The 72089-nt window shown below is 33.7% G+C and overlaps 1 protein-coding gene across 1 annotated transcript; it reads left to right on the forward strand.

The window, feature by feature from the left end:
- The first annotated feature begins 28940 nt into the window (after nucleotides 1-28940).
- Nucleotides 28941-58910, forward strand: LOC129228170 (toll-like receptor Tollo). Its single transcript, XM_054862822.1, has 2 exons — nucleotides 28941-32876; nucleotides 58785-58910. Exon 1 carries the CDS (start codon nucleotides 29188-29190, stop codon nucleotides 32782-32784), a length of 3597 nt encoding a protein of 1198 aa, XP_054718797.1. The 5' UTR covers nucleotides 28941-29187; the 3' UTR covers nucleotides 32785-32876; nucleotides 58785-58910.
- Nucleotides 58911-72089: the final 13179 nt, after the last annotated feature.

The following is a 72089-nucleotide window of genomic DNA, read 5'->3' on the forward strand; positions in this document are numbered from 1 at the left end:
TTAATAATATTAATAATAGTAATAGTAGAGTAATAATAATAATAGAGTAATAATAATAATATTAATAACTGTAATTATAATAAAAATAAGATTAATATTAATAGTAGTTATAATAATATTAATAATAATAATAGAGTAGTAATAATAATATCAACAATTAATAATGATAATAATAACAATAATAGTATTATTAATAATAATAATATCAATAATATTAATAGCAATAATAATAATATTAATAAATATAATAATGATAAAAATAAGATTAATATTAATAGTAGTTAGAATAATGTCAATACTAATAATAGTAATAATAATAATAACAATAATAGTATTATTAATAGTAGTAATAATAATATTTATAATATTAATAGCAATAATAATAATAGTAATAGTAACAATAGTAATAATAATAAAAAATAGAATAATAAGAATAATATAACAATATTAATAACAATAATATTAACAATAATAATATTAATAACGATCAATATTATAGTTACTATTATTAATCAAATAATAATAATATTAATAATGATCAATATTATAGTTATTATTATTAATACAATAATAATAATATTAATAACAATATTAATAGAATAATAATAATGAAAGAAAGGAATGCTTGGAAGTTTAGCAAGGTTGCGGAGACAGAGAAAGTGACATATTTTGGTTCTGACTCCGAGAATTTTTCGCCTTCAACTTTGACTCCTTTATCCGAAAATCAGTAATACATTGGGCAAAGTTTGTATAAGATATTTAACCATCTTGGCTGGCTGGCTAAGTATAATCGGCCTGGTTTTTCAGAGTTTATCATTGTGTTTAGGCTTTGCTGCCGCTGAGCCTTTTAATAGAGCTCAAGCCAGGATTTGAATTATTGAATCCTTCGAGATCGTACGAAAACATAAATTTAAGAATACATGCTGCGTAGAAAAATATTCTAATATTGAAGGAAACTTACCCCGTTCACACAACAACTATTTTCCACCGCAAAAAAAAAAAAAAAAAAAAAAAAAAAAAAAAAAAAGCAAGTTACCCCAGAAGTTGGCGCTTAGTTGTTGGTTACACAGGATGAATCATAATTGTTATAGAATTTTTTGCCGTAAGCAACAAAATGTTCGTTTCGCTCACTAAACGAGCTGATGTGTGCATCACATGACTTCTTTTTACTCCAATTTAATATCATTTTCCCATTGCTGGCAATTTTAATGTGTTTCAATAGTTTACTCTCCAAATATCACCAACAGTGGCCAAATTGAAATCAGATCAAAAAAAATCGCCAAGTTGGCGACAACACTTGGCGACCGAAAGACTGGTGATATATCGCCAAGTGTCCGCCAAATTGTAATACCACTTGAGCTTACATCAAAGTTAACAATAATTTCCCCCCAAAAAGGGGCAAAAGACCCCTTTAGAAACACCCGAATGCAACCAAACGAGAAGGTGCGCAACTAGACTTTACTAGGAGTCTACGTACCAAATTTCAACTTTCTAGGACATACCGTTCTTGAGTTATGCGACATACATACGCTCATACGTATATACAGACGTCATGAGAAAACTCGTCGTAATTAACTAGGGAATCGTGAAAATGGAAATCTCGCGTGTCTATATGTTTTTAGGCACTTATCCATGGGGGGTAGAGTCGAAAAAAAAAAAAAACTCAAAATTTATTCGGGGGTGAGCAAAATGGAAATTAAGTTCGATTTTTGAGTGAAAATTTTTTTGCGAATACAATACTTCCTTTTTTTGTAGAATGAAGTAAAAAAAAAGGAAAATTATGCATCTTCCTTTGCAACTAGCAAATCCACAACTTCTCTTCCCCATTTTTGCTGTAAAAATTTTGTACAACTCGATGTTTTTTACACACTTTTTATAGCAACGCTAGTTTTAAGCGTCAATTACTTCATTGACCTTTTCCCATTTCTTTTCTCCCCCCCCCCCCAACTACTTTTAACCTTTTTAGCAAAAGCAATGAATAAAATATTTATTTCCTGATCTGTGAAATTGCGTGTGGCACATCTGCGCGTATTCATTTTAATAGAAATCCACTACACTATCTAATTCACATAACGCTTAGTTGAAAAAAAAGTACCTTCACTTATATATATATATATATATATATATATATATATATATATATATATATATATATATATATATATATATATAACAATAATTTCATGTATTGGGCAATCGAAATCTATTTTCCACTTTCCGAAAGACCTAATCTTTCACCTTGATCCTTTATTTATGTAGACATAAGGACATGAAAATTACATTTTTGCGCACATGAAGAGCTTTTTTACAACACAAAATGAATATCTGGCAGAATAGCAGGAAAAAAAAAAGATTACGAAATATTTATGTATGTATAAGAACTCCTAAAACAATATAATGAAAAAGCGAGTAAAATCATAAAAAAATGCAAGGCTACCCCTGGTTATATCATAACAATTATCCAATCAGCTGCCATTGTATTCTAAGTAGCAGAACGCACGCGTCTTCTGTAATGATAACATATATACATTTTGTCGGTTTAACATCTATACGTAATATCAGATCTTATGTTCACCGGTAAAAGGCTAACAATGGAAAAATTAAGAACAGTTTCCCTTTTGTTTCATCCCCACCCCAGATCTCCCTTCCTGCAACAGGAACTGCTCGTCACGTTTTTCGGAATGGACAAGGGGATATCGTTTGCAATGGCGAAACAAATGTGGGTCATTCCTTGACAATGAGGGGGGGGAGGGGGGATGAAGTCTGTGGGAGAGATATCGAAGGAATAGTTTTAATGTGAGAGAATATGCTTGTGGTTGTAAGCTTATTTTTATTTCTTGAGTCGATACTGTCTTCTCTATTGTTCCAAAATTTCTGCAGACTAAACTGCGTCACGCTTTCTCAAAACAAATCTTGATCGTCTTAATGACAGATTTTCCGAGGGCAAAATCTATTTTGAGTTAACTAGAATTGAATAAGAGGTGGCTAAACAAACAATATTTTAGTTTTAAACAAAAATGTAAACATCGTGTCGGATTTTGAGGGCGTTTGAATCCCAAAAACGGCTTTTTGGTTGGAACCTTAATGCGTGGGAAAGTAGAATGCTATAAGTGGGTCTTTGCAGTCAGAAAAACATTCAGGAATTTCTTCCTCAAGACTTGTAAATCTTGAGTTTCAAAATTGATTTTAAACGAACTTATGTGTGCATCACATGACTTCCTTTTACTCCAATTTAATGTCATTTTCCCATTGCTGGCAATTTTAATGTGATTCAATAGTTTACTCTCTAAATATCACCAACAGTGGCCAAATCAAAACAGATTTTTAAAAAAAATTTTTAAAAAATCGCCAAGTTGGCGAAAATACTTGGCGACCAAAAGACTGGCGATATATCGCCAAGTGTCCGCCACATTATAACACCACTTGAGTTTACATCGAAATTAGCAATGATTTCCCCCCAAAAAGGGGCAAAAGACCCCTTAAGAAACACCCGAATGCAACCAAAAGGGGAGGTGCACAACTAGGTCCCACTAGGAGTCCACGTACCAAATTTCAACTTTCTAGGACTTACCGTTCTTGAGTTATGCGACATACATACGCACATACATACGTACATACAGACGTCACGAGAAAATTCGTTGTAACTCGGGAATCGTCATTATGGATATTTCGCGTGTCTATATTTTCTTAGGCACATATCCACGTGTGGTCGAGTCGAAAAAAAACTCAATATTCATTCGGGGGTGAGTAAAATGGAAATTAAGGTCGATTTTTGAGTGAATTTTTTTTTCGCAAATACAATACTTCCTTTTTTTTTTGTAAAAGGAAGTAAAAAATGGAACGGGTTTTGAAATTTAGAAAAGAAAAATACAACAATTAAAGTTAATTGTTGTACACTTTTTCTAAGGAAAAAAAGTACTTTGTTTAAAAGAATGGATTGATAAAGGGCGGACACAGATCTAGTCCATTCACTGACGCAGCGGGGAAAGGGGGGCGGTAAAAGCACCCTCAGAGGTCTTGGTTGTAGCACCATTGCCAATCCCAATATAGTAGACTATGTTCGTGAAATACACCGCTAGCTCAGTCATTTCCAGCCGAGGACTGCAGTTTCGTGCTTATTAGCACTCATCAGCCCGCCATAGGAAAGTGACTGAGTTGGAGATGGAAAACCTCTTAAGGAAGCCAAGAGTGCGAAACAAACTGGTAGCTAATATAGAATTAGCAGACCAGACGAGTGACCAAAGCAATGGTTCGGTTCAACTTCGATTCAAAAAGTGACTAAGCTGGCGGTGTATTTCACGTATTTCTGCTTTAGCCCTGGCTAATGGGCGGTAATTTACTGAATATACAGTAGATTATGTGCTTGTAAAGACTGTTTTGATTAGGAAACCACTCCAGAAGTAAATGCTGGCAGCGAAAGCGAGTCCATTGCATACATGTTGTAAAGAGAATTTTAGTTCCAAAGAGAAAGGGAATGAACTTTAACAATTCATTTAGCTTCAAAAGTAAGAATATAGCAAGAAATATGATTTTAAAAAGAAGTTGTACCTTAAAAAGAAGTTGCTGCACAATAAAGAAATGCAGTGAAGCACCGTTTATACGTTTCTCTTTTATACGTTTTTATCATTTATACGTTTTTTAATTTGGTCCCTGCTGAGTTTAATACATATTAATGTATTCTGCTATACGCTTTTTTCATTTGTACGCTTTTTTCATACAGTCCCTTCAGAAACGTATAAACGGTGTTCACTACCCAAAAAAGGTGCGATTTCGCTCAAGGGAATTTTCCCTTAAAGATATGAAAATCACCGACTTAAAATTCTTACATACGTTGATGTAAATGATGATTTACGCTTCAGAGTATGTTCTTCGAAATGAAGTCAATGATTTCACACCAGGAAAAAGCCTCTTCTAATCACTCATGTCTCAGTACCAGAACAATTCCGCGAAATTCTATCATAGTTCGTTTGCGTTCGTTCTTGCTGTTCTTCAGTCACGATCCCAGGAGATAGATTTGCGAACAGACCAGTTAAAAATCGTAACAGGTGTCGGGTCCATTATGCGGGGAGTAAATCGAATTGTGTTTGAACGAGCGGCCATCTGTGCAAGCACAGGGATTGGGGAGTTTCTTCATTTGGGCAACGATGGGTTGATGACCCACTGGAAGCGAAAGGGTGCTCGCGTAACAGGATTTAGTGAGAGACAAAATGAGCTAAGTCGTATTTTTTTGTCCTTTTGTTCACGAATAGCCCTGGACAAGGGGATCCTTGGGGATTGAGAGTGAGGGACATAGCCCCTCTCTGGAATTCGCAAATCAAAGTAAACGTTTTATATTTATGAAGCAATAGGGCTTGGACAATAGTTTCTGTTAGTAATTGTGTCCATTACTCAGTTTTGGTTTGCTTTTTTTTTTTTTTTTCATTTATGGGAAATTCCACGGGGGACTCTAGGGTGTTTTCAGTAAGTTACCGTCCTATAGCCAGGGCTAACTCAGAAATACATGAAATACACCGCCAGCTCAGTCAATTCCAGCCGAGGACTGCAGTTTTGTGCTAATTAGCACTCATCAGCCCGGCATAGGACTAACTGAGCTGGAGGTGGGAAAACCTCTTAAGGAAGGAAGCCAAGAGTGCAAAACAAACTGGTAGCTAACATAGAATTAGCACTGACCAGACGAGTGACCGAAACAAAGGTTCGGTTCAACTCAAATATTGCAGGTAAGGCAGGTATATTCAGTAAGTTACCGCCCTATAGCCAGAACTAATTCAGAAATACATGAAATACACCGCCAGCTCAGTCAATTCCAGCCGAGGACTGCAGTTTTGTGCTAATTAGCACTCATCAGCCCGGCATAGGACTAACGGAGCTGGAGGTGGGAAAACCTCTTAAGGAAGCCAAGAGAGCCAAACAAACTGGTAGCTAACATAGAATTAGCACTGACCAGACGAGTGACCGAAACAAAAGTTCGGTTCAACTCGAATATTGCAGGTAAGGCAGGTATATTCAGTAAGTTACCGCCCTATAGCCAGGGCTAAGGCAGAAATACATACCGGCATAGTTAGTCCTATGCCGGGCAGATGAGTGCTAATTAGCACTAAACTGCAGTCCTCGGCAGGAATTGACTGAGCTGGCGGGGTATTTCATGTGACTCCAGGGTGGTTCAAAAAAACTTTTTTTCAGCTAGAGACCAGGACACCCCTTATTTTTTTAAAAAAGCTTATTAATAGTATTATACTGTAAAAGTTTAAGCTTCATACTCAAATTTTAAGAGGGTGCTCAATGACCCCTTAATTTAACATTAGCCGTAGCATAGAAAATGTCACAAATTTAGAAACATTAAATTTCCCCAGCTACTTCTTTGTAAATATTTTTTATTGCAATGTATATGCACATTACTAGTGTATATTATAATATGCAGCATTGTTTTTTCAGTTCAATGTATTTTTTAACCCCCTCCCCATACTTATGAAGTTTGGGAGAGGGGGTTGAGCACCCTCTTTCAACTGAATTGGGAAGCTAAAATTCTTCCAGTGTATTGCTATCCACAAGTTTAAAAATATTGAGTGGTGTCCTGTTATCTAGGAGAAACTTTCTTGAACCACCCTAGTGACTACTGACATTTTTGAAGCAAAGCAATGAACATTTTGTGGCAGTTAACGCAAATATACGTTGTGAAAACTATCTTATACACTGGATCTGTGGATTTTTTAAAGCTGAATTTAATAGTTAACTTGAATTTCCGAAATACAGTTTCCATAGTTTTAACATTTTTAATAAAAATCATCCAAAATGTATTTCGTGAATTCAATTTTAAAAAATTCATTAATCTAGGGTAAAAGATCGTTTGCACAACGCATATTTCGAATTGAATGCTATAAAATAATCCCTGTTTTTCTATAAAAATATGAAACCTGTTGCCAATGGAATCTCCCTTATAGGAAACGAAAATACAGTAAAACCTCTCAATAAGGGATACAAAGGGAACTGGACAAACTGTCCCTTAAATAGTGGTGTCCCTTCTTCGGAGGTAGATTACTTAATGCATGTTGTGTACTTAACTGAGTATTATTTCATTTTTAATGTAAAATACTAACGTATAAGATGAAGTATTGAAAATTTTTCATATCTATTAAGTAAAATTCAGATTTTCAAACTGGAAAAAAAAATAATAATCAAGTTTTAGCATCAAAGTTTTGTAACTGATTTTCAAAACTTACGATTTTGAATTAATGTGTTACATAGATTTGTTGGATGTTATGAAATTTCCAATGCAGAACCAGGGTTCGTACGCGTCCTTACAAGTTCTGTGTTTTAAACTGTGTGACCACATTTAAATGTTTCTATACAAAGCTTGTCATGGGCGGCACCCTATCTGTCAGGTCCATATGAAGAAATTATTGAGAGGAAAAAGAACTTGAGAATACATATTTCTTAATTTTTATGTTAATGCCCAGACAAACTTTTACCAGTTAATTTTTGAACAAAAAGTGAACCTTGAGTTCCAGTAAATTCGATTTTTCTAATCCATTTATACGTAATTTTTTGGTAGTTTTTCTCTGTGACTATCCTTTAAATACAGTGTCCCTCAATGAAAGGCAAACACATGGAGGTTCCTATTCAAAGGAACTGGGACCGGAAAAAGTGTCCCTTAAATAGAGGTGTCCCTTATTCAGAGGTGTCCCTTAAAGGAGGTACTACTGTAATTGAAATTACCCCTTAATTTCTATAGAGTTGGGGTCAGAGTAAGAAGCTCCTTGCTTTTATAAGAAACTATTATTCATGGTGTAAACTGCGGTAATCCTTCTGCTGCTTTTCGTGTCCGAAATAGGTGTTTATGGATTTTGATTTTTCGTATTACTTTTGATTTTGTCTAAATAAATTTATGTACCTATCATGTAGTTGCATGTACTTATTATTCTTCGGATTTCCGTGTCGTTTTAATTCAATACAAAGTAAATTTTAATATTTTTCTCCTTTATTTTTTATTATTTATTTTTTTATAGCAAAGAAGAGCTCCTGAAATTTGAAAATTTCAAATCAAAGTCTTTATTACAATTAACTTCAGATTGCATTTGTTTAAACTTTGAAAACTCCCGTGAATAACAAAAAATGGATATGGTCACTGTAAATGATAAATCTTTGATAAGTATGAAAATCGAAAAAAATGAAAAAAAAAATAATAATTTGAATTTTGACATCTTGAATTCAAATTATGTTTTTCGCAATTACGTGTGTGTGTATGTAGGCGTGTGTGTTTGTGTGTGGGGGTATGTGTTTGTGTGCACGGGTTATGTGTATGTGTGTGTATGAATGTGTGGGGGGTGTATGTGTATGTGTGTGTAGGCATATGTGTTTGTGTCTGTGTGCATGCATGAATGTGTGGGTAGTTGTGTGTGTGTGTATGTTTTTGTGTGTGTATGTGTAGGTGTCTGTATGTATGCGTGTGTGTAAGTGTTTGTGTATGTGTGTATGTATGCGCGTGTGTGTAGGACATGGATGCAACCTGGAGACGGCTTTCGCTAGAGGTGCAGCATCGTGAGGAGCCCGTCGACGGTGATGGTGCGGAGGGTGGCGGTGGGAAAAATCAAAGGAACGCCAAAAGCAGTCAAGTGAGAACAATAAGCAATCGTGATTGCTCAAAAACCTTTTACAAAACCTAATTATAATAAAAAATATTAGCAAATTACATCGCCCTAAATTCTCCTTTTCGATATTTTCATCCGAAATAATAGTGTATAAAATATAATTGTTTGCTCTAAAACAGAATATAGAATTTAAGACTTTCATCTTACAGTTTGCAGTAACAGATTAAAACTATAACACAAGCAAAACTGAAATATGATCGAAAACCTTTAGACTAATACAAAAAGTACTTGACACTAAAATTCTCCTTTGGGGTCAGAATTATTGACTGCTCAATAAGACGTCACATGACAACTGCACAGCAAAATATTTCAAAGAGCATTATAGCACTAGTATACAAAAAAAAAAAAAAAAGTAACTGCGCAGGGAAATCAAAAATCAGAATATATTAAAATATAGTCATCAACCTCATCTTAGTTCTTTTTTTCCGTAAAACGTAAAATCACGTTTCAATTTTGAATGTTAATTATCTTGTCTTGTCTTACATAGTCCTTTTGTTTCCCACGTTGCTTTTGATTCTTTCATAACTCACTAGGGGGCAGAATCATTTGACTTTGAAAATGACTGCTTTAAACACAGCGCACATCAAAAGGTTCTGGCAATGATATTTTTTAAATAACTCGTGGGAGAAATGCAATATATCTCTTGAAATGAAATGATAAATTAAATGAATCATTTGTTCGAAATAAGCGTAATAATCCGTTTTTAATTTTCCGAGCTCCGTCATGACCCTGAAGTTTCAGTAGTCATTTAATATTTTCTCGGCAATTAAACAACAATTACTTCTACTTCAATGTAACCTGGATCGGTTTTTAATTTTCTTCGTTTCGGCATGGATTCTTCTGTTCCCACTCATCCATTATTTTTAATAATAAGAGTATGGAAAGTAATTCGAAAATATAATTTCATGCATGAAGAAATTCTGCAAAATTGGGTCATTAATTTAAGTCATTTTTCGTTTATACATATGTCAAGAAGAAACCAATGAAGACAGATCATCTACTTCAGGTTTTTCTTACTCTTTACATAAAAAAAGACGTATGCCACGGATATTTTTATTTTTTTACTTTGGCAACATTCTTGAATAAAAATAAAAGTCTCAGTTCTTGAGCCGACTAGAAGCTTTTTATTCGTAGTTAGATGTGTACGTCATTAAAACGTTCCAATGCTTAATGTTTTTATTCATTCAACCATTTAGTTTCAAATTCGCAACTGAAATCGGTACCAAATTGGTTTTTGTCTCTTATATATTATTATAAAGTTTACTTAAACAGAAATTTTACTGCGTTTGATTAGTGAAGAGAGTACTTTCCTCCAATAAACTTTACTTGGTTTTAGACTTTTGCGTGAGCAATTGAAGAACTTTACTGCTTAAATAAATGTACAAATAAATACATCTACACATATATTTTGTATGTATACATAAATTTTGAATATTTAAAAAATAAATTCTAAAATGCTTCAACGCGGTGAAGAAACAATAGCAGCGTTTTGGATAAGTTATCCAAAACGAGATTGTTAGGTTTTGCTTTCACTAATGATTTTGATAGTTAGATGCTTTAAATTAGAGGTTAAATTTGACTAACGATATTTAACAAATTCGATAACGCGAGTTGTTTAATAGCAGATGTATATAACTTGAATATACATCTCCTTGTCCCTTAGAAAAGGTTATAGATCTCTGACAGTGTAGGCTAAAGAAATAATAATTATTTTTAAAAAATGAAAATTCTTCACTGCTTATCAATGATGTTCGTACTCAATAAATTTTAAAAATTTCCATGATAAAAATAAATTCTGCATTTTGTCGATAAAAAAAATCAGTTTAATTGGGAAAATTATTATTTCATTTCATATTTAAAAAAAATCATTTAGAACCCCGTAGAGTGTTTCCTTTCCAAAAATCGGTCCCTGTCTGACTCAGTCCACTCCCCCCCCCCCCCTTTCAATCCCCAAACCGTGCTCCCGAAAGGTATGAAGGCGTACCAAATAGAAAAAGTGAGCAGGCAGTACGAGGGTGAGTTCTTTTTTAATCAACGTGTGGCAACATTTGAACAGCGGGGTGGCTTCCGATTCCCTTAGAACACTTCGTGGAATATCGATAATGAACGATCCCATAAGCCTCCGTCTTTGTGGTCGAAAGTACTCCCCGTGAATGGGATGGGTAAAGGAATAGAGAAGTAGATTTCACGGTTCACTTCACTATTAATGATTCTATCTTCCGTCCTGTGCTTTGCCAACAAAGAATCAGATTTTTTTTTCGTTTTTTCAGGTATTTTCCCAGAAAATATGGGCCCAGGTGGATGATGTTTAGATAATAGTGGTTTTTTTCCCCCGGCTTGAAACTTGTTTTGAAATGTTAATAAATTAGGGTGATATATTTAATTTCGGAATATATAGCATGTCATATTAGGGTGGCACTAAGAGTAAGCGTTAACTTTATATCAATGAAAATTTAGTAAAATCCTGTTAAAAAGAATATCAAAGGACGAGAAGTTTTGTTCGTTCTAACGGTAATTCCGTTGTATTCGACTTTTAAGTAATGGCAGTTAAAACGGAATGAATTTCGTTGTATTGCTATTCGTTGTAACGGAGTTTTAGTGTGTAGTAAGACTCTTCGACCATGCACACATCACTTGTTTTGACGGAAGACGTTCAGCCCTGTTAAGTGGCGGTTAAATAAAAACCTCGTTAAATGACTAAAATAGTTAAAACTATTAATACACCAACCATTTTTTAATGCGGCGTTGGAATTTTGTAACATTATCTCTAGTGAAGCCAGATTTTTTTTTTTTTTTTTTTTTTTAAGGAGAGTGGAATATATACAAGTTTTTACTCCTTTCATGTAAGTACACTAACAATAAGTTTAGTAGAGTAATTTACTTACATGTAAATGTAGACTAATCAATCATGCATGTATATTCGCAGGAAGTCCTCTAAATTTTAAGTAGGGGAATATGGCAATATGGGGCAAAATTAAACAGTGGAGCAATTGAGATGGTGAATTATTTGCTGTTTTATTTCCGGTAATATTTTAACTATGTAGTAACAAGTGTAGTCTATTTTAGTCAAGAAAAAATTACCGCTAAAAATCAAAGTATATAATAATACAAGCAATTTTCAAAAATCGATACTCATGTTGTAATATTTTGATGTAAGTCAATATTATATTTGTTATTATAAAATGATAAAGTTCCTGTTATTAACATTTTAAATATTGGGACCTATTAATATTCGGTACAGTATTTTATTTAGCTAATAGTTAGCACATTTTCATTTAAATGTTTTGCTCAATTAGTTAACAGCATGCAGGGCAAAGTGAATGGGAGAAAATGAACTAGTTCATCTCGTTTAATTTCATTCATGCATTTATCAAATCCATTACGTAATCATTTATTAATTAATTTATTTAGATTCATTCATTTAATAATTCATTTATTTATTCATTCACATGTTTTTAAATTTAATTTTGTTTTTTTTTTCCCATATTTAAGTTAATTTATTTGTTTATTGTTTCATTATCTTTTTATTTATTTATTTTTATTTACTTATTCATTTGATCAAAAATATTTTTTTATAATCGAATAGAAAATATTTCATTAGAAAAATGTTTTATTTTTTATGTTGCACCATGAAAAAAAAAAGAGTTAAAAATTTCCACTTTGTGTTAAAAGTACGAATTTATTGCCAAAAAAATGAAAAATAATATTTCAGTGCAAGTTTGTTATAAAATTCATTGTTCTTTCTTCATGTATGTACTGTAATTTTCAAAACATTTTTCCAATTTGTTCATTTTGAAAAAGTTAAGTTATCTTAGCGGTTTCACGTTTCACTACATTCCCTACACAGTTTTTTTTTTTTTTTTTTTGAGCAATCACGATTGCTTATTGCTTTCACTTGACTGTTTTGATGTGCTATCATTTTATTTTCCCGCCAGCACCCTCTGCAGCATCACCGTCGACCGGCTCCTCACGATGCTGCTCCTATAGCGAAAGCCGTCTCCAGGTTGCATAAATATCCTACACACACACGCGCATACATACACCACACACACATACACACATATACACAAACGCATACACAAACACATACACTGCATACACACGCATACATACAGACACCTACACATACACACACACTAACACATACACACACGCATACAGACACATACCCACACACATACACATACCCGCCCCCACGCACACAAACACTCATACACACAACTACCCACACACTCATGCCTGCACACAGACACAAACACGCATGCCTACACACACATACACATACCCCCTACACACAAACACATACCCCCACACACAAACACACACGCCTACATACACACACACTCGTGATTGCGAAAAACATAATTTGAATTCAAGATGTTAAAATTCAAATTATTATTATTTTTTTTAAATCTTTATATCAGTTCATTGACGGATTGGTTATACCATTAAATGGATACTTAGCAAACTGTATAATGTCGGCAAACTGGGAGGTGGGCAAAGATATATAAATAAATTTGTGTTTAAATATATATATATATATATATATATATATATATAGCAAGCTTAACCACCTTTTAAACACATGAATGGAACAAAAAAAAAAATATAAGTACATAGATGCACTGAACTAAATGGATAGTTAGAGCTGAAAATGAGTAATAAGCACGAGGAAATTAAGCCAAATTTAAATATAGAAGCATAAAAAGAGACTGATTCTTACAAAAAAGATTTTTACATCCAAAATACCGAAAGCTTCAATGGGAGAGCATCAGCCATCAGCTCGGTTATTGACTATTCCGGAGTGATGAGTCCATAACAAGGACAAAACTCCACTCTCCGCCTTTCCCCTGGCTTAACGGCGGCTTAATACAAACAGCTTAATTAAAATATGCTTTGTAAAAAAAGCAGACTAGCAAAAAAGATCCTTTTATAATTTAAAATTTTTGCTATGAATTCAATTCATTCTTTTATCGATTCGTCGTTTTAAACGATATTTATATTTGAAGATGGAGATACTTATACTTTTTTCAAATATTTTCTTTTTTTTTCACACTATTTTTGCAGAAAATGGTGTAAATAAGATATTTAGGAGGCATAATTATTGCTAAATGAATATACTGAAGGATAACCAAATATACAAAGAGTTAACTAGTTTAGACTGATAGTAACTGTAACTTGGAAAACTGTTAGTTGAATTCGTGCTCTTTTCATACAAACTATCCCTGAGAAAGATTTGATAGTTTTTCCTCGCACCACACATAATTCTTTAGAAGAATAAGCTTACGAAATAGTTTTCTCCCCTACTTTCTTTATCTTAATCAAAACCCGGTGCTTTTCAATTAAAAGCTTTCGGTGAAAGTTCAAAAAGATAAATATAACAAACCTACTGCATACAAAGAACTGAGAAATGAATAAGAAAAAAGTACAAAAAAAAAAAAAGCAAAGAAAAAAATAACGAAATGAGTAAAAGTAATCTCGGAAAACTCTGGGAATAAAAGATTTCGGGGTAAAATCACGATCAGAAAATGCAGCCATTTTAATTTTCCCCGAAATTGTGAAACTAAACATTGTAAAGGGAAGAGAAATTATTGCGTTGAAAAGGATAAGAATAAATAAAGGAATGGATCGGCAAACTGTGTTTATGCCTGGGGTGGCACATGAAACTAGCTAACGGCTAAAATGGAAAGAGAGAGAGAGAGAGGAAAAAAAGAACCTAAAAAGCTTTCCTAATGTAGGACAATTTTTGCCTTTGCAAACTCCGCCATTGTTTCGGACGGTTAATTAATAAAGAGGAAAGATGCAAAAGCAGACGACATTTTTTCTGAAATTTTTTTTCCGAACCTCATGGCGCTGTTGAAGTGCAAAGAACTATTATTCTGAATGTGTATTTCGTCAACGGTAACATTTTAATCCCGCACAAAAGTGCATTAGGGCTTCTGGGGGTGTGCAGAGGAAAACAATAACATAAATACATGCAGCCGAATAAGCTTTAATTAAAAGTGTTATTATGCTGTGATCGCTGACTTAAAATGAACTAAGAAAAATTCGGATTCTTGAACTGGCAACGCTTGTGCAAGAAGATGGATAAAAGAAACAGAGCGTAAATGGAACATCAGAGATTTTATGTATAAAGGGCAAAAAGTGATTACGTAAACGCAATGAAGTTTATTTAGTGATATAGGTTTTCTTTAATATCCTATGATTAAAAACAAAAGTCCGCGTTTCTTTTTTACTCCGTTTAGAAGAATGCATGGCTCTTGATGAATCAAGAGCTTAATTAAGAGCAATTCTTAAACATATTTTTATATTAATAAAAGTTTTTCGAATGGCGAAAATAATTTTAGATAGATTGAATATTTGATACTTGGACGATAAAGAACTAAATTTATCTCATATTCTTTGATTGGGTATCCGGATTTGATGTTGATTAAAAAGATTTTTTTTTTCGTTGATGTAATTAATTTAGATGCTTTAGAGTTCCTTTTTTTATTTCGTTCGAGAAGAGTTGAAACTTGAGGATGGCAATTTTATTTTTCATTTTTCAGTTAAAACTTTTAGCGTAACTCTGACACAGGGTACGAAACTAAGATGTGTATTAGTTGAGAGTCATCAGAACCTAGTTTTTTTTTGCTTTAGTTGCCAAAATGTTTTTTTCTTGCCCAATTTTAAAATAATTTAAGAGATTAAACAAAGTTTTTTGCACAATATGTAAACCTAGCAAAAAAATGAAGAAACGACGCAAAATAAAGATCAGCACATTAATTTTTTTTCGTAAAATTGTGGTCGTCAAACTGAAATTTTTAGTTGCAAAGTACAACAAACTACTGAACCTTGCACTGACATTAAAAGATTGCAGCAAATACTTGTAGTTTTTAATATAAATGTTAATTTTTCCATCACTTTTTTGATTACATATGTAATTACAGAAAACGATAGTTACAGAAACGATTGTGTACTTTCAGAAAACGATAACTATTTCTAAATCTTTATTTCTGTTCTGTTTTTCTGCTAAAAAAATAGTTTACACTGATACTTTTTGTATTTAAAAGTTCTGTATGTATTTCCTTCCTTTGTGCGTCATCAGTTCCTAAAACCAGCATGAACGAAAAGTCAAACAAAGAATTAATTGCAGTGTTTATTATTTGTTCTTTTTTAACTTTGTCAGAAACTGAACTGGTGATGAGAGCTATTTCAGTTGACTCTAGTGCAGCTAAAATTTACCTTCTGTTAAAGGGAGTGGTCATAATAGTATTTACATGTATGTAAGTGGATTGGCAGTAAAGTTATGACCATGACCAATGGCTCTGGGGAAGTTCACCCCAAAGCCTAACCTCACTGCGCCACTGGTCCACTAGTTATAAAAATTGTTTTGACTCCCATAACTGCAAGTCTGGAAAGTACACTTGGATTTAAAATATTTCATACCAGCAAATATACCCAGCTTTGGTCAATAATAATATTGAGAAACAATTCATACTTTCCATTATTTATTTTTAGATGTGCCACTCGGTTTCATCCGCGTTAATAAGACAACAATGTAATAAAAAACTATTTTAAGTGCATCGCGCTATGATACAAAATTACACACCTTTATCCATCAATGTTTTCCGTTAAATAAGAGAATCGAAAAAAAAAAAAAAATATTCAAATCCTTTGATTTGTAAATTAATTATTTTTTAAATGAACCGGGGGGTATAAACGCTGAAATTCTTCCAGCCCACTGTCGGATTCGAACCCGAGGCTATTGAGTCAATAAAAAAAATGCATCATAAAATATTATTGATTTAATTTCAATTTATTGTTATTCCACTCCTCTTAGTCATAGCGTGATGTTATATAGCCTATAGACTTCAATAAATGCATTATTCAACACAAAAAGAATTTTCCAATTCGACCCAGTAGTTCCTGAGATTAGCATGTTCAAACAAACGAACTCCTCAGCTTTATATTATTAGTGCAGATTTCCCATTCCCATGTTCTGAATCTTTAGCATGTAATTCAATTATCACAAATTAAAATAAAAAAGTTGGGCGTCATCAGCCCCCAGTTTTTTTCTCTTTAGTTGCCAAATTGTTATGCTTAGGCTTAACTTTAAAATATTTTAGATAGTCTCACTGTGATTTGTGATCCTTGCTCTTATTCCGTTAATGAACCGAATCCCTCACGTTATAACCGAGTGGGGTCCTCTACTAGCAATTTGTTATTTCTAAGTTATGGAACAAATTATAAATATTAAAGTTGTGATAATCTGATAGTAAAAAATGACGACTTGTCGTAAAATTGGGATCATAAAAGCAATTTTCATATAAAAAATTAGACTGCGATTGGATGCGAAATTATAGTCGTTAAAACAAAAATTTTAGTTACAAAGTATGGGTAACGTCTACTTATTTCTAATCCTAATCTCCATTTATCCATTTCTTTTCCGATCTCCAGCTGAATTTTATAAAAAGAAAATGAAACAAAACTGAAAAAAGACAATAACTTTTATTCCTAAGCTCAGACTGCAATGGAAAAATTAAGCGTAAAAAATGTTTAATTTTCTTGAACTACTGTCTGCTTGTCGTGCGTCCAGAGCCTTTGTTATATATTTCTCTCGCGTGCGCAGAGCGCTTGCGTAAGACTAGTTGACGATTGCCCATCAAAGGGACGAAAATTGTCAAGCGGGAGAGAAAAGAAAAGAACCGGGCATCAAAAGAGCAACCCAGTATCTACCTAACAATTAAAAACTAAAGAATAGCGGAACAGGCAGCCGCTGTGGAGCTATTAAAGAAATCGTTCTGGCTAATGTTTATCGCGGGAAAATTCGAAAAGGGGAGCGGGAGGGGTGGTGGAAGGTTAGACATTTCTTCCATTCAGCCGTCGGGCCAAGAGATCGTTTGTCACGCTTTGCCGAGGGAAGACACTTTCCTGAGGTTGCCGCAAAGGATTCGTGGAAAATGTCGCCAAGGCTATGCCAGCATTCGTAACTGCATTAAAAATTAGGATGCAATTTTGCAAAAAATGCAAGTACACTCTACGCAAGTCACAATTAAAGGAATTATGGCTCAAGTTGAGCCATCAAATTTTTGGAGGAGGATTTTTTTTAATTTTTTAATTTTATTTATTTAATTTAAATTATTTATTTTATTCTGTTTGTATTTCATTTATTTATTTAGTTTGTGTGTGTTTATGTAGGTCATTGGCGTAGCACAGAACATTTCAAATAAAATAATAATTATTATTTCAAATAAATAAATAAATAAATATAAAGTAGTTTAAAAAATAAATTAAACGAAATGATTAAAAAAAAAATTATAAATTAAAAAAAGAGAGCTAAAAAATTTAAAAAAAAGGAAAGAGGGTTGAGAAAAGTTTGGGGGTGGGAGGGGAGTGGGAGGGCACTGGGCACCCCTGGCAGGTCAGGTGAGATGAAAATTCGGGAAGTTTCTCCCTGTCCAATACGACGTCATTAATCACACACGCAAGTCGACCCTCAAACTTTTTTTGATAAAAGATGGACCTTATCAAATTTTTGTGTATAAGTCAAATACTTTTTGTGTGAAAATGCTCGAGAATTCCGTTGTATTTCAAAAAAAAAAAAAAAAAAATCGAGTATAGTTTCCTTGGAGGGGAGCTGAGATTCTGATGAAAAAGTAAAATATAAGATTCTCATTTAATTTAGCTATGTTATATTCTGCACAATAGACTACATTTGCATAAGTTTAAGCAATAAAGTTTTTACAATTCGTGAACTCTGTTACTCTGTAAGTAGAAATAAGTAGGAGTAATAGAAAATTTGTGTGACGTTGTGTGCTGCTAAAAACTATAGGATAACACGGCTTTAGTTAACAGACAAGGTTCCAGTAACAGATAGTTGTAAGTTTGGGGTTTAAATAATAGGAATTTCAGGCGGGAAAAACTGATGGTGCTGCGTTTACGCAACCATTTAGTGTATTAGAGTGAATTTTATGAGACAGTTGGTATTTACAAAGCAGTGTTGGAAGGTTATTAACAGTCACCACGAGGCCTGCCGGTGTTCCATGTTCATTTGAATTCAATAAGGTTTTAGATCTAAATATAAAGAACTTTTGCATATTTTGAAGAGAAAAGGGGGAATTCTGTCCATTAATCATCCTTTCTTCCTCCTATGTATTACTGGATATCATCAGAATTGTCGGTGTTTGCTAGTTGGAGTCGCACCTTTTTTCGAAATTGTGCAAATAAATATATTATCAATTAACTCAGAGGATCCAGAAGCAGCCAAACGTTAGATGATATGATGTTGCATGAAAGGAAAAAGTTTTAAAAGTCGAAATACTTGAAAAGGCTCAGAAAATTGAGTTAACCTGAGAGTGATGTTTTTAGCATGTCTTACTGGTGTCGTTACCCTAATGCGTTTTAGAAAATGATGGGTATAAAACAATAACTAACATCAAGATTCAGTGTGTCTTTTAGTTTTAGTCATAAAATACGAAACTTCCACAGCATTTTGAAATTTCTCGAGTTCAACTAACATTTCTTTGCCAAGAAAAACGATACGATCGCCAACCCTGAAGACATTTATTTCCAACCCATCTTATAACTACTTTTGGACGCTATCCCAATTATGCAAGGGGGGCATTATGCCGCGAACTCCAAGAGGGCGTGTTTCGGGGTGGATAGCGTAAAGACAATTCGAATTGTGCCCCTCAATATGCCGTGAAGATATACTAGGTTAAGTACATGGCCCGCGTAATCGTAAAAACTACCTTCTAAAAAAATTGAAGCCAAGAATAACTTTGGCGCCCTGCACTGACGAGGAAGACAGTTTTATTGTTATTGAGGAGGTTTTTATGGTTGTCTACGTGTGTGTTGTTTGTCTCTTGGCTGAGCTATGTGATATATTTCTCATCGTTTTGCTTTTTTGACTTAAACTGTTCATTTTTTATGCTCAGCTCTGAAACGGTGTAGCTCAACTTCGCAGTCGGATGTAAAAAGACTCGGTCGCTTGGGACTGTCAGTTTTAAAGATTCTACTGTTTAGCTGACGATGGATTTATTGTTCGGGAGTGTGTGGGCGTAAATTTCTACACGGCTGATGTAATAATAATTCTTTTCTGAAAGTTTTGATGGCTGTTATAATAAGCAGGGCCTCAAACTTTCAGTAGGGGTGCAGTTTGTCAAGAGTAAGAATCTGTCGTGCCTTCAAGTAAAAAGAATAGTAAAACCAGGAGTTTCTTTTCAAAATGCACGGGTTCCCTTCTAGGTTGGAATTGAAGGAGGTAATCAATTTTAGAGTTAAAAATAAATGTAGTAACACTAGATTTTAAAAGCTCGTTTAGGAAGATGTCTTTATCAACGTTTTGTTGTTGAAAATCATTCTTAAAATGGAAGGGAGTTTCATTTTGTCATGAGTCAGAATCTATCGTACTGGCGTACTTCAAGTTAAAAGATAAAACCAAGATCTTCCTTCATGGGTGGGTACCGTGATGCTTCTCAGGCCTAAACCGTTTGGCCGATTTTCACGAAATTTGGCACAGAATTGGTTTGTAGCTCGGAGGTGTACACTTCGAAGCAATTTTTCGAAAATTCGATTTTTTTTCTTTTCTATTCCAATTTTAAGAACATTTTACCAAGCAACTTATCACAACGTGGACGAGTAAATTAGCAAATTATCATAACGTGGAACTGCAAAATGGGCAAACAATTTACCGTAGCAAGTTGACGGGAAATTCATCCTCCATTATTTGAAAAATATACAGGCGAACCAAATGACCTTTTAATTTTCTACTACGGGCAAAACCGTGCGGGTATCGCTATTAATAAATAAATTGACTTCAGATTAAAAAAAAAAAGTCGTAAGTGAAGCTGTCTCAATTGACATAGAGTCGGAACTTGTTTTTAAAATGGAAGAGATTTTTGCTCCAGAATGGTTCTGAGAAAAAGATTAAAAAGATGTCCAAAGGAAATGAAAGATGAACGTTAAAATAAAAATTTTGAAATCGGTATATTTCTGAAAAATCAATGTATCAATTTTTCAGAGTATTAAATTTCATCATACAAATTTTGTTCATAAAGTAACAAAATATTCAAAAGTGTATAAAATTACACTCCTGGAAAATTAGGTATACATAAATATTTCTGAGATTTTTAACAGCAACAATTATCATTTTTTAATTTTTCTATTAGATATGTAGAATTATCAGTGGATAAAATTATTAAAAGCGAGGATTTCTTCAAATCCCAATCAGCACGATATCCATAGATTCAAAACAGAAATGGAGTTGCTTGCTGCAACAAGGAGGTGACTCCAAATTTCAATTTTGAAAAGGTCCGCATTAAAGCTTAAAACACCAAATCACAATTTAACATTTTTATAATTCCTATTGTATAACTGTACTGAAAAGCATATAAGGGGACATAATTAAAATTTAAAAAAGAAAAAGTTAGTTGATGTTTTAAGCTCCAATACAGAATTTTTGAGAAAATTGAAATTGGAGCTACCTCCTTTTTGCAGAAAACCCTTAAATACCCTACGTCATATTTTCATTCTGTTTATTAGAAAGGACAACAAAAAGTGTTTGGTCCATAAGCTGGCTATTATACATTACGTTATGTTAGTTTCTGAAATCACGTGGTAAAATTAATCAGAATTTTACAGCCATTTAAAAATGTATATAATGAATAAAAAATATACATTTAATATCCAAAAATGACAATAACTCTTAGGAAATTGCAGAACGTGCGATTAGTGAAACTTTCAAAATTACATTTCTAGACTTAGTAATTAAAGTTTCCATGTATGAACAAAACAAAATAAAAATGGTATTTTATGTATTCGAAAAAAGAATGTGACTAGGTTTCTCACTCACTTTAAGAATAACATCATAAAAGCCAGTAACTGGAGAAATTCAACTGATATAGTTTATATCTTACTTGTAAATATTTGTCAAACTAACCATACTAAAACAATTTTTAAAAGTTGTAATATGTTGTTTTTTCTTAAGATTTCATTTCTGAATTCTCTTTCGTGGAGTATCATGTTTTCGAATTTCTGATATGAAGATGTTAAAGATTTATCGTACTTAACAAATTATGATAATGTTCTTTTCTAAAACTGGTGATATTGTCAATTTAATGTTTCTTTTTGTATAAACACTTGTTTTTGATATTCATTTGTTGTGACATCATTTATGACTGACTTTCAGCTACAAGATCAGTCAGAAGCGTTGCTCCTGACAAAATTAGCAAGTAATGCAAAAATTCCTGCTAAGTTTTGTCCCTTTGGTTGTTGTTGAAGTTCAACTTCAAGTTAAGTGGAAACTTATCTACCACGGAAAGCATTTTTTTTTCTTGAAAGCTAAAAAGTAAATTATCTATACCTAAATCAATTCTTTGGTTTGGTCCGCGGTCCGCCCCAAAACCAAACGTTCTTTGTAATCTAGAAAACACAAAATCTCTTTTAGCAAGCATTGTCGCTCTCAAACCAGATTGACGCCTTCGTCAACTGATCTCAAAGAAGCATTTTCAAGCACTACAGGCGGTTAGTTAAATCTTTCTTTTCGAAAACAGAAGATAACGTTCTGAATGCAAGGGCACAATTGCCGTGGACAATTCAACCAGTGACTTGCACCACAGGGATCCCTATCGCGCACGGTGGTCTGGGAATGTTCCCTGGAGCATTCCAAAAGGGGGTGCTCTGGCTCTTTGTAGGCTGGAGATAAGAACCTTGGGAAGATCCACCTGTGGACTTGATGATGAGGTTAACTTCCGGATGGAACGTAACTCACTTTACTGAATCTTATGACACTTTGGGGAATCGAGATGAAAAGTCTCTGGTGACCATCCTCTGCAGTTCGGAAGTCTGTAATCTTGTTGGATGAATTCTGCTGCTTACTTTGTAGTAAATGCCGCTTATCTCTGGGAGACTCTGGCGCCTTTTCTGTGTTACCCATAATGCACATTTGTTATGGTCAATGTGCAACAATGTTCCCCAACTATTCGGCGAGGGTTGGACTAAGAAATTTGGCACCAATGTCGCAAAAATGTAGTCTCGTAAAATGGAAATAAAGGAAGACTGTTTAACATGATATTTTTACTGTAATGTTATTAAAAAAGTGAAAATATTTCAATGACAAGACTACTGTAGCGCAAGTATCACGGATTGTGACATACACATTTAATTACATTATTTGCTAACACTGAGCCATTTCCTTTATCTTTTTTTATCTTAGTTTTGCCTAATCTAATTTGTAATTCATTATTTAAGACATATGCATTCAAACTTAAAAGTAAAAGTTGGACACGTGGAATATTTTTAACTTTATGCAAATACGAAAATGTTGAAAGAATTTGGAGGGACATGGACTTCTGTGGTTTAAATTATGCTTACACCAAAAACCACATATTTTAGTTAGCGTTCAAAATTTCGACTTAAATTTGGGAATTGTAAAATGGATTAATGCTTGAAAGTTTTCTTTAATGCTGTTGTTTGCATTTTATTATGTAGCCACTCCTTAGATTGACAAGAAACAGAAAAATGCTACGAATTCAAAAACAGGATGTAACCGATATCATTAAAAATAATGGCCGGGCATATTGCATTACTAAATGATACACTCAACTGCAGAAGTTTTAGTTATTTTTCACGAACGACTTTTTAAGCGAAAATACCAAACGAAACCGAAATCAAAACCTTTATTGCAAATTGATATCACTACAAAAAAAAAAAAAAAAAAACTCAAGTAATCACCGAACTCTGTTTAATGTAAACATTCTCAGGTATGAATGTTTACAGAGAAGGGAAAATTGATTCTCAAACCGCAGGAAATTCAAGTGAATAAAAAACATCTTCATTGTTTAATAGGGGGAAAAATAATCGTTTCCTGTGAAATGCAATTTCTTATTTCAGTAACCTCAAATTTAAAGCGAAGTTTTTCTTTAACCCTCAAGTTATTGGTGGCCAGCGGAAACGCGCAATTTATATTGTTTACAGAAAAATGTCGTTCAAACCTTTCTTAACTATTTTTTTTCTGAAATGATGAGTGCACTGACCACATTGTAAATTTAAACAACGTGGGAAAAGAACAATTTGTAGAAAATGGCTGACACGCATAGGTATTATAGGAATATATGCATAGGACTTACGCAAGCGTAATTCGGTTCACCCGGGGTTATCGTGCTTCCGAAGAAGAAGAAGCAGAAGACAAGAGAGATAGAGCATATTTTTCGCATTGAATCTCGGAAGAATGACTTTAAAAATTTAGTTCAACCAATTTTCATGGTTTTTTTTCTTATATAAAAATTTAGACTAGAGGAATCATTCAAAAGGCCAAATACGTAGTCTGTCCAATAAATACGCGAACTGAGGCCATAACAAATTTATTTTGCAAAATTTAGTCCACATCGATTTTGTCTCCTTCAATGTTACTCTACATTCGTTTCTATGCACTTATCCCATCTTCTTTTCCACTTTTTAAAGCACCTTTGGAAGTCCTCAGCAGTTAGTTGTCCCGTCGTCTCTCGCTTTATTGAGTCCTAATCTCCCCAATGATGTCCCCTCATCACATTTTTGCATTTTGGGAATAGGAAAAGTCGCAAGGTGCGAGATCTGGCGAATAAGGAGGATAATCAAGGATGGTGATTGATTTTTTTGCCAGAAACTGACGAACAATCAATGCTGAATGTGCTGGTGCATTGTCATGGTGCAGGATCCATCCATCGCCTTGAGTCACACTTGGTCGCACACGATCTCTCAAACGTTTGACAGCTGTGGTTTCATCAATTTCTGTGATTTCATCAATTTCCATTTTCGACGAACAGTAAAAACAAGGACAACAGAAACAGAAACTAACATAACTTGCAACTTATGCGCAATTTGGCGATCTGCCAAGTACGTACTGACAGCTCATTGGATGTAAACCTTTCCGATGCTGAAAGAAAGATAATGTGAAAATTTCAGCGAAATCGCATGGTTATTTCTCGAGTTTTGCGCGTTTAAAGGAACAAACGCTTTTTGGAGACTTCATTTTATACTATGTAGAGATAAATACCTTGATGAAACCAACAATCGCAGGCAGGGTCGTGCACATTATTCTTGGGACCCGTCACAAACAGTGGCGTAGCGAGAAAAAATCCTTGGGGGTGGGGGGAATTTTTTTTTTGAAGTTTAAAGTAAAGCCATGCCCTCAAGTTTATACACACACACACACTCACATATATATATATATATATATATATATATATATATATATATATATATAACAGGAAGACAAAAGCTTTTTACCGTCATAAAAGCTATCATATTAAATAAAAATCTTTTAGCTCATAAACAGAACCCTTCAGGTTGGACTGAAAAATGATTTTTTGGGGCTCATTGTGGGGGGGGGGGGGGGTTCTGACCCCCCTATACCCCCATGGCTACGCCACTGGTCACAAATTACTTTTATGGGTCCCCTCCATATTGTTTACCTCTTCGTTTCTACATATATTTCACCCCTCATTTAAAAATCTCGGACCCCCTTCAGGTTCGGATTCGAGTCAATAGGTGTCCCTTTCTCTCCCCCCCCCCGTGCACGCCCCTGATCGAAGAAATCAAATTTTGTGATATAAAACGTTGGCTAATTCCTTTGACGAAATCAAATTGCTAACTTTGTTTGTATATATTTTTAAAAATGCTTTTTATCTCCCCCGCTTTCTACTCACCCGACAACGTTGCAAAACATAACCTGCTCTAAATCTATTTATAAATATTCCTGTCAAAAAAAAAAAATCTTTTTAAAATTTTTTTTTGCTGTTTTTCCAAAAAACCTCGTGCTTTAAGGGGTGAACTGACGATATAGGTTCTTCTAGACTTAGTATATCATTACATCAATATTTATAGCTTTAAAATGTTGAACGTGTTCGCCTCGAATAGCTCAATTCTTGCACCCGAAGGTGGACGGGAATTGGAAACGCAGAGGAAAATAAAGCAGCTATTTCTGACAGCGACGGAAAGAAAATCCGGAATGTGGGGTTGACGGGGGGATGTGTTCCTTCACTCCAACATCAGCCGACCAAAGCTTTTGATCGGTTGCTGTCAAAGGCGCGGAAAACGTGAGGCGGATTTTTCATGAGGGAGGTTTTTTTTTTTTCTTTTTTTCTTTTTTGTGGCGTTGTTACCTTGGAGACATGATCGCCACAAGATACAGAAAAGTTTTTTCATGACTCATGAACCCTTCCTCGTATAAACCTTGGACTAGGAGAGTCACTCGCGAGTGCGTTTAGTTTCTAAAAAGGAGTAATTGTGGTAATAGTCATCCGAATGAGAATGCATAAACATTGATGACGGCGTTTAGTTTCTGAAAAATGGGTGATGATCAGGGGCGTGCGAAAGGGGGGGGGGAGAAGGGAGACCTGTTGGCCCGGGCCAGAGCCTGAAAGGGGCCCAATTTAAAATAAAAAAGATTACTGAAATCGTTTACATTTTATTCAGAGTTTAAACACACTGTGGACGGATAACAGTGTCGACGGTTTAGGCGGTGGTCATGACCTCCTTGTAATGATATTTATCGTATCAAAATATGAAAATATGTATACTTTATATTTAGTGCTTAGTTTCTAAAAGAATAATATCTGTGAGAAACAATGGCGCAGACAGAGCGCTTGGTTTTATCATTATTATAATCCTAATGATGCAGTGGTTGCATGTAAGGTCGGTTATGACCCCCCCCCCCCCCCCCCACTTCCTCTTTCCTAGTAGGGCAATCTGGTGGCGCTAGTGGTGAAAAAAATTTAATGAAAAAGGGAAACTCACAAATAATGGATGCTGCATTTTGTTTATAAAAGTGAGAAATATAATGATTTCTAACTTATCAATATCGGAAAATGTACAAAATACAGGGGCTTACTTGGCTTCTGAAAAATGAAATGTCGGAAAATATTTGCTAAAAATGAGGGAAATGTAGCAAAATAGTGGAAAATTTAGCTAAGGGAAAAGAATAATGACGAAAATAATTTTTTTAGAACTAGAGAACAATGGAAAAAAATATAAAAGAGTGGACACAGATCATTTCAAAAGAATGATTTACGGCTAAATAGTCGCATTTTTGTTTCGTTTGTGTACGATAATAATGTTTAGTTTCTAAAATGTAAATATAGCTGTGTTACTTTAAGTTTTTAAAAGGTCTGATCTGAAGCTTGGAGTAATAACTAAATTTAGTTGCTGAGAGTAAGACACAATAGAGATTATGAATGCTTCCAAAAGAACTGACCAAGCTCATCTTCTCAAATCAGACAAAGCAAAAATTAAGAAAAAAAAAAAATGCTGCAAACACTATTTGAAACCCCCCCCCCCAAATACTATTTTGAATTAACAATCAAACATTAAATGCGAATTGGGAATTAACTATCAAACATTAAATTAGTCATCAACTTGTTAAGGTATCCAAATTTACCAGTGTTGTACATTTCCCTTTTACTGTTTCTTATTCTTATTTTTTTCTACATGGAGAAACATGTTGTAGAACTTTCAAAGCGGTGCAAATGCTCTTTAATGTTGCTGCTCTTGCGAATGTCCAGATATCCACATTTTCGTATAAGAGATTTTATAAAAGTTTTTTTCTAAACAATGATGACATAAATATTGTGTAAAAGTAAAAAAAAAAAAAAAAACTATTGAAATAAACAAGACATACATTTTTTTTTTTTTTTTGAGTAGAAACCGCTTCTTCTCAACATTTTTTAAATTCTTATAAAATATAAATAAAAAAACAAATTTTCAACAAAAAAAAATCAAAGGTACTGGGCTAATAATTTTTCACGTGAAGATTTTTTCCCTTTCTTTTTCGATTTTAATTAAATTACAAGCACAATGCTATGATGACTAACTATTGAAAATTGAACATATTAGAGTTACATTAAAATCATAATCCGCATAATAATTATAGACGTGTGTTTCGGTGTCGGAAGTCTTTTCCTCCATAAGCTTAATTCCGTTTGCTTTGAAAAAGTCATTCCTTTCCACCCCAAAACACGCATTAAGTAATTCGTTTTGCTTTTGTGCAATTTTAATGATATTGTTTTAATTTATAGCAGAAAAGTAAAAAATTTATTGGTAACAGTAAGGAACGTTTTTCTGAAATAATAGACCTAGGGAGAAAGTACTGTTTAAGATAGAAAGAGGAAATAAAAGAAAAGCGGAGGAAGAGAAAGAATAAGAATGTGTCGTTATTTTCTGCAGTGATCAAATTAAAGCTTGAATACGACAAATTTCTTGAAATGCGGAGATTGAAAAATAATGCTAATCTGTTTGAATATTTGTTAGATATTTTGAAGCCACAAACTACTTGTCAAAATTGATGTCCTGAAACAATTCAGTGAAAGAAAAATCAAAACGATTCATCTTCGAAAACTCTTGAATCAATTTTAACAAAATTTATTTTTAATACCCCTCGGAAGAGCTTGTAATTCAGCCCGTGATTTATGACCTACACATTACATTTCCCAATAAAACATTCAGACATGGACTAAAACTTATCTCCCTTCCACAAACCCTCTTTTATTGTTGCAGAGTCGGCCATTCACGGGAACACGTCATCCCCAAACAGAGAGCCGTTCACCCCTGCTGAGGAGAAAGTGGTTCCGACCGGGCGCGCCTGCAGCGCCATCTGTGGATCCATCCCAGAAAGACCGAAACCCGGCTCGAGAAAAGAAGAACTCGTCATTAGGTGAAGCTAACTCAAAGCGGACTCACGCGAAATTTTGTCCGCTAAATTGAACCCGAAAAACTCGTTTCTTCGGCGTCTTTTCTATTCGGGTTCAAGCGCTCCCTCTCTCCGCGAATGGACTAGAGAGGTCTTTTCGAAGCATTCCCCGGCCCCCGTGGAATGTTCGCTAGCAGACGATGGATTTGTTTGCCTCGGCTGATGATGACCCATGGATTAACTACAACAGATCGGTGAGCGCGTTTATCGGAAAATGTTCATAACGATGCAGAATTTCATCGACAGAACAGTGCTTCGTTTTTTGTCGCGATGAATGATTTTTAAATAATTTAGCTTCACCAAATTTTTGAAAAGTCTTGCTTCGAGTAAAATATATTTTCCAAGTATTTCCATCAAAGAACTTGACACTGCCTTAAATAGTTTTAAATTTGAAAGTTTTATGATATTGTTAGATTATGAAATTAGTGGAAAGTTGGTGATAGATTTATTTCAGTAATATTATGGCCTTTGCACTGGAGAACATTTAAAGTCAGCACTTGTGTGATAGAGAAACTTTATTTTCAAATCTAATTTTAAGAGAAGCTGAAGTTTTTGTGATCATTAGAAGTTATAAATATTGAATGAAAATTTAATTTTCTTTGGAAGTTACGAAATTTTGTTCAATCTCATAGAATTTTTCAAGCACTATTTCCTAGAAATACAAAATGGGGAAAAAATGATTTTTCGACTTGAAGTAAATTCGAGAACTGAACTTTAAAAATAATTGAATCTTAAATGAGGAAAAATTATGGTCTGTTGGAAGATTCGAATTGTTGAATTCTCGGAAGTAAAATAGAAAAAAAAAAAATGTTTGTTTTGAGTTGATATGTGGAAGTGATGACACTAAAAATGACGTCAACTTGGTTTTGTGTGATATTTCTCATCAGTTTCTTCTTCGCCAAGTCGTCGGGGAATCGCGCCTATGTGGCTCCGGAGGATTGCGAGTGGACTGCGGCAGGGAGTTTGGATTCGTCTTCGGTGGCTCTCACGTGCATCGTACGGACAATTAATGGAGCGTTCGATAGTACCAACTTCAGCCTCATCCAGCCGCAGAACACGGTGAGCTTGAAAGTGAAATGCGAAAACGTTCTGTTCGAAAGTGCTCTTGCCAACAACTCTTTCCACCACCTGCGGGAGTTGCGATCGCTGCACATTGAATTCTGCAAGTTGAAGGAAATTCCGACCAAAGCCTTTTGGGGGCTGACGGAGCTGTCGAATTTGACTGTGAGGACCTACAACAGTGAATGGGGCGAGATTTTCTTGAAGGTCATCCCGGGGAGTCTGTCTTCGCTCCAGAAACTCAACAGGCTGGATTTGAGTCGTAACAACATGCCTGCGCTAGCACCATCGCTCTTGTGTTCGCTACCCAATCTACAACACCTGAATCTGAGTTATAACGACTTCAGCGAAGTTGTGAATCTTGGATTCGCGGCTACGAATCGTACACCTTGTCCCGTGCACGTTCAGCATCTGGATTTAACCAACAATCGCCTGAAAGTTCTCAGTGATCGTGGTTTCTCAGCTCTCAGGCACCTGAGGACTTTGTATTTGCAAAACAATCGGATATCTCGCGCAGAGGATACAGCATTATTTGGATTAGGTAAGCTGCAAATTTTGGATATTTCTGATAATCAGTTGATAGCTCTTCCTCCGGGTTTCTTTAAAAGTTCAGAGTTATTGTCAGAGTTGTATTTGCAAAATAATACCATGAGTGTTCTGCCTCCTGGGCTGTTCTCTGGTCTGCAGAAGATGCTAGTGCTTGATCTCAGCCATAATGCTCTCACTAGCCAGTGGATGAACAGTGATACTTTTGCTGATATGACTAGGCTAGTTGTGTTAGATCTCAGCTACAACAAATTTTCCCATCTGGAATCGGCTACATTTAGGTCACAATACAGTCTGCAGATACTTCAACTGCACCACAATGAACTCATTAGCATTGCCGACAACGCGTTTTCCTCGCTTTACAATCTCCAGACGTTAGTGCTCAGTCATAACAACTTGACGTACATAGACGCTTTGACATTTAATGGTCTACAGATGTTAAATGTGATATCTCTTGATTTTAACAGCATCCAAGCCATACATAGCGAAGCTCTCAAAAATTGCACAAATCTCTTCGAACTGAATCTTAATGTCAATAAACTGATAGAAGTGCCAAAGACTATCAAATTTTTACAGCAACTACGCAGCTTGGACATTAGTAATAACAGAATTTCTGTGATAAACAATGCATCCTATCAAGGTTTAAGACATTTATACAGTCTAAGATTAGCCGGAAATTCCATTGGAAATCTTAGTAAAGGAGTTTTCTTAGATCTTCCGTCTATTAGGATACTGAATTTGGCCGATAATAATGTGCAAGCAATCGAACAGGGCACTTTTGATGAAGTCCCCGAATTACACGCGCTTAGACTCGATTCTAATATAATATCTGATATAAACTCTTTATTTATTAACCTGCACGATTTGTTAATGTTGAATATTTCTGCCAATCGTATTTCGTGGTTCGATTATGCGTTGATTCCAATTGGTCTGCAGTGGTTAGACGTGCACGATAATCAAATAGAGACTCTAGGAAATTACTATGACTTAGAATCTGTTCTGAAACTACGCACTCTGGATGCCTCTTATAATAAGATAACAGAGATCGAAGCTTCTTCATTTCCGAACAGTATAGAAATAATTTTTCTGAACAATAATTTCATTAAAAATATTCAACCGTTTACTTTCCTTGGAAAGCAGAATTTGACCAGAGTAGAATTGAAAAATAATTTATTAGAGACTTTGGAAATGACTGCGTTTAGATTGAGTGAAGTCCCCAACAGGAGACCTTTGCCGGAATTTACTGTCTCGCAAAATCCCTTTGTTTGTGACTGTAACATGGAATGGCTGCAACGTACTGCTACTTTGGACGATTCCAGGCAGTATCCGAGGATGACAGATATCGAGGAGATCATGTGCAGTTTGACATTCAACAGGCGCAGGGACATAGTCCCTTTAATTCGCGCTCAAAGTTCGCAGTTTCTGTGTAGTTACAAGAGTCATTGTTTTGCGCTGTGTCACTGTTGTGAATTTGACGCTTGTGACTGCAAGATGGTTTGTCCGGAAAATTGTACGTGTTACTACGATCAGAGCTGGAATACTAATATTGTTGACTGTGGTAGTAAACGTCTTGCAGCTGTTCCGAGAAAGATTCCTATGGATGTGACCGAATTATATCTCGACGGCAGTGATATTCCTACTCTTTCAAGTCATACTTTCATTGGTAGGAAAAACATGAAAATTTTGTACCTCAACAACAGCAACGTGCACACTATTGACAACCGTACATTCAATGGTCTTAGAGATCTTGTTGTTTTGAATTTGGACAGAAATCGACTTACTGCACTGCATGGCTATGAGTTTGAAAGATTGTTGTATCTGCAAGAGCTTTATTTGTCCTACAATATGATCACTTCCATCAGCAATGTGACTTTCGCCGCTCTTAAGTCGATTGAAGTGCTGCATTTGGACCATAACTACATTGTTCATTTCCAAGTGTGGCTCCTGAATCACAATCCGAGATTACAGGAGATTCGACTCGCCCACAATCCTTGGACTTGCGAGTGTTACTTTGTGGGCGATTTGAAAGAGTTCCTGCACCTCAAGGGAGATTACGTCCGGGACATCTACGACCTGGAGTGTCACTTCAATCACAGTAGCAGTCACATGCTGCTGGACTTCAACACGACTTCGTGTGACAATTTCACTGCCGCTGCTGCCAGGCGCGAGTTTGATCTGACAGACATTCTGCCAATTTTGATCATTGCCGGTTCGGTGTTGGCTGGTTTGTTGTGCGCGATCATCTTGGTGGTCGTGTATCGGCGTGAGATGGGCGTGTGGTTCTACGCCAAGTACGGAATCCGTCTGTTCCAGGGCGGGAACACTCGCCGCGGTCACAGTGTCGGCGACGAGGACAAACTCTTTGACGCGTTCGTCTCTTACAGCAAGAAAGACGAAGCGTTCGTCACGCAGATCCTCGCCCCCGAGCTGGAATGCGGCGTACCGGCGTACCGGCTGTGCCTTCACTACCGCGACCTGCCGGGCGGCGGGTACATGTCTGACGTCATCGTGGAGGCCATGGAGAGCAGTCGGAGGACAGTCCTCATCCTATCCGAAAACTTCCTCAAATCGGAGTGGTGCCGATTCGAGTTCCGCTCGGCGCATCGCGAAGTGCTCAGCGCGTGCCAGCACAGACTTCTTGTGATAGAACTGGGCAAGGTGGACCCCCAGGAGCTGGATCCGGATATCCGGATCTGGATGAAACAAAGTCCGGTCCTCAGGTGGGGCGAGAAACTGTTCTGGGACCGGCTAAAGTACGCCATGCCGGACGTCCGGCACCGAAAAACGGAAAGGAACAGGAACGACGTCAGTGTAGCTGTACATATTTGAAAACTAGTGCTATTTCTATTGTGGATAAATTTCATTTTTTCACACGAGGAAGAAAAGTTTTACATACAGTGACGTGCACATCTTGGGAAACGGTTGGTTTTATTTCCTTATACATTTTTTGTTTCAATATTTTCTTTGCTTGCCCGATATGTGACCAATTTTGCGACAAATAATTGGATTGTGTGTGTAATGACTTTTATTCAAATACTCACTTTATTCATCTATTTATTACATTTGCTGTTTCAAAATTATTTTAATCAGAAATTAATATTTCAGATTAGTAATTTAATTTTTTCCCCTTGATGTCAAGAGAAAATGCATGAAAGTTTTGACTCGGTGTTATTTAAAAAGATAATAATAATAATAATAAATTCTATGTACAATCCAATTATATGTCCAACGTATTCTAACTTTATCTTGAAGTAGTCTCTATGTATTTAGAATTTCTTTATTGGTATAACTTTAAAAGTTTCAATGAAAAATCAAATTCATTTTTCGACAAAAGGTTTCAGACAGCAATTTTTAAATATTTTTCAAATGTGAGAAATCAGTTTTTATTTTTATGAAATCATTTTTGCAAAATGAGTAAAGTTGGAGGTTATGAGTAAAATGCTTTTTTCTTAATGCTCCTTAAATACATGTTTTTCAGCCAAAAAGACTTTAGAGACTTCTTTTTTAAATATAGAACTGAGAAAAATATGTTTTCACTGCATCGCTGCCTTCATTTCAGTTCAATGAATTCAAGTAAATGGATTGAGAAGTTAATAGTTTCAAGTTTTTTTATTGATCGATAAGAATTGAGTTTGGTAATTTTTTAATATTGCTCAAAAGCCCAAGACAGTAATATATTCAAGAAATCAATTTTTTGAATCATTGCTCTGAATCTGTTTAGTTGAACTGGAACATAAAATTTGCGAACTTTAATTGATAATTTATTTGATGTTTTAATGTTTCCCCATTTTCTTATTTAACCTTTTACACGTCTAGCTAAATTTTTCATTAAATGTATTCTCAAAAGCTCTGAATGCTAGCAGAAGTAGACTAAGAATCATTTCATTTAAGTTCATAATGCTGCGGTGCTAAAAAACATAAGATAATTATAAAATGAAAGATTATGAATTATAGTTTCTACCTCATAATGAAGGCAAACTGTATAAAATAACATTTAATGCACAAGCAAATAATTGTAATGCTCTAGCTTAGCGTCATCATGGCGAGAATTCTTTTAAAACAATGAATCTTTATTGTTACTACTCAAAACTTACATAAATAGTTGCAAAAGAAAAAAAAAAAGAAAATTCTCCGCATAAAAAAAATCTTACGATACTGCTACTGAATTTTATTGAAAAGGTAAACAATGAAATGCCTCTTTCTAATAAAATGCTCCAACAACGAAATTACTGTGTTTAGACCAGTCTATGATTTTTTTTTTTTTTTAACGATTATCATGTTCTTTTTTAATTAAATGTATTTTTGTTAATATTTTGGAAATAACTTTCATGGTTTAAAGTTATTTCCTACCGAACATCGCTATTAATTTTTGAAAATCTCGTGGAAAACTTTTAATTTTTCTCACCGCACAAATCAGTTACTTACTTTGTATAAATTACTAACACGTTTGTGACTTATTTTGAGCGATTCAATATAATTTCAACTAATTAATTTATTAGATTGCTTAAGTTATATTTTGAATATATGAAAATGATCAGACGAGTTTTCTCCTAAAAATCAGAACATTCGCACAAAACTATAATGTTTGTTGATTTTTTACATAAGGTTAGAAATAAAAAGTAACATTTTTAAAAAAAGTCTTATTTAAAAAAAAAATCCCCTCCCCCTATTTTTTGAAAGAATAAAAATTATCAATAAAAGTAAAAACAAACTAACGTAAGATATGCGCTGCGCCATATGAAAAAATAAAATAAGAGACAAACATCAACATCAAACAAAGCATTAAATTATATAATTGGAGCGGAATTTAAAATTATGCTCATTGCTTTCTCGATTTAAACTAATTTAACCAACTGTTTTGATACTCTAACAAAATTCAGCACACAGTTTCTGTGGTAAGCATTGATTTACTGCTCTTCAATTAAATAGAACGGATGGAAAACAACTCGTTCTTCCTTTGCGTGCTTCAATTTCGTTCAGAGTTCGGCTTAAATGCGTTTTAAACAGTAAAATTATCGTTTTACGTTAATGTTGGTTCATTATTTTCTATTGGTAAACTTTAGCAGATGTTATTAATGATATGAAATAAAATCTTCGATGCAAAAATGTTTAAAACAACGCAATAGGCAGTATGAGAAAATATCCAGTGTTGGAAAGAATCAATGTGGAATGTTATTTGGGTAATATGTTACGCAATATGTCATTTTTGAATTAAGAGTCTGACTGACGTTTAGTTTATGTCATGAATGAGATTAAAACAGTAAGCGTTTTTTTTTTTTTAATAATAAATACTATATTTTTAAATTTTGATTCTTCTTATAAAACATATTTTAAATTATAATTTTTTTTGTAAGTAACTATTACTTTTTATTGAATAGGTATTATTATCAAAAAAAAACTTGTAGTATTTAAGTCATGTGAATTTAAAATGAATCTCACTGTTTTTATATAAATCTTAGTTTATTAACAACAACGCTAAGTTCACACATTTCCTTTTTAGAATGAATGACATTTTCAACTGTAGGTGTTTAATACTTGTTGAGCGTATCAAAAATCACATCTAAATAATTGAAAAACGTTTGATTACAAAAGTTTTCAATCGTTTTGTTGTTTCCTACCGTTCTGTTGTTCCCCTCTTTTTTTAAAGCGAATCTACGGATAAATCCATTCAGTATCGTCCATCATCTTCGTCGTTACAAAATTCATATTGTTATGAAAGTTTAAAAGTTCGTAATACACGAGTTACTCAGTTCTAAAGATGTAATATTAAACGTTGTGCGAAATGCCTTTATATTCTTTCAGATACATGGTTTTTAAAACAGATATGTTAAGCACTTTGTTAATTTTTCATACATTTTACGAACTATTAGAATCTTGAACTAATATAAAGCCAATATGCGTATGGGTAATATATTTTTTTTTTGTAGAAGCATGCGAGAATCAAAAATAAGCAACAACGAAAGTAATGCGCAAATATAAATGTTACATAAAAACATGTGAAAATTAAAATTATACCCCAACATGGGTAATGCGCAAATGGAAGTTTTTCCTAAAAACTTACGAAAGTCAAAAATAAACATCAACGAATAAAGCGCAAATGAAGTTTTTTCATAAAAGAACGCGTTCATATGATCCCTGCCAAACCACTTGACCGCTCGATTTCAAATGTAAAATATCGACTAGAAAAATATTACGTAAGAATGGGTTTTGGGACCCTCTCCCCTCAAATAAGGGTATGTAGAGATTTTTTCCAACCCCCTTCCCGCTCGGGACCCTAACGTAATTAATGAATGGCCCCTTAAAAACGTGAGCAATGCACAATTTTTTTTTCATTTAAATATACGAAAACAAAAAAAAAAAAAATAAAATAAATAAATTAATTAATAAAACACCAACAGGAATAATGCTGAATGAAAATGTTGCGTATTACAATAAAGACACCCTTTGCATTGTCCATTTGCTTACATTTTTTATTGCATATCTGTGCTTCAGTGCGTTTTGAAAAGATCCAACATTGGGGTAAAAGTAGTTATTTACAATTATCCGTGCTTGTTTTTTCTCTTTATTGATCCCTACGCAAAAGTTTTGTTTACTTTTATTTGTTGACATATATGACCCGTTTGTTTATTTTTAAGTGCGTGCGCCAATTAAGTAAGGAAAAGTGAGTACTTCATGCATAGCATTTTGTCTCGCTTATTGGTAAATTAATTACCCTTAAATGTATCGAAATTACTTTTTAAATCAATTAAATTTGTGCAGATGTTTTTAAAACTCTCTATTTAATGGAAGACACACAAACAAGTTTTTGACAGTTTTTTTTTTTATTTAAGTACGACTTCGCACCAATCATTTCGGTAGGTTTTCGTTGTTATCAAAAGTAATCTGTTGTGTCTCACTTGTCCACAAAAATACGAAATATATTACTACAGCATATTATTTAAGTACATAAACAATTATTTTAACTTGTATAATTACCAATTTCTCATTTTTTAAAAAAGTTTAACTAGTACTACTAAGTTTTTCGCCCCAATTTCATATAGTTGCGGTGACAAATACTTCAATTATTAATCAAATAAGTAGTTAAAACATCAATAAATCGATAAGTGATTAAACTAGCGTGTATTCAGTGTTTCGGTTTTGTAAATATCACGCGTCGCTATTTTACAAGATATTTTTAAATTTTTTATTCGTTATATCGATTTCGTGTATTACTACAATGTGTCGTAGAATATTGTACTATCTCAAAAATTATACCCGAAATTCGGTGTCTGTTTTTATGCATGAGTACTCAAAAGGTCCAACCTTTTTAACACTCAATATTATCCTTTGACCCAAAACGGGGAAGTTTTTTTTTCAATATTAATTTAAACAGTTTTTAAACTCCTACTTATTTTAATTCATCAATTACTTTCGTTAAAAAGTCATTTGCGATTAATTTCAAGTACAATAAACGAGTCGGCAAAAATAATTATAGTGAATGGTTTTTACACTATTCCATTACCGAATTCAGTAGCGTCAAATGCGCTTATAAGTAATTGGTAATGTTATTAATATGCACAGAAAAAAAACGAGCGATTTCATTTTCATCCCGTTTAATTAGCAAACAACTAACGTAAACCATTATTTCAAAAAAAAAAAAAAAAATTAAATCTATACCTTTGTTCAAGACAATTATCCTATAAAACAATCGAGTGCTATTCGTGCGTTTAACTCTTCAAGAAATGTTTTTCTCCTTTTGTTTGTCATTTTTGTTTAATATTTTCTCCGCTCAAAATTATCATGACCGTTATTTTCGGATAGTATTTCAAAAATAACTCCAGCTAATGATTTTAATTAAAATTCCTTCTCGTAATGAATTTGCGAAAACTGTGTGTTTAATTTCCTTCCCTTATTTGTGATCCTTTTGAAAACAATTCTTATCGGAATTATAGTTTTGATAAATGCTCTTTCTTTCCTCGTAAAACGCAAAGAACAATCTCCTTTCTTTGGATGAGAATCGAAATGCATTTTCCTCTGTCAGTTTCTTTTTACAAAAACCCTCTTTTCCATGAACTTTTCCAGATATTTCGCTAATGGTTTTTCATTTTGTTTTAACGTTAGTTAACATTTTTTAAAATTTTATTCTCATTATTCTAGTGTTTTAATTGTTTAACCGACTACTTTTTATTTAGGGTTTTTTACCTAATCAATTTTTATTCTGAAGGGCAAAGAAATTATAAACGAAATAGATCGAGCTAAAAATAAAAAAAAAATTAAATAAAATCTATTCATCAATATTATTTTTATCTAATGAACATTCCTCCAATACCTGACGAAGCTTGAAAGCTATGTATTACTCTAATGCAGAAATTACCCATTTTAATTAATCCTTGTTATTTTATACATCTTCGATGAATCTGCGATTTGTTATTCTAAAGAAAAAGTTATCTTATGTCAAAACCATAAAGTTAAAAAAAAAAAAAAATACTGATAATTGCAAAGGAAACACTATTTACATTAGGGTTTTGTTCTAATATGTCACATTAATTTGTACTATTAGGATTTAATTTCTCATTTTGAATTTTTTGAGTTAATTCTTCCAGCTAATATTTCCACAGTGCGCTTTCAGATCACGTTATTTTATCATTTTTGCATAAGACTTCATTTTAAAAATTTCTTGCTCACAATAGGTATTTAATGATTCTTGTTCTTAAACATCCGTACAATTCATGTTCTAAAGTATCATTATCATTTGTTTATAAATCATATTTACAATATTTTGAATCAAATAAATGAGCATTTATATTTTTCAACATTAAATAAAAATGTGGCTGTGAAGCCTTTTTTTTTAGGGGGAGGGGGGGGAGAGAGATTCTTCTGAAATGTTACTTAATCATTGGCATTTTATGCGTATTATGTATGGGTCAGAAATGGTGATCAACTTTCTTCTTTATATTTCTTAAACTGTAAATCAATGCTTTTCCGAAAACTATTAAATTTCTATACATATTACCCATTAAACTTTAGTATTTTTTATATATGATACGTTATGGTTTTTCCTTTGAAAGAAACACTGTATCTGGAAATTAAATAAATAAATAAAAGAGGATTTTAAAGTTTAAAGAAACAATTCGGGAGTTTTATCGAGGCAAATGTAGATGAAATTCATCCACGAGCGCCCCGATGGGATATCACGGCGACCTCCAAAATCTTGCCTTACTCCGCAGATTTTGTCTGACGATTCGGCAAATTCGTGAAACATACTCCAATTTTTAAATGCCCGAATGTCCTTTTTCTTTATGTGAGCTATGCATGGCCGAATTTAGCTTCACGCCGCCTTAGGAAGATTTGAAATCTGCCGCCCCCTTCCCCCATAACAGAAACAAAAAGTCAAAAACACGCCAAAAAGTGCTCCCGAAACTAATACTGTCAAGCTTATGAAGAAATGATGGCGTTTCTCATTCTGGGGCGGTGCGCCCCAGTCGTCTGAAATAGAAGTCACTGCGAGCTCCCAAAAAATTCTTTATTCTGCAAATTTTGCTGATGATCGGAACATTTGGAGATAATATTGCAGCATATTCTTTTTTCTTTTTTTTTTAAATTTGCGTGTAAGCTCTTATTTTATAATTCGGAAAACGTAGAATTTTCCTACTCCCAAAAATTTCAGTTCGATGCGCTTCTGTTTATATTTACGTTCATCAGTTGCCATCATTGAGAAGCATTTGATTTTCATCAGCATTTGATTGATTGAGGCGCCCCTGAAAATTTTGCCGCCATGGGCAGCTGCCTACTCTGCCTATTGGGAAATTGGTCCTGGAGCTATGATAGGTCTGCATACCCATATTTTGTCCTTCAGCAAAATTAAGAGCACCATGCGACAAGTTGTGAATTTCCGCTCTCCTAAAAATGCGTCCGGGACGCCCCGGAATTCCTTCCACGAGGAAAGCATTTAGGGATGTGTCCTTTTTTATACATTTGTCTTTCTTTAGTATGATCCATCTATGTAAATACAGTTGTACAATCGTTTGTTTGATGACGATAGCGTGATATGCTAAGGTTACAATAAGTTCTGACCAATAACCATTACTCGTAAGAATCAATCGCTTTTTCCCCTCTTCTCTCTCTCATTTTCTGTATTTATGTATGCCTAATCGCAACTTAATGTAGTTACATGGTTCCATTTCGTGCAATGCCTTTTCATGTCATTATGACATTTCATGTAATTATGCTATTCTAATCTTTAATTTGAGTCTTTTTTTTTTTTCGTAATTGCAAAAGTAACGATCACTGTAAGTAATCGTTACGGTTGTTGTAATCATATTGAAAGTGTATCAGCTAATTAAGAGATAAGTTATGGCTTAGAAATAATGTATGGAGTGGGAAAGTTCGGAAGGAAAATATTTCGTCTAAGAAATCCCATAGGACCCGTGTGAAGTTTTATATTAAAAAAAAAAGTTAAGAGGAATGCTTTAAAAGCGGCATCTCGGATATAACGAATAGTTATTACCCAAAAAGTGAAGAATAATCTTTATTTGTTAATCTTTTTCATTTTAAACAGAACCGTAATCAATACTTATAAAGTATGCACAACCGCGTAATCACGAATATCGTCGAATCAAGCATTTAACTATAACTGTAATGTGTGATTTACTGCCTCTGCCACTCTCTTCGAACGCAATCATAACAATATAATTACGAAATCGTAATAATACAAAAAGTATATTAGACCAAGCTTCTTGTGTTAAATAATTTAACATTCATTTCTCTTCTAATTTCAATAAAAGGAAATTACATTGAATCCACATAACTTCGAATGTGATTCAAAGTTTTTCTACAATATTCATGAAGCAAGGACTGCTTTAATGCGCAAGTAAAGAATCCTTTTAATTTATTAAATTGCAATAGCAAACTACATGCCTTCTATTTTGGTAGTCGAATAAAATACTTCACCCGAAAATGCGTCTATCACTAATTTCGCATTCGATTATAAATTTCAGAATCAATTTACGATTCTTTCCGCGACTATTTCATCGATTAAAGTTTTGAGCCAAGCGTTCATTAAAGAAAAAAATCTTTAAACCCAAAAACGGAAAACATTTTATGGCATTTAACATCACATTTGCTGTTTCAGTAAAGGTACTTGGAACTCGAGGTTCTTTACTACGTTACATGCCAAATAAAAATCTTCTTCCACTAAGTGCTGTTACAACTGCTAATTATCGTATTGTATATATTTAATCGTAACTGGATTGAGTATTTTTAAAAAAAGTGCGAAAAAGAGATGTTTAGAGGTAAATGTTTTCAATAAAAAGTTTTTTGTTGTTTTACAACAAGAAAAAAAAGCTTTTTTTACTCCACTTGAGATTCTAGTGGATACTTTTAGCTCCTATTTTGGTGTTTTAGATGTCAGCTAACAGTGATGTACACCAAGCATCCCGATGATGAATCTTTTAATCAATTAGAAACTTCCTGCGTGCTTCCGTAACTGTTTCAACTACTAAAATTCAGCTCTAAGAGGTTTCTTAAACAGACAGTGAGTGATTCCGAGACAGGATAGTTGAGAAAAAAAGCATTTAAAAAAAAAAGCAATCAACGCATCATTTGACCTTTCATTAAAAATTTAAACTCTTAATTTTTTGACACATTTATTACGGAACCTTTGACACTGGAATAAAATATTCAGTTCTTGATTACTATTAGAACTAATAATTTTCTACCTTTTAGCAAATATACTGCGTGTAAAAAAAAAATGTTTCCACAAGTTGATTTTACACAATTTAAAAAAAGAGATTGTAACTTTTTAAATTGGAAAAAAATATTTTAAAATATTCTTCTAGTTCGAAGCATTTTACTTTCAAGTATTTATACTTTCAGTTCTTATTTTAGAGTTTAACGTATCAAATGGTAAACGTAGCGACGAAGTGCAGCAAGCATGTCTAGTTATTAATCAATTTATTACATTTTGCGTCTTTTATCAAATGCCTCTTAACAACTAGAGACTAAGAAACAATAAAGGTTAGAAAACCTCATGATTCTAAACAATTAACGTAACCTTTGAACTTCCACTGAAAGTACTAGATTATTTTACCACTTTTGTCGACACTTTGAAACTAGCTAAGACTTTACCCGATAAGAAATGCGAATATCCACTTAATCTCTACCTTATCATAAAACCAACAAAGCGTCTTAATGCTTTAAGGTTTTTTTAGCTTTCACTATTCTCTAAAATGAGATGTTAGTTATTCTCAAACAAAAATTAAAATAATGATAATAATCTCATGTTCTTTGCACTTCGACGAAACAGCGTCCACCCTAAAACCAACCCTATGCGTAGGCTTCATTTAAGTGGCGACTTTTCATCACTGGGCCAAAATGTCTGATTATTGATGAATGGTAAGAATCCCACCCGTCACACAATATGGGCGGACTGCCCCCCTCCCCACGTCTTATCTCGAATGTGCGTTTTCAATGGTTTTCCGCCATCATTTGATACTTAGTGTTCGAAATAGAAACGCCCTGAAGAAAATAGATCTGTGACAGCTTTTACAAAAGGGCTCTCATATTTCGGGCACATGAAAGAGTCTTTCGTAGATATTAAATTTCATGAGGGTATTACTCAAATTGGAAGATTTTTTTGCAATTTTTATATTTTTACTGTCTAACTACAAGCATTTTCCAGAAGTGATTTCTTACTAATTCTTCTATTCTCAAAAAGGCTTTCTTACGTAACAAGAATGGTAACTGTATGCATTTAATATGCATTCAATGTTTTATATTACAATAAAAAACATTCGTAAAGAGCTTCAATAATTTGAATTATCTGTAAACACAAGTGAGAAATACAAAATAAAGATTCTTTAATTTCAAAGGTCTGCAAACTCGACGCTTTGTAATTAAGAAAAATACGAATCAGTGTTTAGTACTTTCAATTTAAGGAAAACAATTTCAAGTTTTTATTTCATAATCCCCATCAAAAAATAACAGTTTACCCTGTTTAATGCAAGACATCTTTTAAAATTACGTAGTGCGTGGTATGTTTTAAACTGTAATGTGCTTTTTCTCCCCTAATAAATAATAAGCGGCACTTTCTAACGTAATATTTTTTGTGTTATGAGGAACGTTAACAAAAGCTCTGACCGAGCCAGCCTAAATTAAACTTTTGTTTTAGTAGAAAATCCGAGTTCGTCAGTACGTATAATTCATCTTCTTCTTTTGTTTTTGACATTAATTTTATTTTCGTTGAAAAATGCTTCTTATAAGTTTAAATTAGTTATTCCTCATTTTAATCTGATAAGCAAATTATCACGAAACTAAATCTCGTTCTATCGGACTTCGCAATTGAGACAAAAGAAAAATTATCGTTTAGTTAGCAACGCGAACAATATGAATCACATGTTTCGCTGCAATATATTTCTGTTCATGAAATTTTCACAAAGGCGATAATTCTCAGTTCATCTGTAACTTTAGACGTAAGCAAAAGTCGTCGGCAATGTGTTAAAGTTATATTATCTACAAAGGAAAGTCGCTATAAATCCTCATGTCATAAGGAATAATTAATAAATAATACTCTTCAGCTCAAAAGCATTGGTAGCAGTTACACACCAAAGCTTCAGTTTGGTATTTTGCGGATGTGCAAAGAATTTTATTGTAAAAGTGTGTACAGTACACCTTAAATAACTGTTTTCGTCATAAGAGGAGAAAATTTTATGAATTGATTTTGTATTCTAGCCACCAAAGCCCTTAAAAAGTCCAGAAATGATGTTAAAACAGCATCTTATGACGTTCGGAACGCCCATGTGCTTGAATATCTATGTCAGGGATGAATTCTTAGATTATTTTGTTCCGAAACATCAATATTCAGAAATAATTGAATCTGAATCCGCGAAAAATTTTATGCGAAAGAGAAAGTTCTTTTTCTTTAAAGCCACGGCACTAAACAACCCCTATACACATTCAGACACAAACATAAATAGTTCACAATTTTGCCCTTTGGAAATCACGGAGAATAATTTAAAAAATTTCGAGGAATCGTAAGTCCAAGGATCCCGAATTCATGTAGATGATCGATTTGCCCTTTTGGATTGCCCACATACTAGTACATACTCTTACACATACATGCATGCCTTATCATACCTGAATCTATCCATACACATCCACAATTGTGCTTTAAAATCATGATCAAACTAGTGATGGGCACAATCGAGTTCTCATAATCGAATCACTCGATTTTTCAGGATCACTCGAGAACTCGATTATCAGATCTCGAGTTCTCGAGTATCACATCTTGAGTTCTCGATTATCACATCTTGAGTTCTCGATTATCACATCTCGAGTTCTCGATTATTAGATCTCGAGTTCTCAATTATCACATCTCGAGTTCTCGATTTTTAGATCTTGAGTTCCCGATTATCACATTTCGAATTCTCGATTATTAGATCTTGAGTTCCCAATTATCAAATCTCGAGTTCTCGATTATTAGATCTTGAGTTCCCGATTATCACATCTCGACTTCTCGATTATCAGATCTCGAGTTCCCGATTGTCACAGCTCGAGTTGTCGATTTCAAAAGATCTCGATTAACAAGCGCTCGAGTTCTCGATTTGGAAAGAGCTAGATCATCAGATGTGCTCGATTCCCGAGAGATTGACTCTCAAAAGTTCTCGATTATGCCCATCACTATATCAAACACTGCTCCCGGTCACGCCCGCTCGTAACTACACGCGTTCTAATCTTTCAAAAAAGCCAGACATACTCGAACATGCAAATGCATGCACATCAACCTAATCATACTTGAATCGATCCATACAAAATTTTCTTCGAAAATCATGATCAAACATTATCTACACGCTTCCGGTTACGCCCGCTCTTGCAGAGGAAAAGCCAGACAACAGCTTTGCAGATCCAAAAAAAAAAAAAAAGGAAAACACCAACAACCTTTAGGAACTTCACTTTAATGTGTTTGTAGCCGCAAAATTTATTAATAGCACTTACTTAATCTCCTGTTTTAATGCAAAAGATACAAACTGCGTTAAAACCCTTCCGCTAAGCTCTCCAAAGTTACGAGTTCCCATTATAAGACTGGAAACACCAGCGCAATAATCTATTTGCTGTAACAGCATTTGGGCTTCAATTTGAATTCCGCCACAATTTCTTCAGCTGCGAATAAGTTTTCGGTATTTTTATGATTATCTCCGCCAAGAAAGGTAACTGACCGTTTTATGGGCGCTTCATAGTCATTGTCTTTGGGTAAAGACACCTGTTACATGCCGAGAATGGATCACTCTGTTGTTACTATGGAAATAAGGATTTATCTAAAGCTTATTTTATTGGTTTTTAAGTAGGTATTAGGTGGAGTTGTTACTTACTTAGATTCAGTTGATGCTTCCAAATCAGATTTGATGTTCTTTTTTTGGTGTTCAATCTTCTTATTTTTTTGGGGATTGTCTTTTCTTTTTTCGTACCTTATTAACAGTTTTCTTTTTTATTGGATCACTTTTTGGTCATCACTTAAACGAAGGCTGTTAATGGCTTTCTGCTTTCTTTTACTGAATCGAATCTGCGTTTTTCAAAGTGGGAGAGAAGTCCTGCAAACATCAACGCGTAGTGAATGTAGCAAAAGAATTTTTTTTGAGCGAGTGTGGGCATTGTACAGGGGCGCTTCGATGGGAGGTCACAGAAAGTTGCTGCGACCTTCCAAAAATTTCCTTTTTTGGCAAACTCTGACACTTCGGAAAGTTTGGGAATCTAAGTGGCAATTTTTAAATGTCGGAATGTCTCTTTTCATGACTACTGTTGTGCCCATACCCGTACTTTTGAATTTGGCAATATTTAGAGGTTCATTCGGCAAATTGATAGCTTCCGCTCTCCCAAAAATTAAAGTTCGCGCCCCCCATGGTATTGTGTTCAGAAAGTCCTTAAAGTAATAAATTATAACAGATTGCACTTTTATCTTCATGTAGCTTGAAATTGATACAGATAAACGACATTATTAGAAGAATGAAATCAAATAAAAAAAAATATTTTAATTCTATAATTTTTTTTTTCTAAACGTTCTAAAAAGTTTCAAAACCTTTCTTTCTACCCGTTATTCCTCGAATTGTTTCTTGATATTCAAATAATGGTAAACCTATCCAAAGACATCCACTTCCAATTCTTCGGGATTAATATCACTCTTTATTTCCTTTCTTTTTCGTCTTCCTTTCTTTCTGCCTTTTTTTTTTAAAGAAAAGTAAAGAACCCCGTGAAACGTTTCTTTTTTGTTGCTGAGACACGCATTTTTCACAAGAAGTGACCCAAGATATCTAATTACTTGTCAAACACGACTCATAAAAAATCTCTTTCCCAAAAGCCACATGGCGATTTCTAGGTCGTTAATGCCCTTTGCTAGAAAATTAGTTTTAACATTGTTGAAACTACATCCGGTCGTATACTTTCATTAAGAGAAATGGCAAAGAAAGACAGAAATATCCCCTTATTAGTTCTGACTAAGCACTGAAACACACATTATTCTCATGTTTTTACGAAGAACTTTGCTGTATAGCTTCGTACTAAACTGCTCTTCTATATTGTTCTTAATTGCAGGATGTTAAAATTCAACTTCTAAGATTTTTTTTTCTTTGACTCTTTTAATGGAAATGTAATTATTCCCAACTACATGACGTCCCAAATTCATCCTTGTCGCCTTTTCTAATTATATTTGATCGATTAAAATTACGATTTCTAGCTTAATAGCTTTCTTTTCTTTTTTTAAGTTTAACTTAAGCGAAGGGCATCATTAGCATTTTTTTTAAAATTATAAGTCGAACGCTTCTTTAGTTTCGCATGTCTTTTTACATGTTGTATTGATATTCAAGGAGTACAGGTTAAAAATATTCAATTAAACGTGGTATGTTATGAAAAATGCGGAATTTAGATAAAATTTATGATTAGGTTAAAAATATAGACTACAAAAAAAAAAAAAAAAAAAAAAGAAGATGATTAATACTTTTATATCATTGTTTTCAAACCAGCATTAACGTTTTAAAAACGAAGAGGGAGACGTAATTGGCGGATTTAAAATTCAATTTATATCCTCGTAACAATTGATTATATCCCATTTCATGAATTAACATGATTTCGACACATTTTTATGATGAATTTTTATTCTTGAAATTGTAGTTGATCTCATTTATCAATGTCTCAATGAAATTTTATAATTTTGTTCAGTAAAATTGGGAAAAAGAATCTGATTGACAAAGAATTACCGCTATTAAATTAAACATCGAGAGATTGAAATATTTGAATATATTTTTTAGTTCTAAGAACAAGTTTTCAATACATTTCTTTTTTGCTAGGTTTCCCACTAAAGTATTTGTATTTCAATGTCATTTTCATTTTTTCTCCTTCATATATCGGTATTTTTGAGACCACAAGTTGGAATTCTAACATGTTCAAAGCTATTGATATGTTTTTTAATTCACTGATTCTTCATTTCTAAAAGTATTTAATATCCATAGAAAACAACTTTTGATGGGTTTCCGGACTATCAAAAGCGCTGTTGAGCTTTATATGCGCTTTTGGTGACAGTCATATGCGTTTTTTAAAATTCTGTTGTGCTTTTTATAACATCATTAGGTTTTTACACTTGCGATTCCATATATTGTATTTTTCATCCATGTTTATTGATATTTTTAATGACACTACCGTATTTCTTGATAGCCATCCGATATTTTTTGTGAAATTGTCAAGGTATTGGCAACGCATTTTGTTTCTTTTGACACTCCATATAATTTCGGTTTCATTACTTGAAATTGTCACGGACCTAACCACATCCACGCGTTTACCGAATTCTCCATGCACAATCATCGAAACACAACGTTACCAGCACCACAAACTTTAGAAGAAATCGACGCATACATTGCACCCCTGCAACATTTACAAAACCGAAATAAGCATTTTCTTAGTAATATTACCGATTTCGCTTTGGCATCCTGTTTACCTCCAAAGTTGAAATACATCTAAAATTGTTCCCTTTCCTTCAGGAGATTAGACTTCTTTTTGTAATTTAGGATTTTTGTCCTTTGTTTCGTCTGATCTTCGCTCTGTTTTAATTGTTTTAAAGTAGCTCACAATTATTCTTCTTTTTTCCCTTTTGGCTTGTTATTCAAAATTTGAAACTTCGTTTATGTGTTTATTCAGCTAAACTCTTAAATTTCTAGAAGTTTTGTGTACTTTATTCTCAATGAAATTCCTCCTTTTCTTTGGCATTTTTTTCTATTTATCGACAATTGTTTGGCGCACTATAGGATATTAAGTTTTTGCCCCAATAAATCCAAAATACAACTATACAACCAACCAACCAACCAACAACCAAAGTTGAAGAAATACAGTAACTACTTTTGTAGACAAAGTCAGTATCATTTGTAGATTTTAAGTTGGTGATCATTGGTAACATTTAGAATCGCAAATTTCCTAGCAGACGTGTATTTTGTTGGACTCTACGTTGCTCACCCACCTCTTTATTTTGCCAATTCCCTTCCTTACTTTTTTAAAACAGAAGTACATTGTATTCCATCATTACAATGTTCAAAACAAGCTGCAATTCAACAACCTTTGTTCCAGCAGGTTTCCGCGTTCTGTCCAGAAGACCCTGGTGGGTATTTTATGGGCATTGACAGCACATGAAGATTCAAAGTTACAGCCATAAATTAAACTTTTGTTGATTTGAGATTTCCTTCTTCTAATTCTATTTCAGCATGCGTGTAATGCACCTCATAAAACTTGACGTGACGTGCTTTTAACAATTGAAAATGCACGCATGTAGTCGGAAAACCTTAACTTCTACGGCAATTTAATGACTCTTAATGATTTCTGCTATTCATTTAGACCTGCATGTTAGGATGTCCTTTACAAAATAATTTCTTTTGAACGTACCCGACTTACGCTTTTAGTTTTTAAAACACAAGCTAATCATCTCTCTATCATGTGTATAAAGTTGTATTCATTGAAGACTCTTGTAGCATAATGGAACGGTTTGTGTGTATCTGTTTAAGTTTTTAGATTTAAGTGATTAGATTTGTCATATAGTCTTCAAATTATACGTTACCGGATATGATTTCGAAAATTCGAAATATATTTCATTAAGTGACTAGCCGGGTTTATTTTTAACGTTACGGAAATGTCATGCAAATCCATATTTGAAATTTGTTAGCATTTCAACAGTGTTTCTCGTAACATATTTTCGTTCCCCCTGCCCCTGCAATGAATCATAGAAGTCTTTAAATTATTGTTTGTTATGTTTTCATTATTTTAATATTTGGAAAGTTTTTCCTCCTTTTCTACACGTTGGCGTCATCGGCCGGATTAGCGTACATCATGTATATTTATTTGTCATTGATTCTTATTTGTCAGCTCCTCGGGCAAACAGTTAAGCAATTGGTTTCTTAACTATACTCTGTTCACGGAAAAGATGAATCGAAAGTAGACAAACAGATCTCCATAAGGTTTGCCACTATGCCACTAGTAAGAAATTTCTCTTGGGGGAGAAAAAAAAAAGAAAAAAGTAAACCAATTGTATTCGTATTCACCATCTTCTTGGCGCCAATTTGTTCTTTTCCAAGTCAAGTACTTGATAGACGTTTTAGCTGCCACATTTCCAGTTTACAACTTGTCTTTCTCTGCCGTGAACGCAGTATAGAAGGCCCCGATTTTTGCTTTTAGTAGCTATCTTGTGAGACATGGAAGTGGAGTGTTTATAGTGATACGTCTGAAACCTATTTCTAATGAAAATTCACACTCATTAAACTTTATCTAACATAAAGTGGATGAAATGCATGATCGTTCTATTAAAAAAAAATCGCTGTAGATGATAGCGGGACTTTTGTGTGCATGAACCTTTTTTCCCACATAAACCTAGGTAGACAAACAACAACCGCTTTGTCAGCTGCGAGTTAAACAAATTGCGTGATCGTAGTTTTCTCGTTTTCCGGAATAAACGTGCAAATGTCATCTTTCTGAATTGCTTTCGAGAAAGAATTTTTTTCCAAGCCTAAGGTATTAGTTTTCAACTTCCTTTTTTCTCTTCGACCACATATGCGTTTTTCACACCAACGGTAACCTCAAATTTAACGACCCTCTTGGAGGGGGGGGGGATATGGTCACACCACAAACCTTTCATTGTATATTAATTCTCGATAACTTTCAAAGAGGCTGCTTAAAACCTTCGCGCTATTGAAGTTCGAGTTATGAAAAGTTTCTAAATCCTTCTTCAAGAGTTTGGGATCCAATGAGAACTTCGAAAGAAAGGAATATTCGAGTTATAAATCTTCGGTTATCAGACTAGGATTAGCAACATTGCATAAAAATAAGGGTTCTGGGAGTCCCAAAATTTCTAAAACTCTCCTTCACTGCGCCTCTGTATCCGCGAGTGAATGAATTTATATTCTGATTGTTTGGTTACTGACTTCACCTGGTCATTTCGCAAAAAAAGTCGCGTGGATAGTAAAATGAGTATGACATTTCTTGGATGCTCTGCCCTGAAAATATCATAGAGTTTGTCAAAATTCTGCGTAATGTAATCAAAAGAAATTTTTGCGCTATTAAAACCAACAAACAATAATTTTTGTTATAATGCTCGAAAATGTAATGAAAATTGCATGTGCGTGTTCTCGCGTAGCGTGGAACCTCTTCTTCAGTGTGAGGAATGAAGAAATAATGGTATGTATGTAATGTAGTAAAGATAGCTTTGTATAGAAATTCTGTGCATTGTTCTCTAGTTTAACCTTCAGAAGGATTAAATGAGTCAACATTTGATCGTATTTAAATTGCACTTAAAAGAAAAATTCATTATCTTTGATGGCTACATATTTAAGTTCATGGTTTAATGTTTTCGTAGTTTTCAGTATGTTTATACTATTTGTGAATTCATCATTCGGAAACATGCAGTCGGACAACGCTTTAAAAGTTTCATGAAAAATTTCTCTAAAGAATCAATTTATTATCGAGTGACTTTATTTCTAATATTATTCCCTTCTACAATGATAGCTCGTACTTCGGAGAAACTGTTCTCAACTGCGACAAAGCTATATCATTCGTAAAGCAATAAGGGAATTTCCCAAACCTCTTACAATAGTTTTGGATATTTCCAGAATGCTTGTCTTAGTAATTACTCATTTACTGATCAATAAATTAAGAGTAACCCTAGAATTATTTACCATCATCGGTAAATTAGAGGCAAACTTAAACTCAGAGGATTAATTCCAGTCTTCTAATTCAACAATCAGGTGGTGGGTAAATCATTTTCCATCACAAGGATAATTTCCGTTCAAATTACTAACTGGAATATTCGCGATACCTTGTCTGTTTCAAATACTAATTTCCTTCTACGGAAGAAGTAAAATTTTTTGTGAAATGTGTGTATAAAACTACTTACTTTTATCAGCTTCGGTATTTACTTGAGCATATTCATCAAGCATTTATTCAAAATTTATTTGAAAAATGTGTTTTTTTTTTTCAAAGTTTGCAAGCGGTAAAAGGGGAAGAAAGTGAAATAATCTAAGGCATCTGCAAAGAACAAAAACTGCTTCGAAATTGCAACGATTTTAGTTTGTGTGTGCTTAAAATATTTTGTGAAAACGTTAATGAAATCCATTAGCTATTACAAAATGGACGATAATACACTGAAAGTTGAATATAAATTTACTCTACGCTATGTCAAAGAACAGACTTAACTTGTATTTAAATTTTTTAAAAATATATTATTTTTGAAATTATCTTTATTTATGTTTTTTTTTTTAAAAGTTGCAACGATTTCGTCGAAATTTGTTTGTTTTCAAAGCATTGTATGATTTATCTCAAACAATTGTGTTAATGGACAGCAAACTGCTGAGAGCTGAATATAAGTTTATTCTGTATACAAAATCCCTTGAGAGAGTATTTTTTTTTTTAATTCTTTGTTCCGTGCGCTTTTTTACGTTCTTTGAAACTATAACGATCTTCTTGAATTATATCTGATTTTAAAGTACTTTTCTAGGCAAATAATATATTTTGTCGACAGACTCACAGTTTAATTATCCTAAAACGGACACAAATTTACTAAAGTTCGATCTATAAAATAAAATTAAAAAAAAAAAACAGATTAAAAAAATTAATTTGAAATTTGATATCTTGAATTCAAATTATGTTTTTCGCAATCACGAGTGTGTGTATGTAGGCGTGTGTGTTTGCGTGTGGGGGTATGTGTTTGTGTGTACGGGTTATGTGTATGTGTGTGTAGGCATGTGTGTTTGTGTGTCGGGGGGTATGTGTATGCGTCTGTGTGCAGGCATGAATGTGTGGGTATTTGTGTGTATGTGTATGTTTTTGTGTGTGTATGTGTGGGTGTCTGTATGTATGCGTGTGTGTATGTGTGTATGTGTTTGTTTGTGTGTGTGTGTGTAGTTGTGTATGTATGCGCGTGTGTGTAGGACATGGATGCGACCTGGAGACGGCTTTCGCTAGAGGTGCAGTATCGTGAGGAGCCCGTTGACGGTGATGGTGCGGAGGGTGGCGGTGGGAAAAATCAAAGGAACGCCAAAAACAGTCAAGTGAGAACAATAAGCAATCGTAATTGCTCAAAAAAAAAAAAAAAAACCGAGCACATTAAACTTATCTCATGATGCCTAAAAATTTAGGAAATACACGATCGTTCCGTTTAGAACTAACTATAGGTACTGCAGACGATCGTCGCGGGAATCAACTTGGAACTACATGAACTACGAGACGTGTGGAACAGCGGCTTCGTCAGCATCGCTTTGCCGCCTTTCTCTAATATCAGCTCCGCTAGTTGCTCACAAACAAGTTCTCGGATTAAACACCAGTGAAAGCTTAAGTTATTTTCCTACTTCTTTTCCCTTATTTCAAGGAAAATTTAATAGGGTATGCAGTTTGTCGTTCACATAATTGTTACGGAAATATCTGTAAACGTGTCAAAAGCTTTAATAAGCATAATATAATCTCAACAATGTCGATGAAAAATTATATTTCATGAAGATCTTGTTTAATTTTTAATGTTTTCCTTATACATAATTCGTTTTCGCATCAATTTATGATAACTCAATTCTGTTGGAGGTTAAGCTAAAGACGAGTTTAATAACGTATTAAAACTTTTAACCTGTAATTATAATTATAAGGCGAAAGTTAAGTTGTCGATCCAAGCATAAAAATCTATACTTCAAACTATACTAAACCAATTATAACTATATCTAAAATTCATTGATTATACGGTATTATAAATCTGTTAGAAGTTTCTCGATACTATTTTTGAATAACGGGTTTCTGACAGTTATAATTTATAGTAAGTGTCAGGTTTCAATTTTCTATACATCAACGTACATAATTTATTAACTATGGGTAATTTTATCGGAGCTATCTACGAAAACATCCGCAATTTAACTAATATATATGGATTCAAAAATTTGTTAGTGAAAGTTTTAGTTTCTTAATAAAGGTCAATCTTCAGCTATCAATCAAGGAATAAAACTATGCTTAAAAAAGTTTAAAACTTACCATTTTAAAAATAAATTTGTTGCACATAAACGATTTAATAGAAATTATTTATAAATATGTAGGAAATTTTGCGATATTTTTTCTCAATAATCAGTGCTAGTTCTAATACGTATTTAATTCTACTCAACTTAAGCTTATAATGCTGCTAAAGGAATTCCGATTCCTTTTGTAAAAGCAAATCTTTTTAAAGGTAAATAAGTATTCTTGTAAAAAAAATGAGGCCGATAAATGTTTTACATCAGTTGCTATTTTGAAACGAAATATGAATTACATGTTTTCTTTAAGATCTTTTTTACAGCAAAATATATGAACTAAAACCATTTTTTTTGCGAGACGGCAGTAAATAATAAAAATCCGATTTTCCTACTGCTAAAAGGTATTTATAAACGGATTAAATTTTTATTTTGTTATGCTTTTTAAATCTGTTTTTATTCTGTCTTTTAAAACATTGATTAATCAATTAAATGTATCGGAAAACATTTACAGATATTCGATAGTGTTTTTCTTTTAATTTTGAAACTGACGTTGAACGTAAAAGCTTCGAAGCTGCTGTATGAATTTCTTTTGTCTGCCTCTTCGAGCATGGGTCAAATCGCTTTTCCGTCACAAAATATGTCTTTTGTACGAATTTTTTTTCATGGCCATTTATTACATGCGCCTGCTTGGAGTACTAAAATATTAAGGACACGGAAAATTAACGCTCTATAAAGTAGAATTTTGATTTGAATCACATTTATTGACAACACAGTGATATTTGTAAACCAAGATAAAGAAAATAAAAATCTCCACAGCATTTTGCTGCTCCTTCGTTCAAAAAAGAGGACTCCAAACAGCAACAACGAAGTGTTGCCAAACAAGTAATAGAAATGTTTAAGAGAATCAGATATTATCAGCAGATTATAAATTAAATAAATGTTTAGACTGCCTTAATATGGATGCGATTTTCATTTTGCACTCAAAAAATTAATTCATCTCTCTCTTTCGAAGCACTTACATAATTCTAAAGTGTCATTAATGGTGAAAATCTGAGAGGAAAGGCTTTTAAATCGATTTTTATTGTATTTACTGCCAGATAAGTTGATGCGATGTTCATTGTGCGGAATTGTAAATTGAATCAAAATTCTTTAATTTGTATGTAATTTCAAATTATTTGACGCTCGATGCATGTTTCAACACGTACAACGTACCTTGAGCATTCAACTCAAACCTTGACCATGTTTGCAACTTAAGAAGCATTTCGACGTTAACAGTTATCTTTCACAATACTGAAGCAGCTAATAAGATATTTGTTTGAAATGTTGTTTATTTATTGACACCATTATTATCATTTTCGTTGACTTTCGGTTGCATAAATGGCGAAATTCCTCAGTCAGAATATTTTCTTTCATCCTTCTCTTTTTCGTTTAAAAATTTATTTCGTGCAACTTTTCTACATTAGTTAATAATTATTTTTTCAATAAGTAATTTTTCTTAAATTTTACTTAAATTCAAAATAGTTGAAGCACGTGGTATTCTCCAAATCATACATACCTTAACGAACATTCAACTCAAACTTTGGCTCTGTCTCCAACATTTGATGCGTTTCGTCGTTAAAGATGATCTTTTACAAAACGCAAACAGCTAGAAGGGATGGTTATTGAGGCAGTTTTGTGTCTGGCGAATTATATTTGACGATTACTGCTATTCCTTTTATTTGAAGTCCACCTCAAATGTACCGTGGCGAAGCTCTTTGCAAGATTAGTAGTAAAAGTACATTTTCTTATTTCCGAAAGAGTTGAGATGTATTGCTGATGGTACGTTGCGTGTCGGTTTATTTTTTCCGCAATCGATTTTTAACATGGAGCATGCTGCTTAGTTTTACTATCTCCTGAGATATTGCACAATTTGACTGCTTTACACAGGCTATTGCACAGCTTTCAGCTAATTGTTTCAATCGATTTTTGAAAGTTGAATGAAATATTTGTACATCGGTTCTCTTGACGGGAACTGTTTTTTTTTTCTTTTAACTTTAAGGTAGACCTAAAAGCTAATAACAGTATAATATGCTTAACCACAAAAAAAAAAAAAAAAATGTTAATTATTTTTTCCGAGAATAGCGTGGGAATCAGTTTCTTTGCATTTTCGAATCAACTTTCACTTGCAAAAAGAACACTTTGTTTAAATTAAAAACGAATATGTAATATAGCATTTACAAAATTAATGTCTTTTCAAAGAAATAAAATATAAACTCCTTTTGAACAACCACACCATTACAAGTGTTTTCTTATAAATAGGAAGCATATGCACTGCAGTAAACAAAAGTATACATTGTTATCTTATGTTCTTCATTGACTACCTTAAGTTTCAATTTTCAAATAAACTAGTAACAAAAGCATTGTAGCGTAATTTGCGTGATATTTTCTTAAAAATAAAGATGTAATTTTATTTTACTGAAAAATTGAACTTCAGAAAAAATCAGGCACATGAAAATCGCCATAGTGGCGTAGTCGGTAGAGCAGGAGGCTACCGTACCGAGCTCCGGGTTCAAATCTCGCCAAGGCCGTGCTTAACCAATGAGTAGTACATGGAATGGTCTGTCTTCTTACTTACTGTTGTTTCATCAATGTCCCTCATTTTTTCAGATCTATATTTTTCCTATTTACAATACAAGGCATTTCATTCGAAATTTTTAATATTTGAAGCATGTTTGTCAGGATTCAGAGCTATATACGTAATTACATTTTTTACTAACGTACTGCTTTTACATTATTATTATTATGATATATTATTCATGATCTGTTTTAGGGAAAAAATAGTGTCGCAATATTATCAGCAGATTTCATTGTTTTCTATTTGCATTACGAGTCAAATTTTCAAAAATTTGACTCATGTTTGTCAGCATTCAGAGCTGTATCCTTACACTTTCTTACATTATTAATGATCTGGTTTTGTGAAAAAATAATGTCAAAATATTATTAGCAGATTATGAATTGAATTAATGCCCAAAATGACGGGTTTCCATTCCATGAATAACGTCATGTTTGTGCTTCATCAAGTTTCATCCACAAAAAATTAACATTTATCGACGTAGTCATGGAATGAAATGATGTCACTCTCAAAACGACATGTCTCTTTCCAATAAGCTACTATTTCAATTATTACGTCATTTTTGCTTCAATAAAATGAGAGCACCATTTGCTCATTTTTTATGAGTATGACGTCATAATAGAAGAAACTTCCCATGTGATTCACATGTTTCAACTAATACATGACAATCAATGATTTTTAGAAATGAAATTTCATGTGTACGTCTCTAGCATACATAAAACTTGCTGTCTGAAACCTTTATTTTAATGCTGTGTTTTTCAGTTTTGTTTGTAATGATACTGTTATTCAAAATGAGGGCTTGACTCGAGAAACTCGTGGATTATTATCTAGGAGCAATTTTTTAAATTTTATTTAGTTGCTTCTGTGCTAAAATATCAGTATAACAAATAATTATTAGTTATAATACCAATGACGAATAATTATTGGTTTCGTTGATTATTATCAACGCAAATGAAGCACAACTCAAAGTTATATACATAAGAGGTTTTTTTTTTAAAAAAATCTTTGTTTTGAAGTTTCAGAACAACTTTAAACCGCGAGTTATTTTCGTTCGGAGAATAACTCGCTTTTGCAACTAAATTCAAAACAGATGTATGACAGTTAAAAGCCTCAATAGTTCAAAGCTAAATTGGTTTTCAAATAAAATCGAGTTCAAATGAATCGCAACTTTGGATCCTAGTTGAGCTTTGAATATTTTATGTCAATTTTTTAGAAATAGAAAACAAAAATGTCAATTTGTTTTCTGTTTCTATCGGGTAAGCAATGAAAAGTTTATTTATTATGAACTGTCTATTGGATGATTTATCAGAGCTTAATTCGGACGCTGAAAGCTTCTTGCATTGATCAAGTGAAATGCAGTGATAATGCTCGGCCCCTACTTCATGACGTAGCAAGCATTTTAGTTTACTAGAAATGAGTTGTTGAAGAGCTCCTGTAAATGTGATATGTGAATAGACTTCGACGAACAATCATTTGCAGCTATGGAGGACTGAAAAGTGGATTAAATCGGCATTAGTAAATGAAGTGAACTAGTAATAATTGGTTCATTATTTTAGAATTATTTCGAAGACTTTTTTTACAAAATTTTTTCAAAAACAGATCCTTGTGAATTGCTAAGCCTTTTGGTATTGTGCCTCAGTTGGAGGGGAGAAAAAAAGGAATGACCTTATTTTTTAAAAATTTATATACTCATTTTATTAGTGACAACCTCAAATTCTTATTCGGAAAATCTATTAATCTTGTGCTGTACGTCCAAGCAATAAGCTTGATTTCATTTGCGAACAATTTGAAATAGTTAAATGAGTCTCAGTTTTTGAAGAAAATGCTGCATAATTTTATAATAATAATATGAATATGACAAAAAATGATGTTAAGATAACTAAATCATAGTTAACTTAGTCTTATTTTTATGCTTGAAACTAAAAATACGAAATAAGATTATTTTAATGCAGAGAAGATTTTTGTCTTGAGATCCCGTCTGTTCTGAAATTACAAATGTTACAGATCTTGAATAAAATAATTGTAGCATACTCCATTACATATTTTCAAAATGATACATCAAAATGTTTGTTTCATTTATTCATGTATTTCTATTTATTCTGAAAAAAATAAATGGATTAGTAGGCCTTGAAATGAAAGAGAAAAAACCCCCGCAAAAATAGTGTAAAATTGTAAAAAATAGTTGTAAAATTGATTTTTCTTCTTTTATAAAAGTGCGAACTTTTTAACTTCTGCAGAATACTAAAATATATTTAATGGTGTCATATTATCTGTTCTATTAACAGCATATTCCTACATGCAAAAATAAAGCACTCGATTAATTTCATTTTATTCATTTTTCTCGAATAATTTCAAAACAGCTATGCTAAGGCTCATCTCCCCCTCAAAAACTCCAAATATCAGTTCCACACGTCCCATTTAAAATGAATCAAAATTCCAGAAACTCGTCAGCACAATACCCAAAACGAACGCAATAGAAATCCTCTCATTCATCCTCATTCCCCATTATCAATGGCGCATAATGGCCGCTGTCATTCCCTTGGACACTGCAAGAAGCCTCTGCATCCAGCGTCTTTTGTAGTAAACACTGCATTGCAAATCTCTAAACCTTTCTGCACTACGCGACTGCCTCTATCGTCTGTTATATAGTGTGTGCCGTTTCTATGTGTTGACGTTACTGTTTGGTCAGTGATATTGAGAAGTACTTGGTTACATATTTTTTTTTCTCATTTTTGTTTCAGTTGTGTACATAAAGTCTGGATGAATAGTCAAGATGAATATATATGTTATCCTAGTCTTTCATTTGATATTTTTCCTATTTTGATGCTAATATAAAGCTTGATAAAGTCTTTAATTGTTGTTCGTTCTTTTTGTCTAAGTGTGTTCATTACATTGATGTGTGGTACAAACGTAGATACATACAGCTGTGCTACTTTTAAAAGTAAGAAAATACCACTTGGTATTTTTTTCAAGTCAAGGAAATACTCCTTGATTGGTTTGCAAGGAAAGAAAATACTCCTTGATAGTTTTTCAAGGCAAGTAAATACTCATTGATAGTTTTTCAAGGAAAGAAAATACTCTTTGATATTTTTTCAAGGCAAGAAAATTCTCCTTGATATTTTTATTAGGCCTAAAAATGCTCCGTTTTTTTTTTTTTTTAAGGGAGTTTTTCAGGAGTAACTTTCGTTTTACAGAAGAGAAATATACGAAAACATTGAAGACCATAATAGTGATCAATTATGGTATCTTAACTTTTTAAGAATGAAATGGAAGATGAGAGGAAAAACTTATGTTTTGGGTCGTTTGAGGTAAATGGAAACAAAACTTTCATCTTTTAACTTTGATTCTTAACTTCTTTTGAATCCATGCAAAGTTAAAAGTTTATAATAACTACTTTCTGAGAGTAATTGGGAATGAAAATTTTTTCCTTTGTAACTTTTCGTTAGGGGATAAAATCCTGTTTACATTTACCCCAGTGTGCTTCGATTTACTCCCAAAACAACAAAACCAAGATTAAATGGAAATCACATAAACCTCACGGGGAATGGATTTCATTCCCCGTGTGGTTTATGTGAGCAGAGAATCTCACTATACACAATCTATTTAGAAGCTTAAAAAGTTTTACACCTACGATACTCAATCGGTGGCCCATAGATAGATGCGAGCTGCTGAACTCCCTAAATGGGATTTAAAATCATTTGAAAAATTAAATTGTGAGCTAAATTTATGTAAAATACACACAAAAGTGCAATGTACACTAAACTAAAATTTAAAAAAGTTTTTGTTGCAAGTTTCCTCACGACAAATAAAACTATAAAAAGTTGGGGTAAGTAATGCTTCGATTTTTGTCCCAACTATAGCTGAAACCCAAATACTTTTCAGTGTCATCTTCTAACTAGGATGACACCTAGGTAGTGGTTTAGAAAACAAGAACGCTCAGAATAGAATATCTTCTTAATCTTGGCTAGTCTTTAATCGCCAGCAGTTTAGTTTTAAAGATAATCACAAGCGTAGTAATTTCCATCTACACAACTGACTATATTGTTTTGATTTTTAACATTTTGAGTGTGACTTAAAATTCCGATTGCTTGTCTCCTTTATTTTCCGTAGTGTTAAATTTTTATTTGAAATACAAAGCGTTAAAATACTGTTGACAGAATTTTGGGACGTATTTTCGATTTTCAGCGTGTGAAATACGCTTGCGATGGCGCTTAAACTGTCTGGGTATGAAGTAAAGTGCCAACAACAGTTGTGGTCCATTTTTAATGTGTTTTGGTTCATATTAAGCGTTTTTTTCTGTAATGAAAATATTTTAGTTTATCATAAATAACAGTATTGTTTTCTTGTCTGTTAGTTTAAAATCGTTACAGACCCGCACTAAAAACGCATGCATTCAAGGGGTGGGATAAAACTCCTCCAGAAATTGAGCAGGAAACTTTTATGAATGCTTAAAATCAAAACAGGATGTTTATTGCTGGAGCTTTAACAAGCAGCCACTTTGAGGCATTTTTTCCCATTACTAACGCTTTGACACACAAGGACGTTGAAATATTAGGCTTCAATTTTACAACAAAATGAAATTACTCTGTGGTGATCCCAATTGTTCGTTTCCATGTTCTGAAGTTTCAACAGACTCAGAGATGGCGGCAAATAGATGCCACAGACGGCAGCAACTAGAGATAGCGTCGCTGGACCAGGGTCGAATTCAGCTGGAACCTTTCGTTAGTCTTGCTTTTCCATTTTCAGCCCCCATTTCACACCCAAGTGTGACTCTTTCCACTTCCTTTTTGCAATGCTATCTTGAAAACAGTGGTGTGAAAAAAATGTCCCAAAGAAGCTGATAGTTTTGTTAAAATTGTTAAATAAATTGAGGAACAAGTTTTGAACAAGAATGGAAATATAGCTTATATCGAAAAATGCAGTATTAATGAGTGTATGCGAGGGATTTGTTTACACTAATTAGTAAGATCAGAGACCCATTTTGCAGTTTATCTATATTTCATAAAGAACCGGGCGATATTTGTAGACTATTGATGATTTTAATCAGTTCGAGTTCAGAAAATGTATTGATAGTATAAAAAATGTTTAACAGAAACTTCTGTTTTTATTTTCTTCTTTTGAAGTATTGTCTAAACGAGTGGCTGATTTTGTGTCACTTTTTGATGCAAAAAAAGAGCCTTATTAGTTGGGAAATACGGTAATTACAAAGAGAGATGCTTAGTGTGGGCAATGCTAAAGTGATTTGGAAATTTATCCGTTCCAGATTCTTGATTAAAGATAATAAGAAAATAGCTTCTAAAAAGGTTATGAAAATGCGATTATTTTCTTTAGAAAAATTAAATCCAAGTTTATTTTGGAAAATGAAAAAAGCTTGAAATTACTCCCAATTTCAAATTGGGGTGGAAAATGAAATAGTTTGTATTTCTGGGAGAATATTGAAATCTAGCTTCTGTAAACATGAATGAGATTTAACTCACCGTCAAATGGCAACATTCACTTTGAAAAAAATGAATTAAATAAAATTGAACTTTTAAAAGAAGACTTTTAACAGCTTTAGTTAATATGAGACGGCGACATTTCTTATAAAATATAAAAGTTAAGTTTTTTACTTTAATGAAATGCGGAAAAATAGAAATTGAGTTTCATTTGTAAAAGGAGAACTTAATGAAAATATAATCTTGTGCTGGCAGTGGCGGATTTACCATGTCACAATTTCTAGGGGCCTCCAAGACCATAACCATCTCAAAGGGAATAAATATATGTATATCATAAATATTTTTACATATGTTTAAAAGAAACCAGCGGGCCTCCAAAAATGCATTGCGACGGCCTCTCAAGCTGCCACAGCTTGCAAAAAAAAGCTGTTGTTTCTTTTGACTTTTCGGTCAAAATTTTTGTTTCTCAAAACTAAAATTGTAAATTGTATAATTTTATGTATAATTTTACCTTTGAAAAATTCTACAAATATTTCTTATATGTTGGAAATTGGCCTACTGAAAAAATCACACCACGTTACATATCACATTTTTGCCCCGAAACCTTCAGTTGTACAGTTTCTAGACAAAGAGAATTTTACTTCTGAAAGAAGACTTGGTCAATAAGCAATAGTCGCTAATGAATGATTTAAAAATAAGTTAATAAATAATTCAATTTTCGGCTGTATACTGCCAACCAGGATTATGAATGAACCACGAAATACGGAGCAAATATGGATCTTTCGTAAATTTACGGAGAAGCGTGAAACTGCGAAGTTATACAACTCCTAATCTATAAGAGTCTTCCTTGAACTCTGTAGGTTCACTATGTTGCACACAATATTATTTATAAAACTCATGTGTGACGCGTTCTACAAATTTCTCTGTAATTTTTGCGAAAATAAAGGAGAATTCAATAGCAATTTCAAGCTATTTAAAAAAAAAATTAAAACTCAAGTTCTTAATGTATCGTATTCTATATATATCTTTTCGAAGTTGATTTTGCAAATTTTATTGTATTAAGGTAGAAGGATATATTTAACCGGAAAATAATTGTAAAATCTTAGACTCCAAGGAACATTTTCGGCGCCCGACATTTTATTTCTCAGATTTTACAGGAAAATTCAGTGTAACATGTCTTCTAAAAGAGTCGTGTTCTGAAAGAACTAAGTCGCCGAGGTTTTTATAGCCGCCTGGGACAACTAGAGCCCTGAATTTGTCGAGCCCTGGTTCAAACATTATGTTATTCGTTCCCACTCTTTCGTAGCAATTGATGAAAATGACACGAAACTTTATTTTTAATTTTCTCTAGACTGTTCCGCGTCTAAGCATTTACATATATGCTTTTTGTAAACACTTCAAAATCTAGTTTTGGGCTTTGGCTTTGAAATCATGAGAAATTTTTTTTGAAAAATCTTAGTTTAAAAGAAGTTAGCGTTTCCAACCTCATTACACTTAAAAAAAAAGGGGGTCTATATTGGCGAATGCCGAAAAACAAAATCTATGCTTTTCCCCATTTGATTGGCGCATTTGCAAGTTAAAAATTGATTTAACAGTATCTTCAGCGTTAAACATTTTCGGCAATTGGAAACTACAGAATTTTAGTTTGTTCGTCTAGTATTTTAGAAGACTAAATTGGGTATGTTGCCAAGTGTCAACACGATGAATTTAAGGGATTAAATATTATTTTTTGAAACATCGAAAACAACGACAGTACTGCATTAACAGTATTGCATTATTGCAGTGTTGCAACCGTTGTGAAATTGTGCAATTTTTCATCTGCATGGATACAAGAAACTTGCATCTGTTTGTAATTTGAATTATGCACCTCCTCCATGTGACATGTTGCATTATTAACGTAAAACATCCCTCTGGCTCAAAAAGCAAGTAAATATTGTAACAAAACCTTGTAATCACACCTGGTATAAACACAGCTATGTTCTCGGTTTCAGACTCGAGTCGGGGTTGAACTTTTCCTGTGGCCCTATTTGTCCGAGTCATTTTGGGCATCTAAAACTGGTAAACTGCAAACGCGGTAGGCACGGGGGGCTTCGGGGTGCAATGCAATGCAGTGTTGCAACTGCCTATCGACCATAAATAAATGGCCCTTATATGCATTTATATGCAAAATCTAGAAAGTGCTAAACTGTGCAATTGAATATAATTTACTGTCTAAAACGAACTGTTAACCATTTCTTTTCTGCTGTTTTCCCTTCATTTTTTACGGCGTATTGAGCCAGTACGACATGGAATAGCGTTGCGCAATTATGCAATCATTCTTGAGTCCTACGTAGCAATTAACGCTTTTATAGTAATTGGAATTTTTCTGCTTGAACGCTTAAATCCATCATTTGGGAGTTATTTCTTGAGATGTACCATAACGAATTCTGCCTAATGAGTTATTTGTACGGGTGGAAAATTCCTGGAACAGAAATAATTATTGCTTTTGTGCAAAAAGCTTCCACAATTCTCTTTTCAGGAGAAATGTTCTTCTACGTTCAACCTTTCTTTCTCCATCAGACTACTCTGAGAGCAGTCACTGGGGTTTCCCACAGAGGTAAAGCCGATAAATAAATACGAGAAGTGTGCATTCTTTATGCGATTTTTACGCAAGAGCGCCCCGATGGGAGGTCGCTCTGACCTCCCAAACATTTACTAATTTGGAAATTTTGTTTGACGATTCGTCAAATTTGGAGACTGCATTACAAAAGAGCAATTTAAGAAAAAAAAAAGATACACATAATGATGCTTTTTTTTTTTGTCATTCGGTAAAATTCGGAATTTTATTCGGCATACTGAAAATTCCCCCCCCCCTTTCCAAAAAATTTAGTTCAGACCCCCCGTCTTTACGTTATGTGTTCCTCATGAGCTACATGACTAAATAGAGTGAAAATTTTTTAAGCAATACGGGTAGCTGTGATTAAAAACCCATTTAATGATCATTTACTTAATCAATTACATGCAAAATGTAACACTACATGTGGCTAAAAGATTGTCAATTTAAAAAATTTACAAACGAATTAACATGTGAAACACAGCAAACTGATTGATAACCAAAAAAAAAGCCTTAATTAGTTTCTAACAAGCATGCAAGATGCAAAATCTGTTAATACATATGGCAAACGATTGGTAACGTAAAAAGTAATAATTTGGTTTCTCATTCCAAAAAATTGCAAAAGTTAGCACTACACATGGGTAATGACTGACGGCTTAGAAACATTGCGTTAAAAAATTACGTATTGCTTCCCATGTTCAGAATTAAGACACGCTAAAAATTGCTATTTTGAGTAAAAAACATTGAAACATTTTCCCCTTATTCTGTAGCGTAGGAAATGCGACTAAGAAAATGAAATTAGAAAGTGAAATAACTGAACTTCAATGTACTACATTGAACTTGAACTAGTACTTCAGTATCGAACTAGTTAAAGCGTGAATTACTCTAATAGAAAGTTCAGAAACTTTTTTATGTGCCAGCCTAGAGTAGTGATTAAAAAAATTACAATTTATGTGGCTAAATTGTATTCAATAATAAATGTAATATTTTAGCAAAAAAAAAAAAAAGGTGAGGAACTAAAATGTAAAAATGTCGCGTTCAGTATAACAAGAATCCTTTAAAACTTACTTTACGGAGACATATACCGAGTTTACCGTAGTAATAACAGTTAATAATTTGGCAGTAAAATGTGAGAAGTTAAAAATGCACAACGCTCACATCTGGTGGTGTAAAACTAACACTTTTCTGCAACGGTACTCAACTAGTGGTACGTGTGCCTTTTGTGGTAACGCGAAAACCTATGAGTACTACTCACTTAAATACCAAACAGTATACAATATTATATTGACGTATGCGAGGGAATTTAATTGCGATAAAAGTTTGGATTACATCATATGAGGCAGAGAGAAGCAAAGGAATGTAAGTGACAAAATTAAACATTTGGAGATAACCAGTACACATGGTAAGTGAACCTCTCCTCTGTCTTGGGGTAAGAGATGGTACTAGTTGCCTGGTAATTGATGCTGTTCAGCATGATTTAGAAAAAACTTTCAATGAAAGTCTACCTAGGATGTTATCTTTAAACACGTATTACTCAAAGCTTTAAAATGTTATTTTACATCCCTTTGCTTCTCACTGCCTCATATGGTCCTACATTGAAACAAAAATTATTTTAAAGTTTGTTAACCAAATAACTATACTGATATTGAAAACGAACACTAAGAACTAGCACACATTGCTGTAAAGTACCTTCTGTTGTTTACAACAAATTTTTGTTTAAAAGTGTTGAACTGAAAGGCTCAAGTTTAACTTACTTGAAGAACAAATATGGAAATGTTGAGGTTGATTTATGGCTGTGTTTGACCCAGTTGGAAACAATCTTTGGTGAACTCTAGAAACAAAAGCAAAACCGGTGATTTTAGCAATTATTTTCTGAAACGCTTTTAACTGTGTGTTTTATTAATAAACTTTTTGAAATAGGATTTCCATTTAAATGAAATTTTTTCATTATCAAGTTAAATGACTTAGTCTTAAATAAACTTTTAACAGTTTATTAATTAATCTTAAGCTTCATTAAAAAGTGTTAAATTAGTTAAAGTTTTTGTGTTTAGGGGGTTCGCGTATGCAATGGTACATAAAAAGGGCACAGGTGTTGAGACAAACTGAGATCCACTCCTTTACAGAGACGTATACCTTAAAATAGTAATAACTTTGCATCAAAGTATGAGAATATAAAATGTATCAATATCGTATACGACACGAAAAGGTGGCTAAAATTCATACTTTGCAGAGACATATATTAATGTTATAGTTAAAATATCAATAATTTTCCATCGAAGTATGAGAACATAAAAATGTATCTATCGTATACGGCACGAAAAAGTGGCTATAACTCATTTCAGGCATATGTTGATGTGCTTTTTAATATCGTTAAAATTTCTTTGTATCAAAGTATGAGAGTATAACATCTTTATATATAAAAATGAATGTTTGTCTGTATGTCATCCATGAACTCAAAAACTACCCGGCAGATTTGGCTGAAACTTTCACCGTTTGTTATTTTTGGTACTGGGAATGTTTATAGACCAGTTCGAAAAAAATCCGATCGATAGTTCCTTTTTTATTCCAATTTAAGTCACAATCCATTGGATAAATACGAATAAAATTATCGGCTGCAGAAATTAATTCGCGTGAAAGATCTCATTGATAAGAAGTTAGCTGTTGCCATTTTTCTTGAGTTTGAACAAATAAATTCTTTCTTTATTGTTTTATGGCTTTTCATGCAACGGGGGGATTTAAAACTTTTTCTATTTGATATTTTTAGCGATTGATTGATCTTGCAAACTGCGTGAGTACAAAATTTGAGTATAGTCACGGCTTCACTTGATACCTGGACCGATTATTATGAAAACTGCTATATATATGTATTTTTCCACGGAGAAGGTGCATAATATGCTCATTGAAGCCACTCGCCACCAGGTGGCACTGCAGAGTAGCAACTTCTGCCCCGTTCAACCGATTGTCATGAAAATCAGTATAATGATGTATTTTTTTGTTGGCGTAGCAACGCGCGTCGGGTACAGCTAGTACTATATATATATAAAAAATAAGTCAATTCCTATTTAGACCAAGTTTGTCTTGGGTGGGGAAACAATATCTGCATTGCTTTAAAAGTTGGAGATACATTTTAATAAAAACATTGTTCAGCAATGACCATGATCAAAAACAAATTTCTAAATGCTTACTTACACTTTAGCATGAAATTAATTGAAAAGAATTATGATTCAGGTTGCAATTACATTTGGTATCAAACAAATGTAATACAACATCAAACTTTATTTGATGCCCAAAAAAAAAAAGTTTTTATTAATATTTTATTCTAATTTTTGAGAACCTTGTTTCGTCCTTAGATTAGACGATTTATGCAAAAATTTTGATCACAATTGCATGAACTATTAATTAATAATTAACTAATTTGACTATAGAATATTGCATTATCATCGGACCTGTGGTCACATTCTAAATTTCAAAAGAATCCGATTACAGCAAGTTGGTGAAGATTGAGTAGTAAGATTTGAAATACGGAGATTGTGAGCTAATTCCACGAGTTTAAAAATGTATCGAGATAGTCCGTATAAGGCACGAAAAGGTGACTAAAAGTCACATTTTACAGATACATATATTTCAACTTGTAAGTAATAATGATAATAACAATAATTTACAAGCAAAATGCGAGAAATTAATATGTTTTAGTGTTTTCTCAGATGTAAAAGTAATGTCAGATAAACAATTGCGAATTTTAAGAAAGTGAATTTGTATTATAATCAGTTTTCAACTTACATGGCGAATGTATATAAATCATCTCCAAAGTTATCCTCTGATTTAATATCAAATAGGTCATCACTGCGCCAGCAGTCCATTGCGGCGCTGCCAAATCCTTTCAATTCCACCATCTTCTTTCTATCATTAAACAAGGAATGTCCTCCAAAGCCCTCTTCTAAATCCGATTCATTGACAAACATTGTGGACGCTATTTGTTCAAGGAGATTCCATCTCCCATTACAATAATCGAATGGTGGAAACGGGCGACACAACAAGGCCGAGATTTAATTTCGGGATTTTGTGTAACTAAGCTGACAAGATGACATTTGTAATGAACAGCCCAAACCTACGGAGGCTTTTAAAACGAATGAATGGAATTATAGGTCGTGTTTCTGGGGATGAAAGAGGTGTGGGATTTTTGAGTGGTGGCGTTTAGGTTCTAATGAGCTGATTGGGGAATGATATATCTGTTAGTAAGTTGTGTAACGAAGTTTTAGGTGACTCTTTAGAGGAGCGTTGTATTCAGCTGTTTTAAAAGCTTCGGTAAATTATAATACACATTTCGCTAATGTTCACACGGGAGGTTATGATTAGCTGCAGTTCATTAAATAGCAGTATTTTAAAAATGAATAAAATCTCATTTTAAATGCAACACATTGTCACACTAAAAGCGCACTAAAAGTGCAACAAGGCCAAGATTTAATTTCGGGATTTTGTGTAACTAAGCTGACAAGATGACATTTGTAATGAACAGCCCAAACCTACGGAGGCTTTTAAAACGAATGAATGGAATTATAGGTCGTGTTTCTGGGGATGAAAGGGGTGTGGGATTTTTGAGCAGTGGCGTTTAGGTTCTAATGAGCTGATTGGGGAATGATATATCTGTTAGTAAGTCGTGTAACGAAGTTTTAGGTGACTCTTTAGAGGAGCGTTGTATTCAGCTGTTTTAAAAGCTTCGGTAAATTATAATACACATTTCGCTAATGTTCACACGTTAGGTTATGATTAGCTGCAGTTCATTAAATAGCAGTATTTTAAAAATGTATAAAATCTCATTTTAAATGCAACACATTGTCACACTAAAAGCGCAACAAGGCCAAGATTTAATTTCGGGATTTTGTGTAACTAAGCTGACAAGATGACATTTGTAATGAACAGCCCAAACCTACGGAGGCTTTTAAAACGAATGAATGGAATTATAGGTCGTGTTTCTGGGGATGAAAGAGGTGTGGGATTTTTGAGTGGTGGCGTTTAGGTTCTAATGAGCTGATTGGGGAATGATATATCTGTTAGTAAGTTGTGTAACGAAGTTTTAGGTGACTCTTTAAAGGAGCGTTGTATTCAGCTGTTTTAAAAGCTTCGGTAAATTATAATACACATTTCGCTAATGTTCACACGGGAGGTTATGATTAGCTGCAGTTCATTAAATAGCAGTATTTTAAAAATGAATAAAATCTCATTTTAAATGCAACACATTGTCACACTAACAGTACACTTACGTGTAAATACATATGGTCGCCTGACAGCAACAGTATTATAATCAGCAACAGTATCGGTATTTCAACAATCTTAAAATGTAATAAAATAATTATAATAACACCAGCAGAGAGGGGTATTATTGGGACACATGCATAATCATTAATATGATGTGAGGCAATGAGAAGCAATTGGGTTAAGTGGACATTTTTAAGTTTTCAATAAAACACGTTTGAAGATAAGGTCCTGAGTAGAGATGAGACGGGCTCAGCCCGGGCCCGACAGCCCGAGATCGGGCCCGAAGCGGGCTCGGGCTCTTGAACCGAAAATAGGTTGCGGGCTCGGGCTCAAGCACAGATATTCAATCGCCAATCTCCATACAAATTGAAAGCAAAGAAACATTTTCCTACTATGAGAAAATGAAAGGAACATTTAAATCAGTTCAATCAATGTCAAATTTACCCTTTTCCCCCCTCCCCCCCCAAAAAATAAATAAATTAATTAATGCTTATTTATAGTGTTCTTTTGCGATTACTATTACAATATGTCATACAGTAATGCATTTGAAGTGGAGCATTTTAAGAAAATTTTGAAACTTCTGTTAATGAAGAACATTTTTCATTTACAGAGAGATCACGTCAAACTGTAGAAGGTTCGGTTTTTGATACAAGAAAGTCTCCTTCGAGCTCGGACGGGCTCGGATTTTGGTCCGAGACAATATCACTCGGGCTCGGGCGGGCTTGGTTACAAATTTTCGGGCTCGGGGGGGGGGGGGGGGGGGTCCGGGCTCTCAAAAATGAGCCCGAACTCATCTCTAGTCCTGAGTAGGCTTTAATTGAATTTTTTACCTAAATCATGCTGCATAACAGCAACTACCAGGGATACTATTATCATCTCTTGCCCCAAGATAGAGGAGAGGTTCACCTACTATTTGTACTGGTTATCGCCAAATTTCTAATTTTGCCACTTACATCCTTTTGCTTCTCACAGCCTCATGTGTCTCAATAGAGCCGTTTCCATGGACACTTTCGACCCCGGAAAAAACCTGATTTCCACCGCATTCCGATTATTTGCGGGGTATATGTGGAATTTTTCTCCTTCGGCTTGCTTCTGGGAGTAAAGCGAAATTTTACCCAGAATGCATTCAGCGAAACAAGTTCGTCTACTAGCCGCTAAGGATGCTGGGTAAAAACCGCTTTCTGTGGTACAATGGGAAACCTCTTTTTACATGGAAACGGGGAATTTTTCAATCGGCTGCCAGAGCGGGTATTTACCGGGTCGAGAAGTGTGTTGTGAACGCGGCTATTTAGTCAATGATTCGCTCTTCCAATGGTATATTTAAGTGCCTTATTGAGCCACTGATCCGCACTTCCCATTATATTTTTATGTTTATCATTTAGCCACTGCTCCGCGCTTTCTATGAAATAGTTTTGGTGTCTCATTGGGCCACTGATCCGCACTTCTAATGATATACAATAGAAGGATACAACTGCGCGATTCCGAGTGTGCACAATTGACAATAGGGAAGTTTTCGATTTTTCAATTATATTTTTATATGATAGAGTAACATGTATGAACATCATAGGTGGAAAAAATTTTGCGATACGATAAGTAGTTTTTTTTTTAAATTAATTTTTAAAGTTCAAGTGCTTGTGACGTCAAATGGCATAGGAAGTGACGTCATGCGCTCTTCCGATAGGGGAGAAGCCGAAGGTCACGCATTCGACTTCGAAGACGAAACGTAAAAGGCTTATCTCCTCGCATTTAACTCCTCGCGTTTCTGGAACATTAAACCTCTCATCCTCTGGGAAATATTCGAATATCATCATTGATGTTACTTGAGGACGATTATTTAGATTGTGCTTTAACGAATCCGGTCTCCATAGTGTGTTTAAAAGGATTATTGAATTTCTAAAAAATAAAAATATCAGCGCGCTCAAAATGCCCCTAGCGAAAACAAGGGATCTTCGGCGGAATGCTGCCCATTCGCGCCCTGTGACGTAGGCTCGTGACGTTTCAGAAGAGCGCACTTTTGCGCGTGGATTTTTAAAAATTCATTAAAAATCAACCACGGTGTTTTAAAATTCGGCGATGGTGAATTTTTTAGTTTTGAGGGTCAATTAACAATATCCGAGAGCCAAAATATGAACATTTAATAGGTTGCAACTTCCCTATTCAATTGAAAGCCGAGTAATTTTTTTTCAAATCTGTAATAATAAGAAGAAAATGGGGATACAGAATCCTACTTCATGAAATGAATTTACCCTTTAGAAAGCAACTTTAAAGAGTAAAAGTCTAGCGAAAACCTTTTGAGTCGAAGGTACTGAATGCTTCTAAGCAAATGTAAGCAACTATCAATTTAAAGTGTTTTATGAGAGCAAAATCTATCTATCTAAAATATACAAGAATTTATCTTTAATATGCATAATATAATCTTTTCTTCGAATAGAAAGAGTCTTCCAAGTCTATTGTGATATTATCAGCAGTCTATAGTTTTAAAGGATTTTCATCTAAATCTAAAATTACACATTCATTCACAACTGATGGCGCTTGAATGTAATTTGCATAAATTATAAAATTATCGAGTTTGCGATGGCAACATTTGGCGTCTTTTCATTTTGAAAAGATATTACTAAGCCGTATTCCACAGGATGCAATGAATTGGTCTGAGGTTATTAGTGCTACTCTTCATACTTACTGCTAACACATGAATATTCAAATGAACAGCTGAAAGCAATAAGAGCGCTTATTAATTCTAGACATAAGCTTAAATTTAAAAG

This window comes from Uloborus diversus, chromosome 8 (genome assembly GCF_026930045.1).
Source record: "Uloborus diversus isolate 005 chromosome 8, Udiv.v.3.1, whole genome shotgun sequence".
NCBI classification, from domain to species: Eukaryota; Metazoa; Arthropoda; class Arachnida; order Araneae; family Uloboridae; genus Uloborus; species Uloborus diversus.

Coding starts and splice junctions, on each gene's coding strand:
- LOC129228170 (XM_054862822.1), top strand. CDS start 29,188: ATGACACTAAAAATGACGTCAACTTGGTTTTGTGTGATATTTCTCATC.